General features: G+C 38.9%; 1 protein-coding gene across 1 annotated transcript; it reads left to right on the top strand.

The window, feature by feature from the left end:
- Window positions 1-36,778: 36,778 nt before the first annotated feature.
- LOC114694133 (N-acylglucosamine 2-epimerase-like) lies at window positions 36,779-44,847 on the top strand (the record flags this gene model as incomplete). Its single annotated transcript, XM_028870882.1, is given in 12 exon segments — window positions 36,779-36,811; window positions 37,117-37,196; window positions 37,354-37,429; window positions 37,533-37,608; window positions 37,754-37,926; window positions 38,341-38,565; window positions 39,309-39,425; window positions 39,742-39,912; window positions 40,652-40,795; window positions 43,921-44,008; window positions 44,097-44,160; window positions 44,817-44,847. Coding segments are annotated over 12 exon segments (1,278 nt in total), but the record flags the coding sequence as incomplete, so codon positions are not given.
- Between the last annotated feature and the right edge of the window lie 27,242 nt (window positions 44,848-72,089).

The raw sequence follows: 72,089 nt of genomic DNA on the forward strand, positions 1-72,089 counted from the left end.
GAATACCTCCTTATGGTTATTGATAACAGACACCCCAGAGGCTTCCAAAACAATACAGGCTCTTTCACTTCTGACTGTGTGCGCATCAGAACTGACTGGGGCATAAGACCCTATGACTGAACGTAGCACACGTCTTGGATGAAAGACACTGAAAAATACATCTGGAACAGAATTAGAACCTGCGTGCTTGCTAGCTAGTTTTTATGGTGTCAGAAGGTGCAATATCAGCTGTTGAGGAAGAAGTCATTAGCAATTTCAGTCATCTCAGTATCATACACAGGAACTACAGTATCATCTTCCCAGGCATGACGTGCCCATTTATATAATATATATCCTTTTAAGAACAAGATTATGAGTTTTTATTAAGCAATTTTAGATTTATTCATTGGTTTGTTCTCAGGTTTTAAAAGGTCTTCTTTCAGATTATTTTTTTATTCTGCTTTTCCATTGTGAATGGTGTTTTCTATTAATCAACCACATCTTAAAAAAACACACTGTAATCTATAAATGTGTAAAGTTATTATTTTTCAATTCCAAACAAGAATTACTTTTGAAGAGTCACACCGAAGGAAGCAGCCAGTACTCATTAGGACATTAGGAGTCATTTGACAGCACCTGTTTCCTATCTTTTTCTTCTGTTATACTGTGTTTTGCTGGCTTTATCATCACTTTATTAGCTTTGTTTTCTTTCTTCTTTATCCATTGTGGGCACCATGGGCCCTGGCCCCCCGACTGTGAGTGGCTGCCGCCTTGCTTGCTGACCTTGAACAGATTTCCTCCCTATTCAGATTCCATGCCGGTCTCCTTCTCACCTGAGGATCACCGGAGAGCTTACGGGAGGTTCTTTGTTCCTACATCCCGTGTTTGGTGTAAACAACTTAGATGCAAGAATGTAGAACATTGGGTCTAGAATGTAGACCATTGGTAGTGAACTTCTGCCCTCCGGGGATCCTCCATTTGTGTTGTAAGCCTGTATTTAAGGTTTCTTCCCTCTTTCAATAAACGGCATTCGGCATTCAGTCGTGGCGAATGACTCGCTGTCTCTTGTCTCTATTTTTAATCCGCAGCCCTTCGCTCAGACATGGTGAACAGGTATCGGTAATGCGGGCGTTACCGCTACAATCCATGTAAGAGAGATGAATTAATTTCATTTTACATCCTCCTGACAGGACCTGGTAAAAGGTTGTCTTAATCTAGCTTGAACCCAAAACACATCTTGCAGGATTTTGATAACTGTTATTCATTTGGCTGGGGATTTTTGATGGATGATACTGCATATTCTATGCTGTGATTATTAGAGGAATCCATTTCTTTCTAAAAATGTGTAGCTCAAACAATAAAATTTAAAGTTACTTGATAAATTTAGAATTAATTTGAGAAAAAAATGCTATTGGACAATTGCACTGGCCTGACAACCTCAAGTACCAGCTAATTTCAAAGGACCTGTAGTGACTGATGTTTTGAACATAGGAATTTTTCAGTTAATTGAACTGGCTAACCTTTGTTTTTCTTAGTTAATCTCTTTATAAACATATTCACCTGAGCCTACTCTGGGACAAGTCACAGAGCACTGAGTACTCAAAATATTGAGTGTCAGGAGCACAGGGGATTCTAAATTGGTTAATGAGAAGTGCCGTGTTACAGCATTTTATTTTTCTAATGCCATTGCCATTCATTAAGATTAGGACAGGAAACGAACTTCTCTAACTTTAAAACTGAGGCAGCTTATTAAACCATGGGAAATGAAAAAGTAAGTAAAACATTGATGGCAGGCTTCATTAGCAGGAATCCAGAAGAAGAAAACAGGACTCTAAAAGCAAGCAGTATTTTACAATCCTCCAGTGATGTACAGAGCCAGTTCTTGGGATTTGACAGAAATGCTACTGCATTTCCTTATTCTGTAGCTAAAAGTCACTCGTGCTAATTGTATTTCCAGTCCCAACTGCCATTCTTTCTCCAGCAAGACACGTAGTGGTTACATCTCTAAGTGCTATGAATGATGCCAGTGTGCAGCCATGCCATGAAGAGCTGCTTTAAAGGGTCAGTAGCTACAACTTTATTTAACCATCCGGGTGTCTGAATGTTAAGTAACAGAGGTGAAACAGAGAACAATATTGAAGACAGATTCTGTTTCTTGAGGGAGTTTAACTACATTGAACTGCTAAAAAACAGTGGTAAAAGTGATTAAAGGTCACTGGGTAACAAGGAGGAGTTATAGATTAAAATTACCTATATCATATTAGTGTAATGAATATGCCAGCAGGCAAAACATATAAAAAACAAAATTACTGCCAAGATGGCAAACAAGTTTTACCCCAATTTACAACTCCTGCAAGAAATTGCTGGCAGGATATAAAAATGCTTTTTAAGCTCACAAACTGGAGCTGTGTAGTAAGGATTCTGTGGCTGTGTTTGGAAATACAGAAAATAGGACTAGACTGACTAGTTTCAATGTTTTCTTTAAAAATAAACAGCTAAATTTTCTTAATTAAAGAAAAAACTAGACAGCTACTGCCACACAGAGAAATGTGGCAGGGAACTCTATGCCATAAGCACAGCTTGTAATTCTTGGGCTATCTAGTCTCAGGTTCTTGTCACCCAAGCAATGTCAGATAAGGGTTCCATCTTTTGAAGTGGCCTTAAGACAAAGTAGATACTGGCTGATTGCTCCCACAAGCTTTGTGCCAGCATTGCACAAGAATATCTTACAGGAAGAACAGCATTGTAGATCAAATGTTTATGGATGGGTTGTTGTTTAAGTTTCTCGTTTTGTAGCCTACATTGCACCTTCCTATTCCAAAGACACTAAATGAAGAGATGAAGGCTCTAAGTAGGTACCAGCTCAAGATCTCCATTTTCAATGATGTGTGTTATGTTGTCTTTAATAATGAGACTTTTCTGTCAGTTTGTGGGGAACAGCCTACAATATACACAACATCCTGGGGTAATTCAGGATTCCCTTGGCCAACAACTTAGATGTAACCTTACCTTGGTCCTGAAAGCTTCATTTGGTGACAAGTGATGAGCAGTTGGGGATGTATCTCCCCTATTATGTAGCAATTCTGTTTGGATCTCTTCAATATATTGCATGCATTTTAGGAAGCTTCTACTGTATTGTTTCCACACAACCCCTCAAATATCTTTTAATTTTAGCTGTGTCTCCATGTATTCTCCTCCCTCAAGCCCTCCTCATTGGATTCTCCTATTCCAGTCTCCAAATCCATCCATAAATATTCATTGTATTTCCCTATTCTAAAAAGACCTATCTGTCCATCTCCCTTACTCTATAACTAAGAAGATCTATGGTTATATACATTGTAATATGGTTTTAATTTATTGAACAGCTAATTTCCACATTTGTATTTATGGGTATGGGTTACCACACTCAATGTGTTTTGTTTTGTTTTGTTTTTTAGTTCCATTCATTTCTCTGTGAATTCCATAATTTCACTGTTCTTAATGGCAGAGTAATACTATATTATGTTAATTCTTCTGTTGAGGCACATTTAGGTTGTTTCCATTTTCTGGTCTTTATGAATAAATAAGGAAATGAACGTTTGAGTGTGCATCTCTGGTAGGATGAATAATCTTATGAGTATATACCCAAGAAGATTCCAGAAGGAACTTGAGGTAGATCAATTTCCAGCTTCTCTTTGAACCCATGAACTGATTTCCATAGTGGCTGTTCAAGTTTCCCCTCAAACCAGCAAAGGTTGAATGTCCACCTAACTACACATCTGTGAAAGCATGACCTGTCACGTGTGTTATTTGACCTTAGCCATTCTGACAGGAGTTACAATAAAAATAAATAAATAAAACATTATTTTCAAAGTAGAGTTTAAGCTTAAAATTTGTATGCACTGGATCAGGAAAACATGTACATACTAAGCCATACTGGAATATTTAAAGTTAGTATAAGGCTTTCAGATTTAAAAATCACTGATAGTTTTGCTATACTATGATGCAATTACTAGTATAATTTATAATAATCTTACTTGGATTATGGATTTTCTACAGAATGACAAATTTGCATTACATAGGGATATAACAACTGTGTCCTCATAAGCATTCAATGGTAAAATCATTGTCCTAGAACAAAGACTTTTATTCTATGGTGACAGATATTGGACAGCATGGAGATAGGAGAACAACACTGCTTTAACTAGATATCATGAAAAGCATCCTACTGCTTGAATCAAAATACTGATATAACTCCAGAAATAATATGAATGCTCGTGTTGCATTCACAGAGAGATGAACTTCCACTCACCTAATGGTGACTGTTTCAAAATACTATTCACCATTGGACATTGATAGGTACTTGTGTAAATATCCCTTGAAAGAAGGAAAAATGTGATCACTGTATTTCTGAAATTTATCTGTACAGAGTCAGCCCAAGGATTGGATATGGCTGAAATATGAGTGAGTCTGTGCATCCTACTTCAAACTATATCTCCATATTTTACATTTCCCTGTTGCTTTAAATTATTTAAGGAAATTTTAATCACTCTGATATTCAATAATTTTTTGTTTATAATAAAATTTCAGAGTATCTTTTCTAAGAGAGTCTCTAAAATGTGAGGGGACCTCGCTAAATCAGAGGATTCAGTGTATAGGGGTATCCACATTTTTAGATGGTTCTTGGGTAGCTCCAGCAGGATCATTAAAAAAAAAATAATGGTTTGCCTAGCACAAAATAAACAGAGGCTATCAAAAGTTTTATCATGAATGACTCGATTAACATTTGCAAACTGATCTATACAGACAAAAAAATCCTCCGCAGCCCTTAGGAGACTTTAGTGCTGGAAGTCAAATACTGACTTCTGAAAGGAGGGATGTAGCTCATGCTGATGGGTTGGTTTCCTATAATAGCTGATTTCACAGGATGTGTACTAGGATTGTATATCCGATGCTGTGAGTGGTTGTGTCTCCTGGGAGACATTCTCAGTATAAAGAATGTTAAATTTATCAGGATGGTGCATCTTTCTTCCCTTGAGAAGTAGCAGTAGCAAAGCTAGGTGCCTACTTAAAATAAGAAATAGCTTTAGGGGAAACCTACAGGGAGAAGTGATCTTTGGGGGCAAAACAATTTTGTTGTTATAGCTCGATTTTACCTTTGTTCTATATCAAAATACAAGCTTCAGAAAGGGCAGCAGAAAACCTTTAGCAAGGATTCACTTTATTTTCCTCAAAAAACAGAAATATTTTTCTTATTATAACACTTCAAAGAATTTTCTTGATGAGTTTATGTATGCTTATTATATATTTGTTATGATTTTTCAGGTTCTATTGCATTTAAATTTGAGCACAAAATATCAACCCATTTTGATGTAAACATGTGAATAAAAGATGTCTGCATTATCCATTCAGGTTGAGATTTCAGAAAACTCGAGATAGCATGTGTCATTTTAGGATATTTAGTCAAGCAGAACTCAGAAGAAAACGTGATTCTCAAGGTGGTGATTAACATACGGTGGTCAAGGACTTTCCTCTTACATCTTCACTGCACAATTCCAAATTTTATATCATCTTCTTGGATGATACTGAGTGATTTGCTTAGTCTCAGATTTTTTTCTTTATATGGAATTTGAAGAAAACCTTACCTACCTTAGCCACATTGCAAGATACAAATAAAATAGTTCATGTCAACACTTGGCTCAGTTATAGCATGAAAAAATGCTAAAAGTAAAGTCTATTTATCAAAAATTTCTTAGAGTTATGTAATAAAGAGAAGGTTAAGACTTGCTATGAAGAAAAGGTCTCTTTTATATCCACAGCTAAGACATGCCAAATCAGACCAAAGCAGGCAAAGGACCATTATGAACAGGATCAGGATGGGATTGGTAAAATGATGTATGTTAAAAAGGATATTTTTCCCCACTGATAAAGTGATGCTGTATACCTTAAGTCCTTATATGCTAATATTTACCCCACAGCCAATAAATTCATGGAGTGCTTTAATTTATACCCTGCTCTATATAAATAAAACACTGATGGCCAGTGACCAGACAGGAAGTATAGGCGGGACAAGGAGAGAGGAGAATTGGGGAAACAGGAAGAAGGAGAGAGAGACACTGAAATCACCACCAGGACAAGCAACATGTAAAGACACTGGTAAGCCACAAGTGACGTGGCAATGTATAGATTTATAAAAATGGGTTAATTTAAGATATAAGAACATTTAGCAAGAAGCCTGTCACGGCCATACAGTTTATAAGTAATATAAGCGTCTGAGTGATTATTTTATATGTGAATTGTGGGACTGCAGGGCTTGGTGGAACCTGGAGAGAAGCTCTTCAGCAACAATACCCAGACTGGCGAATGGAATATTAAACTAAGTTGAGTTACATTGATATCTGAACAATAGTAATTGTAGGCACAGACCTTCCTTATTGTCAGATCATTTAAGGAATCACATTCAAAAATTAGTTTCAAGGCAAGAAGAATGCAACACAAGAGCATTTCTAATAAACTTTCTGGCAAAAATAATTGACATTATTGCAATTATGCATGATCTTCCATCAGACTTTGTAAATAATGTAACTTCTAATGACGGACAAGCTTCATGCAGTGCCCACTATGATAGTAATAAAGTTATGTATGTCACTATTTCCACACTCAGTTGCCCACACTCATGACTGAAGAAATGCTATATTTTAGTTAGTTAATATTCCAAATATAAAGATGTATTTGTTCCTTGTTCTCCTTATCTAAATTCATTTACTCACTGAGTTATTTTGATAGAATTCTTCATGAAATTCATATGTCAGCTCATTTAGCATCCTGGAGCAAAGAACCATTAAATATCCGCCTAACCATTCAATTCTTCATTTTTTAATTTCAAGTAATAAAATTTTTGTATCAAGATCCATAGTTAGAATTAGGTAAGAAGTCTATATGTACCAGTCATTACATTCTTTACTCTCTAATGGGGTATATGTGATTAGTGGCAGAGACTGTTCAGGGTCTTTAAGTATAATAGAAAATCGCTTGATAACACATTGATATGTGAACAGAAACAAAAGGAAGGGGGGAGTTCAAATGACGATATCCGTACAATATAATGTAGTCAGTGTGAAAAACGTGAAGAAAGGAGACAAGAATGGGTATTTTAAAGAATGTCGCTGTTCTCACGGAGGGCACAGCATAGCACATGAAGAGGACATGGTAGTAAAGGACGGCAGGAGAAACACAACTGTTTGTAGGCACAGTTCAAAAGTATAGTGTTGGACAATATTGTATTTGGTCTGCAATAATTAAAAAAGAAATCCACAATTACTTTGTAAATTCTGTTACTTAATATGCTAGAGAAGTATTCTGCTTGTCTTACTTTTTGATCAGTTTTCTTAAAATAGAGTAGACAACACTGATAAAAATGTAGAAGAAAGTGCGTGTTTAAATGTGTTTCTAATACAATTTGAATGCCAGCTGGTAGCAGTGGCAATAATGGTGCCAAAGATAGTACATGGAGTGGGAGAGCAAAGTTCATATTTACCCACATAAGGAATTTTCACAACAGTCTAGAATGTCAAAAAAAAAAAAAAAAAAAAAAAAAAAAAGGAAGTTCTGGAAATTTGCTTTCCAGTCCAGTACTGCTCTAGACCAGCAACGATCAGTAACATTGAAGCATTCAACGTCATTGCATTGTTCTTGGGGTAGTCCTCATCTTCTACAGCCAGTGACAGACGGGAAGCACATTCACTGAGGTACGCATACCTCCAGAAACTATGTTATGAACAATCAAATTCTATGGGATGATTTCTGCAGAGATTCAAATATTTTTGGTCAGTTGATAATGTCGGTTTTAGGATCTCTACCTCCATGAAAAAGTTCTGAAAGAGTCAACTCAAAGGATGGAATGTGAAATTGACCTCATAGTTTCTAAGGCTTTAATCTATAGTTAACTGGCTCCACAGCTTTCGTCAATAGAACAGAAACTTCACAGGAAGAGGACACCGGAAAGATGTGACAGAGGAAAGCTCCCCATAGGTACAGAGAGGAGTGAGGAAGAGAGGTAGAGAGTAAGGAGAAATGAGAGGATGGGAGAGAAAGGAGAAGGGAAAAAGTGGGAGTAAAAGAAAAGATGCACACGTGTGTCAGTCTAAGACAACCTATAAATAGGAGAAATGATTACAAATATGACAAAAATTATTTAAAGTTTTTTTTAATCAGTTTTAGTGGCTCCTATGAATGGAAGGGTAATGTAGATCATTGCCAATATAATATTTGTTGCAAATTGTAATTATTTTAGTTCTCATTATTCAGCCAGGTTGCTTTTCACTTTTACCTGGAAAATAGATTCTTGGTCTACCTATTTGTTCCTCTGTGAGCTAGGTGCACATCTCTAAAAACTTTTGCATATTTACAAAATTTATTTGTATCAGCATTTTGAAGTGTAAATGATGATTAAGTGCTTCCCTGTAGCTGAATAAGAGCAGATGCATGTGATGAACACAACAAAAACAGAAGCAGATGGTGTGCCACATGCATAACATCTTATTTCATCTCTTTTCATGTAAGACAAATACATAGCAAGTATACTATGTTTAACTGATTTCCTTAGATGTTGGGATTTACCTAAGGAAGTAACAACTAGCTTTTAAATGTATCATACACATTGACACAGATACCATTTTTGTTACCAATCTTAGTGTGCAATATGCTCAAAAAGAAAACACATAAACACTTTGCATATATGTAATTCATGGAAGGCAGTGCACTCGCTGATTTTCTAACAATAAAGTGAATGTTTAATAAAGCATGCTTCATAGGAAATTGACTTTTTGTCAGTAGAAAATTAAATAAGTATCTCACCCCATGAAAAGAACCTATGTGAGAAATCTCTTCTCTCTTATTATCTTTATTGCCTAAATTTTAGTTAAAAATATGAATATATTTAAGGTGTTGTTTATATCTCTTCTTGTCACAACAGTTTACTTTTCATATTTGAAGAACTAATTTAGATGGATAATGAATTTTACTTTGAGCATGAAGAAAAGAGAATTCAGAGTTGGAAGAAAATTATAAATGCATGGATGTTCTCAGATGACTTGATGCACAAGGATTTTAGGTTGAATTATTCTGATTGATGAAATCAAATAAATAATAACTTCTTAACTTCCTGTGTGATTTATGCTATATGATTATTATATTTCACCCATATTCCTGACCAGTCTGGAGAATTTGGCAATCAAGTCATCTTCTGTTCCTTAAATATGTGTCAATTGCTTCAATTCACTGTTTTGTTATGAAATATGAGTCTATGGTCTGGGTTCAGTGGCTCATATTTATAATCCCTACACTTGGGAAGCAGAAGCATTAGGAATGCTACAAACCTGAGCTCAAACTAGAACATAGTTTCAGCCCTGCCAGACAACCATAGCAAGGCATTGTCTAAAATTTTAAATGACTTAATTTATTATATAAGTTTTGGCAATACAAGTAACATTTTCTATATAACATAATTTGTTTGCAGATGTGAAAATTTATTTTTAACACTTAGTAAAGTTCATTGCATGTTATTAAGTAACATTTCCTCCAAATGAAGTCACTAAACATAACTAAATTAACCAATATGCTTTTGAAACATTCTATCTATTGACATATTCCATGATCTCATAATTGAAGAATCTCCAGAGTGGAATTGAGATATTGTGCACTTCACTTCTATTCTATAAAACTATTTCTAAAACTATCAATAATATTTAATTAAATGCACATATATACATATATATATATATAAATCTAGAATATAATTTGATGAACATTAAAATATTCCTATAAGCAAATGGTTGCTATAATAAGTATTTTAAAAACATTAGTTACTAAAACAGACACATACAAACACATGCATTATTATATGTATGAGACAGAGCTCAGTGCTCAGTGGTTATAAATGCTTGTTTCTCATGCAGAATACTATAGATAGACTCTTCACACCTATACCAAGGATCTCACAAGTGCCTATATCTTTATCTGTAGGGGTTCAAATATTTTATTGGCCTCCATAGGCTTTTGTAGGCACGTGATCACACCTTCACAGAATAAAACACACACATACACAAATAAAAATATATAAATATTTTTCAAAATATATAAAGAGAAATATTATTTGCATAGATGGACATTTGGTTATTATAAAATAATATCTTTAGAAAGGCAAGACCCCAACATAAAAGACAATCATTGTTTCTTTTTGTTTTGGTTTCTACTTACAAATACATTTTGGTCACGTCAGTAACTGTTACTTAGGAATTGAAAATTATGACCAGTACTGAAACAAATGACTTATGAGCCAGATTAGAAAGCAATTAAAGTAAGCAACAAAATTATCTTTATATGATTATTTCTTTCAGCATGGCCATTGCTTTCAATGATCACATTATATAATAATAACTTTTCTCCTGCACAAGTCCTTGTAATTACTGATAAGATTTGAAAAATATTTTTACCATAATATGGTCTTTAGCAAGAAAATGATGTTAGGTTAATATAGTTTTGTTCAATAGCATTGAGTATAACCAAGTTGGTATTCACTGTGAGATGTAAACTTGAACAATTAGTCATGACAACCTGGTACTTGAAATATAGCTATAAAGTATTTCAGTAAGGCAACATTTTTATGGTTGTATAATGTTTTCCTAAATAAACATATAATGTATGTTAGAACATATTTAAGGCAAATACCTCTCTCTGTCTCTCTGTCTCTCTCTCTCTGCCTTTTTCTTTCTCGCTCCCATGTACATATACATTAAAGAAACAAAACTGTTGATATAGAGATTCTCATTTTAGACAATTGCAGAATGCAATTATATTCAAATGAGCAAGTTTTATTTAAGACAATATATTAGTTCTAGCATATCTCCACATTATGTCAAAATTAGTTACTAAGAATCAAAAGGTATTCTCTTTAATATTAAAAATGATGAATTTGGATAAATGTTTCAATAAACCAAATTTAAAACAAGTCATATGTTGCTTTTCCAGTTCATGGGATTTTTCTGTGCTTTGGTGTATATTATCTAATTAAATGCTAGAATTCACTAGAATTCATAACTGGGAATGCAAATAAGTACAGCAGTGATAAGGAAAACAATGATATTCATTTACTCATCAGATATCCAATCAGCCCTGTGAGGTGCATGGTGCTGAAGTTGATGCTGTGAACATCATAGTTGGATTTAGAGACAACGAAATCTGAAACCTCACCAGAGAAGAGTTCACACTGACAGAAAAGGGGAAGGAGCAGGTAATGTGCTTTGGGGAAATCAGAGAAGGTCAACAGACCTGAGAGACAGGCATTGATGAAGAGAAGTCAGAGTAGAAGGAACCAGGAGAGCTTTATTAGTGCAAGAATAGGAGAAGCTCCTGTTGAAAGCAGCACTGACTGGTTCGTACACACAGAGGAAGGAGCAAAGAGAGCATGTACAGTGGAAAACAAGGAGTCTGTTTTATGGTACATATTATTAATACGATAAGATTTTTCCAAAATTTTAAATTCTTAGTTGGAATTTAAATTGCGAATGGTAAATGAAAACTTGATTCTAGTTCTAATGCAGAAATGTGCTATTTTATACTTAGGATTGGGCCACTTTTATGGTTAACCAGCTCTCAGAACGGCTTATGTAAGCCTCTGCTTCTTGTACTTGTGCTGCATTCCTTCAGAAAGGCTCCATGGGTCGATGCTATGCTTTCATGCTCTAGAAATCCGTGAGGTGTTTGAACAAGGACCCCTGTGCTTCCATGGTGCTCTCCACAAACTGAGAAACAGTTCACAAAACTAGTTTTCTTTGTAGAACATGGGCCTGTCTACTCTGAGGGCACCCTGAATTTTTTTTTTTTAGAGACCTAGCATAACCAATTTCTCTTTGATGTGAGGCTCCATGACAACATTTGTCTGATCTGACAATGACTATCAGCCTTAAATACAGGAGATGATTTCTTTTTATTATGTTCTAACAGCTTGGAATTTTGAAAGCTTTAGTTTTCCAATGAATGGGAAGTTAAAGTCCTGAAGTTAATGCAGTTGTTTTGAGGTCAGAGTCAAAATTAAGTCATAAAACCATCTGAGATCCAAGTTAGGACTCGGGGAGAGGCTACCTAAGTTAAAACTTTTACCATCTCCTGAAGTGCCATGTGATCCTTATGATGTCTTAGAAAATGTCCCATTTCAGTGTTTTAAACTGAAACTATACATACTCACTTGAACTTCAGGTTTATTCATATTTTTTATCTTTCTAAAAACAGAATGAATCTTTATGAAAATGTGTTCAACAGAAACATGATAAAACAAAAATTTTGGGTGTATTCTAAGATATTTATTAATTGCTTGATTATTCTCATGTATTTTTTACAAAATATTTCTATTATATCCATGTCAAATGGACAGTGATTTATTAAGAAGATGTGTATAAGTTCATCACTTTTCCAATTTTGATGCCACTTGATAATTGTCTAGACTAAACAGAAGATAACAGATTAATTGATTAGTGCTATAAGAATAAAAGATAGAAAGCTTCATTTCAATGAGAGAATTTTTTCCACCAGTTTTGAGCATGTCTGTCATTCTTAGAGACAGTATTTTATTACTTCTATGCCATGCTAGTTTTCTCGTATGATGTTACAGTCTTACAGCTGTGACAAATGGAACCAGTCAAAAGTGAAAAGCATAAGAATATGTCTGGGCTGAGAAACAAGAAATAGAATTTTTTTCTGATATAGAATTCACATTTTTTAAAATAAATTGTAGTATTTTATGAAATCTTAGGATGCCACTATAGAAGATCTGCCATTATTTTAAGTAGCATTCAGGAATTACTAATACAGTACTTATTAAAATTGGATCAATTGTTAAGACCCTTTCAAGCTATACACAATTAACTAAATAAAATATATAACATGATTTTTTTCCAATATACATTCTGTGGTGGTATTGTGCTCCCCAAAATATTGTGTAAACTAATAAACTTATCTGGGGTCAGAGAACAGAAAAGCCACTAGATCCTTAGGATAGGCAGTGGTAGTACATGCCTTTAATCCTAGCATTCCAGAGACAGAAATCCATCTGTTCAAGGATGGAGCCAAGCATGGTGACTCACGCCTTTAATCCAAGAAAGCGAGCCTTTAATCCCAGGGAGTGATGGTAGAAAGCAGAAAGGCATATAAGGCGTGAGGACCAGGAACTAGAAGCATTTTGGCTGGTTAAGCTTTTAACTGGTTAAGCATTCAGGCTTCTAGCAGCACAGTTCAGCTGAGAGCCATTCGGATATGAGGACACAGAGGCTTCCAGTCTGAGGAAACAGGATCAGCTGAGCAGTTGGCCAGGTGAGGTTAGGTGTGGCTTGTTCTGTCTCTCTGATCTTCCAGTGTTTACCCCAATACTTGGCTCTGGGTTTGTTTTATTAATAAAGACTCTTGAAGATTCCTGCTAGAACATTCTTTTGTTGAAAACCATAATATGGTCATCTTCAAATTATCAAAGATATAGGATGTCTAATTTTAAGGTAAGCCAGTTTAGTCAGAAAATAATTTTGGGACATATTTTGTGGCTGTATTTACATTTTTCTTCTTACCAATAAGATACAGAGTATTATCGCTTATTTTAGTCATCTATGTTTGGGCTACTGCAAATTTCACATTTTTTTTCTGTACATATTTTGACATGTTTCTTTTCTCTTCAAAATGTTTAAATTGTTTATAGTTATCTGGATTGTTTTATTTTCTTAATTATTCAAATCATATCAATTGGTATGTAATTTTTACAACATTATTCAGTCTCTATTGAGGAATATAAAGTCTTGGTATTAATAGAGTCTATTTGTCTTTTCTATATAATGTTACTTTTGTTCTCCACAAATACTCTCTTATCTTATTCTTTAAATGTAAATGTTAATTTTGTCTTTATGTTAAGTAATTATTTTTTTATAGTGTTACTTGGTAATGTGTATGGTGTGAGGTTGGGATTTTCTTTACTTTCTTGTTCCATGAGCAAAAATTAATTACACAGGGACCACTTTTTAATTCATTCATTATTCCCCAGTGACATGTTAGGACATCATCGTTATAAACCAAATTTCCAAAACAACTTGAATCTTCTCTTTACTCTTTCTCTAAATTGAATGTGTTAATTATGAGTCACAGGTCAAAGTTATTCACTTTGTAATTTCACAATTATTGTTGATATGCTTCATATGCCTACAGTAAGTTCCCTTGAAATCATAATTTCAGAAACATCTTGGCTTTGGTGGCTCCTTGTACTTGTTCCCTACTGAAAGTTCTAGGAACAGTGTGTCTAGAACTTAAATGATTTCTTTCAAAATTAGTAAATCAATTTAAGAAGAATAGACATTTTTCATAATATTAAAATTTCTTATCCATCAAGACTACATTCACATTTTCAATGTTTTTAAAATACTTTGCTGCTTTGAATTTTTAAATGTTTATTTTTATGTCTTATTTGGGGATTTCATGCACATATACAATATGTTGATCATATTCACCACTATCTCTCCCTTTCCAACTCAGGGGACTTGCATCACATCTCCTTCCAATTTCTTAACCTCCTCTTACAAAGCTTTATTTATTTATTTATTTATTTATTTATTTATTTATTTATATTCTAACTTATTGAGTTTGATTATTGCTGTCCACATGCACAAGGGCATGGGGCCATTTCCACTTGTTCATGGAAAACCTGGGAGATGTCAGACTCCTAATTAAAAGTGACTTTCCCTTCCCAGCAGCTCCAACTTGAATTCAGTTCTCTGTCAGGTATGGCAGTTCCATAATCCATACTCAGTTAATGTTGGAATTTATAATTGGATTCATCTTGTGTGACGTTTGTGTAGGCATTCAAACTGTATAAGATAATGTGTTCAGTAGTCATACCATTTCCAGAAGACAGTATTTCACAGTACTCCTCTATAACGTTTAGAACCACTTAATATATGTTCCCTGAATTTGAGAGAGATTGATAGATACAGTTGTCCCATATACGGTTGAGCACTTAAAGTCATTTATTTTCAGTTTCCATCAATAATTCATCTCTGCATTAACGACTCTCCTTTTCAATAAGAAGCTTTCCTGACCAACACTGGAAATAGCACAAATCTGAGGATATAAACATTTGAAAGGCTTTGGGCAACATGATCATTTAGGATAAAATATCAATAAATTCTTTCTTAGAGCCCCGGGCTTTCTTAGCCATGGATTGTTACCATGTTTGTGTTACCCAACATGAATTCTATCTAGTGGCCTAGGCCTCAAATCCAATCAAAATAATGATTGATTACCCCATAAACAATTTTGCTAGTCTTGCACCAGTAGCACATTTTTGCTGGCATGGTGATGCTATAGTATGCAAAGTCTGTGACAGATAAGAGCAGTGATTTCTTTTCTCATGCTGTAGCTTATAGATCAGCTCTAGGATTATACCAGTGAGAGATCAAGGAAGATTTCTTGGATGGTCACTTCAAGATTGATTTCTCTGTGCCATACAACCAAACTGTGTGATGTCTTCGCCAATAGGGTGCTAAAAAAGTAATCTCAAAAAAAAAATTGACATAGTGGGACAAAAGACCAAGGATAGCCAAAGCAATCCTAGGCAAAAAGCATATTCTACCACACCCAATTTGAAATTATTGTACAAAACCATAGTGATAAACTCTGCATTGTACTAGCACATAAAAAGTATAGATCAATGGATGCATTGGTATAAACTTGAAAAACTACAGATACTTGATCTTTTAAAAAATGCCAAAAATATACATTGGGGAAAATACATAATCTTCAACAAATGATGCTGGAAACCTGGATTTTGATGTTCAGAAAAGTTGACAGCAGAAGGTGAAATGGACAATGTTTTGTCAGCTGGATTGGACATGGTATCAGCTAAGATCTACACCTCATCTCAGAATACATTTTTGACGCTATTTCCCTGACATCACTAAGAGACACAGCTGTATGAGGGAAAACCATGCTTCTTGTGTCTGTCACTTCCATCCCTTGCTGCTGAGTCCATCAGACTCATTTCCATCCTTTGCAGACACTAGAATCCAATATCTTTGGCATTTCAATATGGAAAAAGACCTGTAGCTATCTGGAATCCTCCAGGCCATCAGTGCCTGGATGATACTTATAAGGAGAGGATTCTATCCAGCCTATAGACTGGGTAGCTACTGGTTTTCACCCTCTCTGGTATAAAGACAGCCATTTAAGTCAATCTTTGTAAAATAATAAAAAAATCAAGGAAACTAGATTCTCACCTCTAACCTTGAATAAAACACAATAGCAAACAGGTCAAGGATTCAAACATAGATCTGATCCTCTGAAACTACTAGAGAAAAAAGTAGGAAGTCTATTTAAATGTTTTTGTCTTCCAAAAATTGCTTTTTTATTGTTTTAAAAAGTTACTTTTGTGTAATAAAATTTTTACGTCTACAATAAATGGTAATTGCATGGTTATTATATAAATTATTATTTAAGCATTTATTTCAAGTTACAGTTATTCAGTAGATTTATCTATTGTCTCATCAAATATGTTGGCACATTCTTCTCAGTTCTTATTTAAACAATTACAGTAATAAAAAACACAAGAACCATCACACTTAAAAATCTTGAAATTTGGTAAATGTAGATAGAGTCTATACTAATAAATATTTAATAGATTCATATCCTATGTTTTATATAATTGTTATGTCATCCCTCAAGGTATACCAAATATCTGGGAACTTTGCCTTTTACAACAAAAAATAAGGAGGACACTGCCCAGTCCGTTATAAGCACTAAATTCATTTCCCAACCCTATGGATTCCTGAACGTCTCCTCTGTGTAAAGCCTGGGAAAGAAAGAAACTCCAAAGATTTGGTTGGAGATATCGGCCTCTGAGAGATGTTACACAGATCTTTCCTTGAGCAATTCTTTCCTACTAAAGTTGCTGTGGAGAAAAGAGTGGATGGTTTCCACAACATTGGGTTAGAGTCTGTGTTCTCCTCAGTTTCTTATCCTAAAGGGCACTGCAATGTTTGATTCCACAAAATTTCTCCATGTGTACATGTTAGCCTATCATGAACCATTTCATTAACAACTACCTTTGTATGTGATATTGCAAAAGCTGATGAAATGAATCCCCTCCCTCCTCTGCTTCCTCCTTCTCCTCTAGAAAGAGTGAGTCAGGGAGAACAGACATGAAAAAACTTATTGCTTAAAAAAACAAATGGTATTTGATAGACCAGAGGTCTGTGTCTTGGACTGAGTAGCCAAATTTTAATGGTTATTGATTGGTTGGTCAATGTGTTCAGAGAGGAGTCATTTGTTTAGTGTTCCATTTGTTCTGATCCAAGCACAAACTCACAGATACACAGAAATCTCTTGCATGTCTCTTATAGTTATTATAATGAATCAATCATACCCAGTGTTTGCAAATCCTTTTTATTACATTTGCACACATCACAATTCCAAAATCAATCCCTTGCTTTCATTGTTCCAACTCTTCCTGTTCATTCTAATTTCCTGCCTGGAATGAATCTCTTAACACGATATTAAAACCATTAACACAATCAGGAGCATCAGTCATCTCAATGTCTTTAACATAAACCTATCTCTATGTTCCTATTCATGATAAATAAGTTTACACTCACATTTTAAATGTCAGAACACAGACATTTGTTGGAGTGGAGGGGGCATAGGGAGACCAAGACTCAGCCTCTCACATAGGACTCTTAAATATTTATATGTGGATATTATAAGAGAATTTAAATTAGCCTACCATTATAGATCAGTTTTAAAAGCCTTTAGTAATTCAGTTGATAGAAATGATTTGTTCAAACAAGTAACACCACCCTGGATTATTCTACTCATATCCACTAGGCAGTAAATCATATGCTTCTTTCCTAAATAATTAACTAATTCTCCTATGACTTTAATCCTCTAAATCATACATTTTATTTCTCTCTCAGCTCAAACAAAAAGATCATAATAACTTTTAGTAATGTCATTGTTTTTATATTTTTCCTTTTATCATTATTTAATGTATTTGCTACATCGCATTGTATCACAGTGCTTTCTCTAAAACATGATCTGGTCATGTCACCTTTCCTTCCATTAGAGAAATCTAAATTTCTGAAGTTAAATTGTGCAGTACTTCCCTGTTGTTTATAGAATAAGAGCTAAATGCCTGAAATTGGTTGTCAAGGCCCAGCCTGGACTTCACAGTCTGTAACAGTGCTCACTGGAGGGATGTACTGTGATTAAGCTCCTGCTTCCCCACTGGACTGAACGTTTCACAATGCAGAAAGCACACTTCCCTTCGTTCACTATTGAGTTTTCAGTGCCTAGCACAGCTTGTGACAAAACATGCCCAATTGGTTGGATAAAGGATTAAAGGGCTTTCAGAACCAGGTCTTTCTCTTTTAATAGTCTCCCTTTTCATCTAAATAGACACACATATGCACATGCAGCCATTCAAAACTCATATGTTAAACTGATTCCTGTTTAGCAACTGATTTTCTATGCTCTTGTATATTGCTGTCTTCACATAATTCCATAATAGCTACTCATAGTCTTGCTGAGTGAATGAGCAATAATTGAATCTATAGACATGGGATTAAATGTTCCTAAGCCTACATTGTGTTCTTGTGTGTGAGGGCGTATTTAACAAATACCTAACAAAACACAATCAAGGAGCAACAATTATTTACAGAAAATTGCATGTGGGACTTTCAGACTTGTTATAGACTTTCATTTAAACACACACACACATACACACACCCCATAGACTTAGCTCTTGGAAGCAAGAAATTCACTGTAGATAAAAAACAATTCTGTAATTTATAAATCCTTAGTGACTAAGCTGATACATTTGCTTTGGAATTCACAAAGAGCCCAGGTAGAGGTCTAATAAAATGTTTTGAAGAGTATCTGCCCCCAATACCATGGTTTTTCTTGACAGACCTTAACCACCAGCAATTGCAGGCTGAGATCATCACTGTGACATGACAAGTCTCTGCTCAAAAGTCAGCCTCCTTTCCTTGTACCTCTCTCTGATTTTCTCCACTGGCACAAGCTTTCAATCCCATGCTTTTCTCCTTAATCTCTCCAGTAATGGCTCTAACTTCCTTTCAACCTTTTTACCAGCACTTGTAATTTCAGCAGGTCCATCCAGATGAAGAGTCACTAATACCCAATTTTACTGTCCGCTGATTGCTAATCCTCACCCATCAACAACATCACTACAAAATGGTAGCTCGATTAGACACTGACAAAGAGGAAGCAACCTGTGGGCAAGGGCACATCATGTCACAGTACTGCAGAAGAGGAGGAAATTTCATCACAGAAATCAAAAAATGGCACCAGAAATGCTTTTGAAACATTCAGAGTACTGTCTATAAATCAAGGCAGAGTAATCAAACTATAGACCCGACACAACAAAAATATTGGTATATTCTAGGGAATTTTTAAATATTCATTCTATGGTTTTGCTTCTCATTTCTGTTGGGGATTAATAGCAAAGTGGTTTAAATTTAAATTACCTCAGTGGCATAACTGCATACTAATCAATGTAAAAGTGTTGACTACATAGTTCCTAGGATAAGATTGAACATAAAAGGAATTCTGTGGGGAGCATTTTGTGAGAATGCTAACGAGGTAAGAAAGAAGCAGACTGCATGCCTGAGGCCCACAGGAATCTCATGGTTTGACTGACAGACTAGTCATGGAAAAATGATTCAAGAACAGGAGCCATGTTTTATTTTTTAACTTAATAATTTAATTATTTCAATCCTAAATATCAAAGCTGTGTTGAGTCTTTAGCCTGAGTTCTTCTAGTATGTTTCCTAAGAAGTAAATCATATAGATAGTTTATTAGAATTTTAGAAAGATGAATAGACATAGCAAGTAATCCAAAGGATATAATTTTAAATGGTTGTATTTAAATTTAATATTTACATGAAGAATTAATACAAATATATATGTGTGTGTGTGTGTGTGTGTGTGTGTAGAGGGAGATCATATTGAAATCTGTAAATTTGTAAATTTTTATAATGAAAAGATGCCTAGGCTATTTAAGGCTAGGATCACAACAAAAACAATTATGAATTTTCGAAATAATAAATAATAAAAGAAACAACATTTTAATCAATATGTAACTAACTGTTAGAAGGCATTGGTTATTGTTGTATTGTTGGTAACATCTGCATTTTTGTTTTCCCCCCGATTTCATCTATACTTTATTTCTTCACTGAATGAAGTGTGGATTCTGGAGACTAAATTTTGGCACATGCTGCAATCCACACAAGAAAGGCCCTGGACTTTGATAAAAATCAGTCTGTGGTGAAAAGGCAGGTAGTAAAACAAACAAACAAAAATCCAATTCATGGAATATGGAAACTGTCAGGAATGGGGAAGCTTCTAACACTCGGTGTGAACACTAAGGATCACTTGATAATGTGAAGTAAACACCCACAGCTGGAATGGCTTCAGAAGCAGCTTTAATGTGTAGATGGTTCTGGAGTCTGGATCAACGTACATCTATTTGATGGTGAATTTTGACATATTCCACTCAGCAATGTTTGTTCTGATACTGCATTATCCTGCGTTGAATAACAAAAATGAATCTGCCTATGTGATTGTGGGGAATGATGATGACTTTGTCCCTTCTTTTAAAATTTGAGCTCTGTGCTCAACAGTTTAAGAACACACATTGTGCCTGGTGGTGTCGAAGCAGGCCTTTCATCCCAGCACTAGGAGGCAGAGGCAGTAGGATCTCTATGAGTTTAAGACCAGCCTGGTCTATATAGAGCTAGTTCCAGGACTGCTGGGGCTACACAAAGAGACACTATCTTAAAAAAGACAAACAACAAAAAAAGAAAGAAAAGAAGAACATATATTGTTGTTGAGGATATTTTTGTAGTTACGTTTTTGTCTCCTGCTATGTGTTTACACACATGACTAAAGTTAATATTACTATCTGCATCTTACTGTACTTACCTTACCATATTAATCTTCATTTCTAGTAGTCTGATCTAGATTCTGGTTAATAAACAAGAGAAATAGAAGCACTGTGATTATTCCAAAAATATGAATTTATATAAAGAGTTATAATTTTTTCCTATCATGTTTCAACCAAAGTCCAAATTAGCTATAAATCACCTTCATATGTGATATATGCATGCTTGATGGACAGTTTTGGTTATTTTTACCTTGGGCTTTTTTATTCTTTGAATCAGGATTGCTTTGTGAAGCCCTAGCTGTCCTGGAACTAGCTCTTTATACCAGGCTGGCCACAAACTCACAGAGATCTGCCTGCCTCTGCCCCCTAAGCACTGGGATCAAAGGTGTGCATCACCACCACCACCACCACCACCACCACCACCACCACCACCACCACTTGCTGGGATTTACAACTCATTGTGATTGTTAATCATTTCCTAGGGATCATTTCCAATTTCATATGACAAAAATATTTTCCAAAATCTCTAGTTCAGCAAAAAGTATGAAATTAATCATTATTGTATATAACTACTGAGGCTTAAAATTTAGATTTTATATTTTAGATATAAGTGAAGATTGTAAAAACATATTCTGGCTGGGTGGTGGTGGTGCATGCCTTTAATCCCAGCACTTGGGAGGCAGAGCCAGGCAGATCTCTGTGAGTTTGAGGCCAGTCTGGTCTACAAAGCGAGTTCCAGGAAAGGCACAAAGCTACACAGAGAAACCCTGTCTCGAATAACCGAAAAAAAAAAATATATTCTGTTATACTTTTCTGAAAGAGGTATTATTAATGTGCAAAATCAAACAATGTATCAACTTACTTTTCTATTCACTGTACAAATAGATTTGCATTATCAATCATAATTGTCCTGCATTATCTTAGAAAACTCCTCCTTTGGAACATAATCACACAAGATGGAAATAGAAAACAGAAATTTAAAATTTAAAATGGAAAACAGAAAACACATTCATACAGAGAAATTTCACTTGGAAGGAGTTTAACATGAATAACATCCATGAGTTTATTATATGCCACTAAAGACAAAGTCACAAGAGGAAATCTATCATGTAGAAAGCCAGACCAAATATAAGCATTGGACTTTTAAAATCATTAAGACAATAAAATATATTTGAACTGTGAAACAGGAATACAGGGGGTAACTAAATAATAAGAGAAGACATGATAGAATAAACTGAAAGAAAACAATGTCCTAAAATATGTGGTTTCTTATGGCACTGAGCAGAGGTACACTCATGCTTACTTTTAAGACAGGTGACTTTGATATCAAGTATGATAAAATGGAATTGGATGAAAGAGTATGAGAATTTCTTTCATCTCCAGATGAGAATAAACTTTAATATACATGGTTGAGCCTGATGAAGATAAATTAAGGTGTTTGAGACAAAATATGAATCTATAAATGTCAAAATTTATTGACATGCAAACTCCAGGACAAATGACATTAAATAAGTAACATTTCCAGATGGTATGTTGTCATTTTTCTGAGCTGGAGAAAATTAATAATCTTTATATGATTAGTAAATGTAGCAAATGTGTCCATCAGTTCTCTTCTTCAGATTTTTAGTCACAAATCTAAATGGAGACATCAAGTGTATATCAAGAGATGCTCAGAATTGAATATCAAATTTTCTCATTCCTGGAGGTAGATGGACCAAGAGGGGTCAATAAAAGACAAAGAATAGGATAATGTTATGATTTAGGAGTAAAATCATGAACCATTTCCAAAGTGATGAGGTATCAAATATCTGGAACACTGTAAAGATCAAGAAGAGTGCCTGATTATTTTGTTTGCTGACATCTAATTTTATGAGTTATTTATGTATTTTGGAAATTAACCCTCTGTCATATGTAGAGTTGGTAAAAATCTTTTCCCATTCTGTTCACTGCTATTTTGTCCTGTTGACAGTGTCCTTTGCCTTACAAAAGCTTTTCAGATTTATGAGGTCCCATTTATTAATTGTCAGTTCGTGCCTGCATTATTGGTATTCTGTTCAAGAAGTTGTCTCCTATGCCAATGTGTTCAAGGCTACTTCCTACTTTCTCTTCTATCAGATTCAACGTATCTGTATTTAAATTGAGGGCTTTTATCCACTTGGACTTGAATTTCATGCAGTGTGATTGATATGGATCTATTTGCATTATTCTACATGCTTATATCCATTTAGAGCGGCACCACTTGTTGACTATGCTTTCTTTATTTCATTGTATAATTTGAGCTTCCTTGTCAAAAATCAGGTGTCTGTAAATGTGTGGCTGTATGCCTAGGGCTTCTAATTTATTTCCTAGATCAACCTGTCTGTTTTTAGGCCAAAACCATACAGTTTTTTATTACTCTAGGTCTTTAGTACAGCTTGAAACCTGGGATGGTGATATATCCAGAAGTTCTTATATTGTGCAAGATTGTTGTAGCTATTCTGGTTGTTTTTGTTTTGTTTTGTTTTTCCATATGAAGGTGAGTGTTGTTGTTTCAAGATCTGTAAGGAATTCTGTTAGAATTTTGATAGGGATTGTTTGAATATGTAGATTTTCTTTAGTAAAATGTCTGTTTTTACTATGTTAATCCTACCAATCCATGAGCATAAGAAACCTTTCACTCTTCTGATATCTTCTTTAGTTTCTTTCCTCAAAAACGTGAAGTTCTAATAATACAGGTCCTTCACTTGCTTGGTTAGAGTAACATCAAGATATTTTTATATCATTGGTGGCTGTTATAAAGGGTGTTGTTTCCCTGATTTTTTTTTCAGCCCATTTATCATTTGTATGCAGAAGGCTTATTGACTTTTTTAGTTAATCTTGAATCCAGCCACTTGCTGAAATTCAAGAAAATAGAAATCGATAAACTAAATAAATAATCTAATTAAAAATGAAGCAAAGATCTAAACAAAATTCTCAACAGGAAATTCAAATGGCTAAGATATACTTAAAGAAATGTTCAACTTCCTTATGCATAGAGGAAATGCAAATTGAAAGGACTCTGAGATTCCATCTTACACCTGTCAGAATGGCTAAGATCAACAACACAAGTGACATTTCAGGCTGCAGAGGATGTGGAGCAAAGGGAACACTCCTTCATTACTAATGGGAGCACAAATTTGTTCAGCCACTTTGGAAATCAATATGGCAATTTTTCAGAACATTAGGAATTGATCTACCTAAAGACCCAGCTATACCACTCTTGAACATACACCTAAGGGACCCCCCATCCTACTACAGCTACACTTGCTCAACTATGTTCATAGCAGCTTTAATTGTAGTAGTCAGAGACTGGAAGCAACCTAGATGTCCCCTGACTGAAGAATGGATAAAGAAAATGTGGTACATGTATACAATGGAGTATTACTCAACTATTTTTAAAAATCCATGAAATTTATAGGCAAATGGATGGAACTAGAAAAAACAAACATACAAAAAAACATCCTGAGTGAGGTAACCCAGACCCAGAAACATAAACATGGTATGTCCTCATTCATCAGTGGATATTAGCTGGCAAGTAAGGGGTAACCATCCTACCATCCACAGACCCACAGAGGTTAAGTTATAGGAAGGCTCAAGGGGGGACATGTGATTCTCCTTAGGAAGGGGAAGAACAATAGATATTTCATAGGAACTCGGATACTGTTGGGGATGAAAACAGAAGGGATAAATTCTGTGGAGAATATAGGGAAAGAGTATTGGGTGTAACAACAGGAATTGGGGAGGGGAGGGTCTTGGGAACAAGCTATAAATCTAGAGCAATGGAGATTCTCAGTAATCACAAAGGTAAATCCTCAATAAGACTTCTAGTAATGGGGAATAAGGAGCCTGAATAAGACAAGCTATCTCCTGTAACCAGGCAAGACTTCCAGTGGAGGAATTGGGACATCAACCCAGCCACAAAATCTTTGACATACAATTTGTCATGCCAGCAAGATATGCTGGGGTAAAGGTGGCCCAGAAATTATGGCAGTGGCCAAATGCTTCAGCTTGACATCCACCCATGCACGATACAGAGCCCACCCCAACTGTACATGTAACCAACTGTCTTAAGTAAGAAACACAGAGCCAATACAGAGATGAAAGCCAAGAGGTCAGAGCAATGGCTAAGAGCTAAAAACCTTACCCTTCACTGTCGCTGTTGTCCTACCTCTCCAAGAAAGAGCTACTTCCTGTGTGTCTGTCTTTTTATAGTGTTTCTGTTCTGCCTTCTCATTGGTTGTAAATCCAACCACATGAATGCCTCATCACTACCTGTCTGTACAGACCTCCAGGTCTTCTATGGTTGGTATTGAGATTAAAGGCGTGTGTCTCTATGCTGGCTGTATCCTTGAACACACAGAGATCTGCTTAGCTCTGCCTCCCAAGAGCTGGGATTAAAGGCGAGCACCACCACTGCCCAGCTTCTGCTAAGGCTTGCTATTAGCTCTGATCCCCAGGCAACTTTATTTACAAATCACATTTAGTACAAATAAATATCACCATACCCAACACTACCTATAGGGCTAGGAAAACCTGAGGCTAGATACCTCAGAGACCCAGGATATGACCAAACAGCATGGTTAAAAGAAAAGAAAAGAAATGATCCCTAATGATATTCTGCAAAACAAATGGACAGGAGTCTACCATGTTTGTCATCAGAGAGGCTTCATCCAGCAACTGATGGAAACAGATGCAGAGACCCACAGCTAAACATTAAGTGGAGCTCAGGGAATCCTGGGGAAGAGAGGGAGTAAGGATTGTAGGAGCCAGAGGGGTCAAGGGACACCAAAGAAAACTTTCAGAGTTAACAATGCTATGCTCATAGGAGCTCACAGAGACTGAAGCGATAGTCATGGAACCTGTATGGGTCTGAGGTAGGTTCTCTGCATACACGCTATGGATATGAAGCTTGGTATCTTGTGGGATCCCTAACAGTGGGAGTAGGTGTGTTTGTGCCTCTTTTGCCTGCTTTTGGGACCCGTTTCCTCCTACTAGGTTGCTCTGTCCAGCCTTAATATGAGGTGTGGTGCCCAGTCATTCTGTAACTTGATATGCATGTTTGGTTGATATCCACAGGAGCTCTGTCCTTTTCTGAAGACAAAAGGAGGAGTGGTGGATGAGGGTGGGAAGGACTGCGAGGCAGGGAGGGAAAGAAAAGTGCATTCTGGATGTAACATATGGGAGAAAAAATAAGAGTGTCTGAGAAAGTGGCTTTGATATTAACAACATGGCTTTGCATGAAACTTACAGAAAGACAGAATAACATTATGCAAACAAAATTTATAAATAGGGTAGATTCATTATTCTTAATTTTAATACCATTAGCAGAATATATGAAATATAATAAATATGACCTAGAATACAAAAACAAAATTATATCTAGGAAGTTTCTTGCATTATAATTCATGAAACAGAATTACTTGATACAAATATTAATCAATAATGAAATATGGACTTCTGAGATATCTGAGGATTCTGCTGTCCTTAGCTTTTCTCAAGTAATATAAAATTTCCTCTTAAATATTTACTTCATACTTAGGATAAATTGCACTTTTGAATAATATACAACTTATTCAAGTTACTATGAGATTTGTTTCTCTTCCAAACCATAAATGATTCTTCTATCTGAAATCTCAGAACATTTTAACATTTGCCGTCGGTTGCCTCCCTACTTTTCTTTATCTGTGGCCACAATATTTAAGAGTTTGCGTCTACCTAATGCTGCTTATTCAGTCTACTTCTGAGGAATATTTCCAGTGCTTCTATAACTATACAGTCAACAGAAAACAAGATGAATACCATATGAAATGTTCTTTTGAACACTTGTTAAGTAATTAAGGTTACATAATTACCTGGAAGCATTGCAAGAATGGAGAACAAATAACTTTCATTTATTACCAGCACTGTGATTTCTAGAATGTCTGTATCAGTAACATTAACTTCAGCCTTCAATGAGGATTATTAATCCTGTCCACTCATGAAAAAAAAAAAAAACTTTATCATGAAGTTTTAGTTCTTGTTATTATAATGTGTACCAAAACTTGAATAATTTATATTTATAACTTTTCCCTATTAGTAAAGTTGGAGCTTTATTCAGGGAGTATTCAGGGAGGGGGAAAGTTTAGGTCAACATAAATATTTAAATTCTGTATTTTTTTCAGGTATAATTTAAAAGGCCATTGAGGCTGCAGCTCTGTAGTCTAGTATATGTTCTGCATATTTGAGTCACTAGGTTCTTAGCCAAGGTGTTAGTCTTGATAACATGTCAGACATTGTGGTAGTTTGAAAGAAAATGGCCCCCAAAGACAGAGGCATTATTAGGTGTATAGCTTTGTTGGAGTAGGTATGGCTTTGTTGGAGAAAGTGTGTCACTGTGGAGGAGGGATTTGAAGTCTCTTCCACTAAAGCTTTTCTCGATGTCACCCTTGGTTGACTTCCTGCTGCCTGCAAGATATAAAACTCTCAACTACTTCTCCAGCACCATCTCTGCTTACACACTGCCATGCTTCCCATCATGATAATGATGGACTCTGAAACTATAAACAAGCCCCCCACCACAAATAAATGTTTTCTTTTATAAGAGTTGCCATGGTCGTGGTGTCTTTTCACAGCAATGGAAACCCTAACTAAGGCAGACATTTAACACAAATAGCATTTTAATTGACAAATCATATTTGTGTCTGTTTATAGGATAAAATGTGATGCATTTGTGCTTTCCTAGTAAGCTACCACTTGGCACACATCTATGATGGGTTCTGCCAACTCCATTAACCACAATCTGAATGTATGCTCCAATGTCTGAATGTCATAGTATCTGTTCATAGTATCTGTTCTGTTTGTATGTATATTCCTTGCTGTCTTTGGAACTGGAACGGACCCAAAATGACAAACATTATGTGTTTTGCCCTTATTTTTTGTGAAATTGGAGGGTAGTATAAATCATTATTCAAGGTATGCAATTAAGGTGAATTCGGGGACAAGTCTCTTCTTTTTTGTTCAGTTCCCCCGACCACTGTGTAATATGTAACTTTGCTCTAAAGTTTTCACCCCACACATTGTGTCTTCCTTAGGCCAGAAGCAAAATAGTCAGTTATCATGGATTATACCTTCCAAAACTAAATATCAGAACAAAACTGATCATTTTGTTTTGTAAGTTCTATAACGTAGATATTTCATTACAGCGATAGTTCACTGACAATAGACTCTTCTATTTTAGATTTTTCCAGATTATATGTAAAATTTAATACCATATAAATGTTATATAAGGAGTTCTTAGACTATACTATTTAGAAAATGACACCCACCTTACTTATGTATGATAAGTCTGTGTACACTTACTGCTTTCAAATAGTTTTGATATAAGAGGGCAACTGATTCAAACCAGGGATATAAAACCCACTTGTACAGAGAACTTACTACATACATTGTGGAGGAATGATTTTGGAAAAAGTAATCAAATTAAGCATCAAATAACTTTCATATCACTTGGTATTGAGCAATTCTGAAATAAAATGTATTGTTGTTAACAATGATCTCCCTGCTGCACAACAGATCTAGGGAAGAGCAGTGACTAGCAAAGCAAACCAAAACCAAATTTCCATTGTTAATTTTATACCAATTGCCATTTCTATTAGTTATAAGTGTGAGAGGTTATCTAAATGAACTGTGAGCATTTGAGCTGGAACCTTTGGTGTATTCATTTAGCTGTCGGTCATGTAAATGGATCTATTAAATTTATTTATTATTATAAATGAATATATTAATTTGCTTATTATTGCTAATATAATTATTAAATTTATTATTATTATTATTATTATTTATAGCATGGTAGCATGGATGTGCTGTGGGATAGTCTGTATGTCAAATTGCTCTGATTGGTCAATAAATAAAACACTGATTGGCCAGTGGCTAGGCAGGACGTATAGTTGGAACTAACAGAGAGGAGTAAAGAAAGAACAGGAAGGCAGAAGGGGTCACTGCCAGCTGTGGCCATGACAAGTAGCATGTGAAGATGCTGGTAAGCAATGAGCCGTGTGGCAAGGTATAGATTTATGGAAATGGATTAATTTAAGCTATAAGAACAGTTAGCAAGAAGCCTGCCATGGTCATACAGTTTGTATGCAATATAAGTCTCTGTGTTTACTTGGTTGGGTCTGAGAGGCTGTGGAACTGGCAGGTGACAGAAATTTGTTCTGACTGTGGGCTAGGCAGGAAAACTCTAGCTACAAATGGCGCCCAACATGTTGGCAAGAGTTTCCATCTAAAACCTGGGTAAAACGATTCTAAAATGGAGCTAAAAACAGTTCCTAGTTGTCTTTTTCAAGCTAGTGGCAGCCTGCGTGTTTGATCTACTATGGCAGGTTCCTGGCATGTGCACTTGACCTGCAGTATGGCGGGAATTAGGCCTTTGCAAAGTGGCACATGATCATATCCAGCTCTACAGTGTCTTCAGCATGGACAATGTGTTCTTCTAGTATATGAAAATCTGTTAATTCTACTCATGTGAGCACACAAATATTAGAGATCACAAAAAATGGAAAAGCACAGATCTATGGGTTGACCATTATTTCAGGCATACACTATGAGCAAGTTAAAGGAAATAAGATGATCAATCCAGATGCAGGAGAAAATGAGATTTGCTTTTTTTTCTCATTTTTATTAGTTCTTTGAGAATTTCATCAAAAGCATTTTGATGATACATACTATTTCCCTCCATTCCTACCAGATTTGTCCTCCCTTCTGAGCCCACCAAACTGTGCTCTCTTTTCTCTTTTTCCATCTATCGGGTCCAAGTTGTGTTTCCCATAAACTCTTGGATACAAGGCATATGCTAGGGCGTGGTAAACCAAAAGGGGCCACACCTTTAAAGTAACTGACTTCCCCTATTATTCCTGCACTGTTATGACAGTAAGGATGTTTTGCTATGTCAGTTATTGTTAGAGCTTGCAAGACTCAAGATTCACAGCTGTGTCAATTTGGTGATTACTTTTCTCCACTGGTAGTTTACACAGGGCCTTCCAGCACTTTGAAAGTTAACCATAAAAGGGAAAGCTTCCATGTGTGTGCAAGCTTAAATTGTCCATGTTCTGTGAGTTGGGTATATGGTTTCTTTAGCAATAGCTTCTTACCCTCAAATTCTGAAGGGTAACCAAAAGCACTAGGAATAAGATGTAATATTAAGGGATGTGGTGATATTTTGTCTGTGTCCCCCAATAAAGTTTATCTGAGGATCAGAGGAAAAAGCTAGCCACTTTTAGTAAACATAGAAGTCAGGCAATGGTAGCACATGCTTTTAATCCTATCATGTGGGAGCCAGGGATCTGTCTGGATCTCTGCTTAAGGCCACACTTGGAACAGAGCCCAGGCATGGTGGCACATGCCTTAAATCCCAGCACTAACCATAAAGGTCTGGAGGTCTGTACAGACAGAGAGGAAGTGATGTAGTTGGCTGGAGAGAAAATTAGATGGCAGAATAGAAAGGCATATAGGTGTGGTTATACAGGAAGTAGCTCTCTTTGGTGGAGGATCTCCAAGCAGGTAACAATGCAGCTGGCTTCTTTCTGCTTTTCTGATCTCTCAGCTTTTTTACCCCAATATTTGGCTCCAGGATTTTATTAATAAGACCATTTAACACTTTGTCCTACAGAGGGGGTCAATGGATCTTCACTTGCCAAGAACTTCAAAAGACACAATCCACACTGAGAATTTAATTGATCACCATCTGGCCCCTAGTAGGGGCTTTATTGTCTTATTGCAGTTTAACACTATTTAAGTTCTTTTTATTATTAAAGATAGTTGTTGAAAAGATACATTGCAGAATTTTAGGTACAGTATAACGAAAAATAAAGAACATTGTTGAAAAACCCAAACACACAAAGCATGCCATAATTTACATTTGCAATGTCCACTCAAGGGCAAGATGTTCAAGGCTTAATCTCCATCTTTGCCACTCCTGTTGAATGTTGTAGGATGTTTAAGAACAGTGGAAAGGGGTATTTTAAAGACAGAATTAGGCCTCTGTCTCCTTTTCTTTTTTCTTTGCTTCATAGTGAAAATGTGAATGTTTTGAACTTCTGTGAATTCTCCATGATGCTGTTTCCTTCCAAAAGTCAAAATGCAATAAGTTAATTATATACCAAAATTTGCTGAACTCTGAGCAAAGTAAACATTTTACCTTATCTATTTGTTGTATCAAGTATTTGTAACATAAATAGTTAGCTTCCAGAATGAAACATGGTTATTTTGCTATAGGTTCTATTTGTAGTTTTCTTATATCAGGCTGCCATAACAACATTCTATACATTGAATAGTTCGTTGACAACATTATTCATTTCTTACAGTTCTGGGAGTTGGAAGTTTGAAATAAGAATAAGAGCATGAAGTCACGTATGGAGGGGCCTTTTGATGGATGAAGATTGCTACCTCTTTTTATCTTCATACGGCATAGGAGAGATGTAAGAAAGTAGTCTTGGGAGCTTTCATAAGAACACTAATTGCAACAATGAAGGCTGTGTTGTTATGGCCTCATAAACCTAATTACTTGCTAAGGGCTCCATATCCTAATATTGTTATACTGGGGAGTAGAGTTTCAACACAGTTGTTTAGGTGAAGGGGGATACACTTTACCCCATAATAAAGTTTAAAAAAAGTAAAGATATTAGCTATTATATGTTTTAATGAGAAGATTGATCTTTGGATAGTGTAAGTGGGATGTGTCCCTCTGTTTATGACATAAAATATCCTGACATGCTGGGCTCCAAATGTTGGAGTTAGCTGCCCATGAGCAGCTGAATCTACCATCAGGCAGCTCCCACCACATGTACTCTTTTGTTAATCCCCCTGTGCCTGCTTTTCAGAGGGCTGACTCCTCGACTCCTTCTCCCCATGTGTTGCGGGCTTCCCCTGGACCCTCTTCTCAGACTGCTGCCACATTGGTTTAGCTGCCTTGACAGCCCTCTGGCTTGTATTGTTGTTGCAACTGCCATACTGTCTTAGCTCACAGCTACAGGTGATGCAGCTGCAGCTGCCCTCAGCCAGGCTGTCTGTGTTCTCTGCCCAACTGTGCCACACAGTGACAGACAGCCTCACTCTTCACTGTCATCAGCAACAGATTTGGTGAGACAACTGATAATTCTTAAAGAGGGGAATTAGTTAAAAAAATTCCCACATTAAAAATGGGAAAGAATATTATGATAGAGGAAGTTAGGTCTCCGTATGATTCTACAATGTATAGTTTGAAAATGGAACAATTAAATGAAGGGATAATGAACTTGGCTAGGATTTATGTAATGTCAATTATAATCATTATTAGTTTGGTAATTCATGTTTTATTCCTAAGAAAGCTATTTGATATTGGTGCCAAATATGAAAAACTGACTGATACAATACAATACTTAGAAAGACATACTAATGAAAGTAAGAAAAATATTCATACAGAGACAGAGTAGAACAGGAGTTACCACACCATTGCATTATGAAACTGAAGAGGAGTGTCCCAAGGTTATTAGAAAACCAGGCTTTATTTATCCAGTTACCATTCAAGAGCAACCGCCAGATAGTAGGCATCTCCAAGACTATTCAGAAGTTAACTGGGATCGTATAGAAATATTAGATTTGAAGAGAATTAAGAAAGCAATAGTTTCATATGGTAAACATTTAACTTTTGTGAAATGGATGTTAAATTCATGGCCTATTTGAAACAGAATTTTTCCACAACACTGGAAAGATTCAGACACATCAGTATTGGGAGCTGGTCCTCAACTACAGTGCAGAACCTGGTGGAGAGATAAAGCTAGTGCCATCAAACAGTGAGGTAGTGTTAGAGGTTACAACATTTCACAAGATCAAATCCTTGGTGAAGGCCATTATGCTGATGTGGAAATGCAGATTACATTTGATGATCACACCTTTACCCTATGGCATAGAGCTGCTTTGAATGCTTGGGACAAGACTGAAGAATCAGGAAAGAGGATTGAGCCAGTTACTAAAATAAGACTTCACTGGCTTTTTACAAAGATTGACCTCAACTGTAAATGGAATGATATCAGATCCGGAAGTTAGATAAATATTAATTGAATCTTTGGCTTTGGAAAATGCTAATTCGGGGTATAAAATGGTGATCAAGCCTTTAAAGCAAGATCAGCATTATAGATGAGTGGATTAGAAGTAAAGCTGATATTGGATAATGATACTTGTACAGGATAGGTAACTACTAAAAAATTTAAGAAAAAACAAAAGTTAGATGTTTTAATTGTGGTAAACCAGGTCATCTGAAAAGGAATAGTAGGCAAAGCATTCCTAGGAACAATGTTTTTTTTCTAGAGAGAATCCAATCAGAAGTCCCCATCCTTCTGGAATATGCAGAAGGTGTGGCAAAGGCTGACATTGTACTAATGAATGCAGGTCAACATGGGACAAGCATATTAAATTTGGTTCATTCATTCCTTGTCAGCCTTGGAGAAACTCCTCCACAGAGCAATTAAAAGACTTAACACCTATTATGAAAAACTATACTGCTCTGGATGAAGAACAGTTTGAAAAGATAAAAACAAAATTTTTAGAAGAAATCATAAGGCAAATATTTTGGCAAACTTCTATAAATGATCAAAGATCAAGGTAAAAAATATGGACAAATGGCATTGTAATTGAGGGTTTTGGAGACATAGGGGTAGATGTAACAATAATTGCACCCAAATCTTGGCATCCAAATTGGCCTCTTCAGGAGGTAAATGTTCAGCTTTTAGGGATTGGAACCAAGCATGAGATGGGTCAGGGTTCTCATCTGCCTCCTGCCTTCTGAACTGAGTAGAAAAGCCTGGTGTGATTGTATACACCTGTAATCCTTGCAGAAAGACTGTCTCAAGTTTGAGGCAAGCCTGGATTATATAAGGAGTACCAGGCCAGCCAGGGCTACAGAGTGAGGCCTTATGAATGAGACCCTATCTCAAAACCACACAAAACATCACAAATTGACTCATGAGTAGATCTTATGCTCTGACTTAGAGTTGGTGATTGTTGAGCAAATCCCCTTTATCCTTGGATAAAGGAGGCAGTAGGAGTTGCTTTCAGGCTGTCTCAAAGCCCCCACCAATATAGGTCCCATAGGTGCAAGATGCAAGAGAAAAGAGACAAAAAGAGTCTCTTCCAGCAGCAAGAAGTGGTAGCTACCTATAGAGAAATGAGGCTAGTTCTTTCCTTTAGGGCTGAGTAGAAGGGAAACTGTAGATAAACCCTATTCCTCCCCCTCAGAGGTCCCAGAGGGAACACAGGCCTGCAGTTCTCTGGGGAACTTCCCATTAGCTGTCTTGACTCCCTTAGGCCCCACTCAGGACTGTGACTCTGGAAGGAGCCATTTGATGTCCAGGAAGGCTGGGGGAGGCAGGCTGACTAGGGGCAGTCTTGGGCCTGAAGCAGCCATGGTGCCATTGTCCATTAGTAAATGGGAGCCAGTGGCTGCTGGAGACAGCATATGAAAAGCCTGACGTGTTGCCAGTGAAATCTGTGCTGGAGGTACCCGAGAATGAGGACAACAATCCCTCTGGCCCTGCCCACCAGATATTCTACTCAGCCTGCCTTCTGCTGGCCAGGGAGAAAATAATTCTTGTGTCCTGAGGTCACACTTTATGCCATATGCATGTCATGTTCTCACCCATCCAACTGTCACTGGTTCTTGTAATCCTCCTACTCTATTTGCTCTTTATGATTTTCTTTCTCTCTCCTGCGGTGGTTTCCATGACATTAGAAATGATATTGAGATGTGACAGTGGCAGGAGTTAGAGCTGCTCTGCAGGTCATGGGAAAACCCAGAAGGCTGGTGGGAGAAAACTGCAGATGGAATGACATTTAGATAGGATAGAAGACAGGAGTTGTCCAGAACTAGTTAGAAGACAACTTGACGAATTACAGAGAGATGAAGAAGGAGTTAGGCTGAGAGGAAGCTGGCAGTCTGGTACTTTAGGCCATTACTTGTATTTCTGTGCTTTCTAAGAAAACTGGGGTGATAATCTCAGATGTTCTGATAATTATTAACCTGCAAAAGCATAAGCTGGTATGCTTTGGCTTTCTGCCTGGGAACTTATATGTGTAATCAAGGGGCAGGGGTACACTTGGTTGATTTACAAAGGAACTTTTGAAACTATTTTGAAGAACTCAGTCACCTGTTGAAATTTCTCATCCCCTATTTCCTTGTATTATTACAATAAAAGACTGGGTTGAGTCAGATTGGAAGAAGGCAGAGAATACACACATCTCCAGATCTGACAAGACCATCAGCTTGGACCAACTCCTGTGTCCCCGTCTTTTCTTGCGCCTCCCAGACATCCCTGCTCTTCGAGACCCTCGAAACTTCTCAGGCTGATCTGCGGCAAGTGGCTACAGGGGTATGGTCTAACACTGGGGACCACAGATAGCTTTCTGCAGTTGGTGAGTGAGGAGCAGCAGTAGGTGGTCTCAAGCATGTTGGGGCTCTCTTACATTGGCTGCTTGATGCTGAGTCTTTAGACTCAAGGTTATCAAGGTAAAGGAGCAGAGGAAGGAGGGCGACAGCCTTCCTCAAGAGTCATGTGTATGGGAAGGGATGCTTTGTCCTTATGAGGCCCACCCAGGCAGTGGGCAGCACTGGTTCCAGGTCACCCTGCCGCTCCTGTGATCTGACCTTACCACTGCAGTGTGGGAATGATGGGACTCAGCCCTCAGCCATGGAAAACTTGGAAAACTTCGGAGGGAGCGGGTCCTGCTGGCTGAGTATGAGGCACAAGTAAAAGGTGAGAGGGTGCTTCAGGCCTGGTTTACTGCAGAGACCCTTGAATGTCCACTGCTGACCCTCAGATACCACCCAAAAGAGGTGGAGGAGGGAGCCTCTTTGGCCTCAACTGCCTGCTCATGCCCTCCTTCCCTCCCGCCTCTCTATTCAGCTTGGGTGGCTTGCTGCTCACTCAGGCAGCAATGGCTCTGGTAACCTGAGGGAAAGGCAGACTGAGAAGGTGGCTTTCTAGCTGGAGTGTGATGGACCACCTAGGCTTTGCTGGTGGCCTGACAACTCACCCTTCACACCACTAGAATCCATGAAGCCTTAGCGCCTTCATCTCCCGTTGGCACTGAAGTCGCTTACCAGTTAGTGTTGTTGGCCCCCAGTCAGGCCGGAAGACTGAATGTGAGTTAGAGAAATTCAGTTAGGCTGACTTTCCAGCCTTAAACTATTAGACCTCTGGATTCTGGCAAAATGAGCTTTGTAAGTTCTTAGCTGACGGCTTCGTTTCTTCAGGGTGTGGTGGGTAACTTTTGCACAGGAAAGGAGGCAGCATCTAATCCCCCCCCTCAGTTTCCTGTTGCCTCCTGATATCTTGACTCCCATTACCACTCTAACTGCGTCTATATTTCACCTATTGTGGATGCAAGCTCGGAGAAGCAGTGTCACATAGGACAACAGCTTCCAAGAAGAGGAATGAAATGACCTTTGGAGTTTTCAAACCTGTCGATGAAATTCCTATGTACTTGTCTGGTGCATGCAATTTGGTGCTGCTCCATAAGCTAAGTGATATCACAGGCTAGGAACCAACAGCAGTTACCTGGAGGGGAATGTTTAATGGACCCAGTGTTGCCGGTCATTGGTAGTGTTGGCAGGGGAGGTGCTGTTCTAGAGGTTCCCGGCTAACGGTGGGGTTTAGAAGCCCATCACAGAGGTGAGAGGGATCCTTGACTCAAGGCCCTATTGGGGTGCGGTGTGACCAAGTAGTTCTGGGGTCCACTTGAGCTGGTTCAGGAAGTCCCTGTGAAGAGCTGTGCTCCCATGCCCTGACCTGAATCACTTCACAGGACATGGAGAACCAATGGGAGACACTGCAGCTATTGGTGAAATTATTAAGGCCACTCCATGTAGTTAAAAGGGAGGTTTATTTTGTGAAGTAACTTACAAGTGAAGGGATAGTTTACAGGGTCTGGGAAAGGCGTGCGCAGTCTGGTGGTGTTCTCTGGAGAACTCTGCTCTGTCTACCTCCAGCGTCCAGGGTCCAGGAACCAAGAGAGCATGCTCGCCCATCCAGGTCTGGGTCTCTTGGCGTCTCCCCTGGCCCCGCCTAGTAGGCGTGACAGTTGCCAGAGTCTCAATGGGTTTGGAACTTCCAGATCCAAGCTGAAATGGCTACCCACTACATCAGGCCTGGAAGGACCGCATGGCAAAGGAGCTGGATACTGTGATCTCTTTCTGGACGGATTACTCCCATGACCAGCAATACGGGTTTGCTACCCCTCAATGATGCCATGTGGCTTTTACCCCTCCCGAACCCCTACTTCACTCTGAGGCCTCACAGATCTACTGGCTTCAGGAGAGTAATGAAGCTGTTGAAAAGGTGAAAGTTTCCTTCCCTCTTTTTCTAACCCTACATGCCTCACAGGGGCTTCTTCTCATGCCTTTCCCGCAATGGGAAGCTCTATGATGAACTCAAATATCTCCTGCCACTGGGGAAGCAGGTCAGTTTTCACACTTAAGACTGTCACACGATTGGGTATGGCCAGGGATACTTAGGATCCCCCTTTTCCCAGCTGCTCCTATTTAAACTGTGTTCCCTCACAGGTAGGGTTGTATTGTCGCTTGTACCGCACTGTTGAGAGCTTTCGCCTCACTGAGCTTCTGGGTGCAGCAAAACCAGGTATCCTCTCCTATCCCCCCGACCTCCTCCGGAGCTTCAGTGAGTCATTTATTCAGGGGATCCAAAGCGGCCTGGAAAAGGAAAGGGACTGAATATGTTCCAAGAGGCAATAGATTCCAAGCCCTCACTTACCATGTATACTTAGGTGGTGAGTTTTTGATTCGTTTTGCTCGGGTGGAACCGCCTGCCAAGAAGTGTGCCTTTTCGGTGACTAAGGATAGCACTCCAGTGAAGGTGCAGCGGACCATTTTCAGCGAGAGTTACTACACCTTGGCCATGAATGAGCTTTGGAGAGTGACAGAGGAAACACGTTATCAGGTGTGTGGGAGGGATGACCACAGGCTGTTGGGCATGAGTGCACTCTGAAGACAGGTCTGGGAGCCTGTCACAAGTCCCGTTTCCTCCTGTCCTACCATTTTGTGACCACCTTCACTCCTCAGCTCTCTCCCAATTCCTGTACCACCTATCAGTGCCCTGTTTCCAGGTAGAAGAGGTCCCCTCTTTCCTCCCAGGGCCCTTCTGCCTGAAAGTGAACTAAGTCCCAGAGCTCCCCCACCCCACCCCGAAAGCAATGTTGGGTGGATCCACTTGACCTCTCGTGCTTGGCTGGAGGGCTGGCCCTGGAAAGCTGCAGAAAGAGCAGGTGTCCTTGAAGAGCAAGCTAAGTACTGAGTCCTACCCAGGGGAGAGAAATGGGACAAGGCCTACAGACTCTGCCCGGTCTCCTCACAGAATGAAGCTGTGGAGATGCTGGACCGGATCATCTACTGGGTGCAGGTGGACTCAAGTGAGCTGGGCCGGACTAGGTTCTCACGGACCCATAAAGCAGAGGACTGGGCAGTGCCCACGATGCTGCTCCACCTGGTGGATCAGCTTCAGAAGGAAGATGAGGAAATGTCCAAGAAGTATGCAGAACTAGAGGACTGGTGTGTCCAAAGGATTCTAAAGCACCTCCAGGTAGGCACAGAGAGAGAGAGACTCCCACTCTACAGGGGGCCCTTTACCTGAAATATGTTCTTTAGCTTTTTAGACAGGTAGATCTAAGGAAGGACATTCACTTGAAATACAGGCCAGGGCCCTCAGAAAGGTGGAGCCTGGTATGCTGGGGCGGAGATGGGTGGGTCCTAAGGCAGAAAGAGACCAAAGCCCCAGGCACGTCCTGAGACTTTGATCTATGTTCCTCCCCAGCCTCTGTGGGCATCCAACTCTGCCTTACCTCCTCATTTAGTGCTTTACCCTCTCTGCTTGAGAGATCCAGATCCTAAAGCAAGGATCAGAACCTATAGGCCCATGGGATACAATCAGTCATTCCAAAAAATGTTCTTCTGTAATTCTAGAACTCCAGAGGTAGAAGTAGGAAAATCTAGAGTTCAAGGTCAGCCTTGCATGTATAGTGAGTTTGAGACTAGCCTGGGCTTTCTCAAGCCTGGGGTTTCAAAACATACAACAACCAAAAAAGCTCCCTTTGGGCTTACTGAGTATAAAAACGTGAGGAAGGACTTTTTTTTTCCTTTTGGTTTTCCAAGAAAGGACTCTGTGTAACAGTCTTGGCTTTCCTGGAACTCATTATGTATACCAGGCTGGCCTTGAACACACAGAGATACAACTACCTCTGCCTCTCCAGTGCTGGAATTAAAGGTATGGGCCACCATGCCTGGCAGTAGGGATTTTTGAAGTTAGATCTTTCTGATTGGTGAGAGCAAACTGGAAACATTTGTCTTTTGTCTCTTTCTTGGGATGGGAAAGCTGTGCTAGATCATATATCAGAGGATGGCCAAGAACTTCCTGGTGCCTTCGGAAGAGAACAGAACCCAGGTGCTCATCAGGAAAAAAAACTCAGCTTTCAGTTTGGGGTCTCATAAGGGAGACCCTCCACCAAGGATCAGGCAGAAGAAGGGGAAAGTCTGCCCAGGACTGGGCATTGGTTGCAGGAACTTAATTATCTCTGTTTGGGGGAATATTTTATTTTGTAGGGAATGGGGTCCGGGCAGAAAGGCAGGGTGTCCTGTGACAGAGTTCAAGCGTCTTTCACCCTTGAGGAGGAAGGGAAGTTCCAGGAACTAAAACCCTCAGGTGCTTGAGAGGGGGATTCTGACCCCTACAGTTGCTTTCTTTCAACCCTCACTCGGCCAGGCAACCGAAGCTGGCTGGTACCTACTCCAGGATGCCCAAAGGGAAGGTGACACCCAAATTCGAGATCAAGTCATTGACAAGTTTTTCTTGTTGCCTTTCCAGTCTGGATGGGATGCTGAGCACGGAGGGTTCTACAGCTTCCGGGATGTTGATAACTGGGTCCCCCACAGGGTAAGAATTCCCAGAGCAACTTGCTGGAAGCCTGGCGTGTGATGATGGAACTTGGAGCCTGGGGTGGTTGCACATGCCTTTCCCCAGCACGTGGGGGCCAGATCAGAAGGATCTCTGTGAGCTCAGGGCCAGCCTGGTCTACATAGTGAAGTTCAGGACTGCCAAGACAGGGTAGATCCTGTCTCAAAATGCAATAACAACAAAACAAATTGAACCCAGAGTCCAGTTTTCCCCCGTCGTATATCCTGTGAAATACATTGGAGAAGAGAGAGTATGCAAATGCTGACACCAAGACACACGTCCCCTTCGTCCCCTTCCTCTGGTGCCAGTGGCTTGAAGGGCTCTTGGGTGATTCTCACTTTCCCACTTGGTGGCAGACAGGAGTGAAATTGTTCTGATCAGTTGTGTCCTGATCCTGCTGGAGATCTGCTGAAGGTACACTACCAGCCACGGGTAGCAGCAATGTCCAAGAGGCTTAAAGATGACGTGACGAGACAGACAGCATTCCAACTTAAGGGGAAAAGGGAGTCTGCCCCAGTACTTGTCCTTTTAAGGAGCTGCTGGGCATACATTCAGGTCAGAAAGCTAGCCCTACTCTTAGGGACTACTCAAACTTTCTCCCCCATGTCTCATGATGAGAACCAAGTCCTGAGCCAGACAGACTGAGCCACAGCTGGATATGAGTAAGTGTCCTTAGGCCAAAAGGGACCTCATCTGCCTATCTCTGCTCTGTTCTCAGGTGGAATGGAGGGCCAAGCTGTGGTGGCCATGTTTGCCTTCACACTGTGAAGCCATGATTGCCTTCCTCATGGGTTACAGTGAAACTGGAGACCCTGCCTTGCTAAAGTTCTTCATTCAGGTGGCTGAGTACAGCTTTGGCTGAGTACAGCTTCCGCCAAGGAAGTGCTGTCTCCTTGTTCCCTGGAAGCCCACTTCGGGTGTTTCTCAGGCTGTAGTTCAGAGAGAAATTTGGGCTGTTACAAATACCTTGTTGTTATAAAAAAAATGTAAGTGACCTGGGCATGGTGGTTCATACCTGTAAACCCAGCCCTTAGGTGACGGGAACTAGGAGATCACAGCAAAGAAGAGGCTAGCCTGGTCTACATAGTAAATCTGAGACCAACCAGTTACATAGGGAAATCTTGTCTCAAACAATCAAATAACATTAACAAAAATAGTTATTATGGAGAGCCAGGGGCAAGGTAAATTTTTGGACAGAAGGTCAAGAGAAGAGGGAATGAGGGTCAGTGAAGGTGACCAGAATCAGTCATGATGTAGGAAAGATACCAAACCATGAACCTCCCAAGAGTAGTGTACTTAAGGTAGGCAGTTTAATGAAGACAAGTGGTGTATTTCCAAAGTCACTACTCTACTTGAGTGGTTACCCTGCAGTTGTAGCGGGGGACTCCCATTCTATGGCCTGCGGCTTTGGTTCCAGAAGAAAATTACAGTTTAAGTGTAATTATTCTCTTGGATGGCTCGTGTCAGCCAAGCTGGCCTCGAAACTCAAACTCACTGTGTAAATGAAGATGACCTTGTGCTTCTGCTCTTACTGCCTCTGCCTCCACTCCCGAGTGCCGAGAAGACAGGTGTGCACTACGACATCTGGCTGTTTGTCCTAACTGCAACCGGAGTCCAGTATGGTTTTATTATAATTAGAGGCCATGTTTCTATTACAGGGTATCTAAACAGGCAGTTAGAGCTCTCAGATACTCAGCACTAATTCCATACAACACAAGCTATTAGGTTGCATCTCTCCCTGAATACTGAATCCTTAAGAGAATGAATTAGAAGCCACCAGTCTTAAATGTAAAATGAAGTAAGAATGAACTTGAACAAGATGGAGATAATAACATTAAACAATTCCAAGAGGCCACTGTGGTATGAATCCTCTTAATCTTAGCACTTTGGAAGTGAGGTCAAAGTCTTCCTGGGATACTGTCTCAAATGAGAACAAAAAAATGAATTGCAGAAGTAATAATCAACAGGTAGAGCTGGGCAGTGGTGATGCATGCCTTTAATATCAGCACTCAGGAGGCAGAAGCAGGTAGATTTCTGAGTTTGAGGTCAACCTGGTCTACAGAGTGAATTTCAGGACAGCTGAGGCTACACAGAAACCCTGTCTTGAAAAACCAAACAAAGTGTTGGGGAATGTCTTTCTGTACACTGTGAATAAGTGTTGTTCCCACTGATTAATAAATGGACTTGCTTGACCTGTGGCAAGGCAGCTTATAGTCAGGCTGGAAATCCAGGATAGACACGGGGAAAGGGGAGGAACAGGCAAAGAAGAGATTCCAGCCTGCCACCCAAGGAACAACATACCAGCAGATCAGTAAGCCATGGAACACGTGGCAAAGCACAGATTAATAGAAATGGATTAATTTAAGATACAAGAGCTAGCTAGCAAGAGGCCTGCCATAGACTATACAGTTTGTAAATAATATAAGCATCTATGTGTTTACTTCAGTCCCAGTGGCTGTGGGCCAGGCAGGACTGGAGAAATATTCTCACTACAACAAATAGGAAGATAGTCACTAAGCAAGCTAACAACAGAGAAGGCCAAAATTCAGATGGCCAAGGAACAATCCATAGAAAACCAATTGGAAATTTGTTAGTTTCCTTTCTCCCTGCTCCATACCCCCCACCACTATCTTGTGTCAGATCAAGTAATTAAAAATGAGGACATGAGCCCCATGGAGATGGTTCGTGCCTTTAATCCCAGCACTTGGGAAGGAGAGGCAGGCAGACCTCTGTGAGTTCCAGGACGGCCAAGGCTACACAGAGAAACCCTGTCTCAAAAAAAAAAAATCTTCATCAAGTTATGGTATATACCTTTAATACCTTTAGTTCCAACACTGGGGAACCAGAGGTAAGAAGATCTCAATTGAGTTCCAGGCCATCCTGAGCCACAGAGCATGTTCCAGGGCAGTCAGGAATACAAGATGAGACTCCTCAAAAATAAATACATAGTAAGGACAAGACTACTCAAAAGTTACTAAGATTAGATACAGAGCTGCTTATTCCTCCCTTGAATACACCACCACCACTCTTTCTGAGACAGAACTTGAGGCAATTCTCCTGCCTCAGCCTCCTGAGTACTGGGATTACAGACATGAAAAATTACACAGGTAAAAATTTTCAACTCATATGTCACAATTTAAAGAGAGCATTTTGATGGTAAACTTGAATGCCTTCTAAGAACAGGCTCTATTTAACTATTGCTTATCAGAACAAAATGGAAAAGGCCTAGGATAAGGACCTGAGCTACATTTGGGGGAACTGAAAGAAAGCCTCAGGGAGACAGGTATGGGATGGGGTGTGCAAAGGGTCTGTCCAGGCAGCTCAGCTGCTGTCCCCCAGATCTGAAGCATCAGATCCACTGGACAGGGTCAGAACCCATGATGAAGGCAGGCAGCAGACCAGGTTAGCCAGGAACTTACAAATGTCAGCCTCTACCTCCTGAGTACTGGTTCTAAAGACAATGTCCCATCACACAGGGTTAGAGGAAAGTCTGAGATCCTTTTATAAAAACCTCAGTATGCAAGGACAACAATTACAGGTCTCTGCTTGATAATTCAAAGATCTTTTAGACCAAAGGCCTGTGGAGTAGAGGACGTGAACGCCAGGGAAGTCACTTGTTGCAAAGTTTGCTGGCAGGTCAATCTAGGATTTTTTCTTTTTTAATTTAGATGAGATTAAAAAATGTATTTTTAAATATCCCATTCAAAGTGTTAGATAACACTTACACTGGAATCAAATATAGAAAGCCCTTCTCTCAGCGTTTCAGCACGCCACCTGCAGCCCCTTTTGGGTTACAAGCTGACAAACCCTACTGCCTACCATCCTCAGCCTTCAACTTTTTCCAGGATATGGTCTGTTAAAAGTACTGAAATGCCATTTGAACTCTGACCAGTGGTAGCAGTGCAAAGGAGACACAAAAGGCCCCTTCCTCGGCTGGTGACATTCAGATGGGTCCTGCTAGACACTGTCTCTGTCTCCTCATTCCAGTTTCGTGACCCTGTGTATTGGGAATGGTATGGCTATCTGATTGAAGATGGAAGGTTGGGACTCAGCATCAAGGGAGGCCTTTATAAAGGTGAGCAGGGGAACGGGGCTAGACTGGAGGGGTGTGCGGCACTGGCCTTCCCCAGCCTTCCCTACCCTGACATCCATTCTCTTCACAGGCTGCTACTATGTTCCACAATGCATGGCCATGTGTGAGCAGATTCTGGGAGCCCTGCTCCAACGCACTGAAGACTCCAAATAAATCTGATATGATACTGCCCCACCTGACTCTAAATAAATCTGATATGACACTGCCCCACCTGCTTGTGTGGACACTTCTGTGGGCCCCGTGGAAGGGAACAGATACTCCCCACACTACCTATTTTGCCTGGCCTTCATGACGGCTTCGAAGGTGCGACCTCTGTGCCACGCCACGGTGCCCATTGGCTCTGGGTGCTCACTGGCTGTGCTGTTCAGAGGCAGATCCCAGTAGCCAGGTACTTCTGGGGCAGGCAGGTCCCAGCGGCCCACCTCTTCTGCCACCTCCTCCTGGGAGCCTGGCCCCAGTCCCAGCCCTGGCCCCCATCACCCTTGCTGTGCTTCTAAGGGGCTACTGAGCACTCACGTTCACAACCCAGCAGGACCCAGGAGCTCTGCCGCTGTGACGCTGTGACGAACATCTTCAATGTTAGTGTGAGCCAGCCTGTCCTCACTCCGTGGGTACCTTGCTGGGTGACCACACGGACCTGGTGCTATGGCCCTGTATGTCTGAGGCCACTGGACCTTAAGACTGCTGTAACCTGCTTTAGATATCTGGAGATTATAGTATCTGTTCAGTTGGAACCTCCAGCTCACCCCTGCATGATCAGAACAGCTCTCTCTCCCTCTCCCTCTCCCTCTCCCTCTCCCTCTCCCTCTCCCTCTCCCTCTCCCTCTCTCTCCTCCCTCTCCCTCTCCCTCTCCCTCTCCCTCTCCCTCTCCCTCTCCCTCTCCCTCTCCCTCTCCCTCTCCCTCTCCCTCTCCCTCTCCCTCTCCCTCTCCCTCTCCCTCTCCCTCTCCCTCTCTCTCCTCCCTCTCCCTCTCCCTCTCCCTCTCTCTCTCTCTCTCCAAAACCTGCCCTCTCAGAGAATCTCCAAGAAGGAAAAGGAGCCACAAAGCCTGTTCTGCATTCTTGGTAGCTGCTGCAGCTCCTCCCCTGAAGTCACCAGCAGCCCAAGCCCCCACTGAAAGTTTTCAGCTTTTGACCATACTTGGGCACAAACCCAGCTTTTGGCCGACACATCGTCACTCTTCTTCACCTACAGGCTATATAAGGTCCCTGCTTTAGTGCAGGCACATGACTTCTCCTGCCTTGATCTCTGGGACTGGAGAACTCACCTGGAAGATGCTTTGCTCAATTATACCTGTTCTTTTACTTTTTCAATTAGGCTTCATCTGGCCTACTGTCTCAACAGAGAAACCCATTATGATATATGTGGGGGGGCACAAAACAATTTGACCACAGAGCTGCTATGACAGGCTTAGAGGCCCAGCCGCAGCTTCTGACAGGCAACATTTGGACCCAGGAAAAAGCCATAAGCTGACTTCACCCAGTGGGGCCTGCATCCAAGAGGAAATACCTGGCATTCTAAACATTCCCTATACCCCTAGACAAATGTCAGCCACTCAGGGTACTGAACCCTGAAAATCTCCTCACCCCAACCTCTGCTATGATAAAAATCCCACTTTGCCTAGGCTCTGGGCTCTCTGTTCTTGCTGCTGAGTAGGACAGAGAATCCAAGCTCTGAGCTTGACAATAAAGGCTCTTTATTGAGAGCTGTTGGTAGCAAAAGACCATGGAAATATACAGAAAGTGACAACTAGAGTTCAGAAGACCAACCTATCAGAATAAAGGCTTCTGTTAGAGAACACCATCATGCAAAGCATTATGGAATTACTGCCTTTTAAATGAATTGACTGTCTCTTGTTGTAAATAAACTTCTTGTGCAATAACAGCTATGATTCTCCCCATTTACCAGGCATTTCTGTATTATGTGTACATGTACTCAAGATTGCATCTCAATCTTATGGGCACAGCTTCCCCTATATATTTGGGGTGATTGGATAACTTTACCCAGCTGTGTTTATTTTTCATTAACATTCATTTGGCCAGTGCCATTTTCTGGACAAAAGTATTTCAGCTAAGATACCTTTTTATCCGAGGACAAATGCAGATAGATATACATTAGCTCATCTCACCCACAGATAGAGAAAATAACCACTAACAATTAAATCCTTAACTCTTTACCTTCATCCCAGTTATTTACAAAAGACCTTAATTTAAGAGATTTACTGCTCACCTTTCTGGGATGATGTTTTATCCATTTGCTGGTTACTGAATTAAGGCAGTTACTTCCCACTGACCCAAGGAGATTGCCATCAAGGCCAGGTAGGCGATAAAGGCCAAGCTTCGTTTTTTGTACAAATGTAGTTTTAATCCTCCTCAGCCAGGTGCTGTTCCTAGATTCCCTCCTTAACAATTACTCTGAGCAAAAGTGCTTTTACTAACCAAATGCTACATGCTCTGACATAGGTTGCTTAGCAACTGAACCCACACACACACCCTACCAGAAAGCAGCTGCTTCTGGGATGGGGGTGGTGGTGGTGGGGGAAGCAGCACTGTACCTGGAAGTTTCTCTGTGTCCCACAGATTTCCCCCAGATGATGGTTGGGGCAAATCTCTCATCCACAGTCCTGGAGCCTTTTATAAAATAATCACACAGAGGCTTAATATTATTTGTAACTGCTTGGCCATTGGCTCAGACTTATTACTGATTAGCTCTTACACTTAAATTAACTCATATTCTTATCCATGTGGTACCTTTTCTCAGTCCTGCCTTGTCGTCTTGCTTCCTCTGTCCCTTCCCAGAATTCCCCTCATCTGCTTACTACACCTATACTTCCTGCCTGACTACTGCCAATCAGTGTTTTATTTATCAATCAGAGCAACACTTGTTCAAAGCATACACAAAGACAGCCCATAGCACAGCACCTAAGAATAAAAGATAATTTTATTTTACTAGTGACTTATTGACATTTGTAAACTCCTAACATTTTACCTAGCCACTTCTAAGGTTGAGCACATAAATTTCTCTTGAGAATCCCCTAATTGATCGTAGCCTTCAGTTGACGCTACCAGAGAACTCCTCTTTAGTTACTCCCTCTTTGGGGTTGTAATTGGAAGCTGACAATTACTGCTTTATGTGTGGATCCTTATCACGTTGCTCTGTGACCCTGAAACCTTCAAACCTTGCATTGCTTTGCCAAATAATTACTGCTTGCGTGTGTATACCAGTTCTCCCACAACACTAGGGGAATTGATTTAGAAGAACAAAGATGAGAATGGAGATAGAAAGAACTAGGTAAAATGATGAAAGAACAGTAGATGGGACTGAGGGGAGCTAAGTATGAGAATAGAAAAGAAGCTGTGTAGATAGAATTGATTTAGAAGAATAAAGTGAATGGACTAGAGAACTCAGCGTGCTTAGATTCATTTGATATCCCTCAGATTAAATCCTCAGCTGATTGATAGACTCTTCCACAGACCCTGGGAGAAAACAATAGCTCTTTGCCTTTACATACAGAATTTGGTCTCCATGATGGTCTTTTGGGGGTCCCTGCAATCTGAGCATAATATTTGGGGGTTCGTTCTGGATCCTCCAAGCCCATTGGGGCCCCTGCCCATAGAGTCTGAAGCCGGCCAGTGTCTGCCTGTCTGCCCTCTCTATGTTCAGTTTCATTTCTGTGGCTAACCTAAGATGGTGATTGTGATCAGAAGTGGTTAAGGGCAGATGCACCAGAGCACCATGTTCACAGGAGCCTGGAAAATGTTGCAGACTCCAGTAAATGGGGACAGAGAACCCCACATCTGTTTGTCTGTAGTGGGAAAGAGACCATCCATATATGTTTGATTGAGGACAGAGAGCCTCAGATCTGTTGTGGGGCAGAGAGTGCCACATCTGTTTGTGGTCAGCTGACACTGTTTCCCTGGGGAAATTATTTGCCTTCCTGTTGGAATGACCTGCCTATATGAATGTGTGAGAAATGTGGCCACATGTATGCATGTTCTATGCCTGAGCTTCTGTACATACATTGTGACTCCTGGTAGAAGCTGTACATGGACAGTCATTGGGGCCAAATGGCCAGCAGAAGGGATGAAGTGTCCCTTTAGTTGGGTTGGGACAGACTAAGAATACTCCTGCCACATTGTCTCCTTGCACTCTGGCTGGGAGCACAGGGAGCAGGTGGGGGAGCTTGTTGTGCTGCAGTGTGGTATGGGCTGCCACCGTGGGGACTCAGCATAACCAGTCACTGGGAGCCCAGACATGGCAGGTTTGAGGTCAGCCTCCCTATGGAGAAGTGCAAGGTGGCTCCAACCAGGAGGGAGCTGGCAGAGGGGCTTCATGTAGCTCAGAACACTCCTGACCCAGGTGCACTGTGGGACTCGGGGCTGAAGGAGAACTGCCCCTATGGGGTCACAGCTCTGGACAGGCCTGGCTGAGACATGGAGTCACTTCCAGCCTGACATTCTTGTGCACGTGAGACTCTGGGGTTAACAACAATCTTTGACCTCATGCTGTGTACTGTTCTCTTCCATGCCAATGAGTGTGGCTCCCAAGACCTGCCCTGTGGCTTCCTGAAAAAACTGAATAAAGTTTGGCTCCAAGAGCAGAATGGAATGTCACTGCCTATGGTTGCTAAGCTATGGCAGCTATGATATAATGCTATAGCCAGGGCTGCCTTCCAATAGATTCTTCATCCAACCCTTGGCCACAAACAAAATCATGGCCCTACTGCTAGCAGTCTGGCCATTGGAAGTCAGAACGCCTCCATGTAGGTGGGCTTGTCCTCTATGCTATGCCATGGAGGTCCAGCCCCACCAGCACAGGCATCTGAGACTCTTCCAGCCTTCAAGCTCCTTAACCTGGTGGAGGACTGATGCCACCCAGACTTGATCACTCTCATCACCCTTTCCAGTCCCAGGGTTGTAGCTGGAGTTTCTCCAATCCCGCTCAGACCTGCAGCCATTCAGACCCAAATAAACACACAAATGCTTATATTATTTAAACTGTTTGGCCTAAAGGCTCGGGCTTCTTGCTATCTAGTTCTTATACCTTAAATTAACCCATTTCTATTAATCTATAAGTTGCCACATGGCATTTGGCTTATCAGTACTTTTTCTCAGTTCTGCCTTCATATCTTGCTTCCATTGTGTCTGGCTGGTGACCCTGACTCAGCCTTCCTCTTCCCAGAATTATCTTTTTTGCTTATCCCTATACTTCCTGCCTGGCTACTGGCCAATCAGCATTTTATTTATTAACCAATCAGAGCAACATATTCACAGCGTACAGAACATATCCACAGCATTTCCACTTTTCTTTTTTTTTCAAAAATGAAAGTTTTAAATTTAACGTAGTAAAATTACATATAACAAAACAATAATCAAGCAAGAATTACAGTTACAATATCTAGCCTATTTATAATATCTAGTCTATTTGTATTTGGCAAAATTAAAGAAGATAGCTTATCTATCCTATATTTGTGAGTCTACGTTTTTTTTTTTTTTTTTTGAGTAAAGCCAAAATTTATTATAAGCCTCAGTCGTTCTAGGGTCCCCCATGCTATATAAATAGCCTCCATGAGTCTGTGGGTTGTAGTCTGATTGTTCTTTATTTAATATCTAGAATCCACTTATGAGTGAGTACATACCATGTTTGTCCTTCTGGGTTTGGGTTTCCTCACTCAGAATGATTTTTTCTAGTTCCATCCATTTGCCTGCAAATTTTATGCTTTCATTGTTTTTCTCTGCTGAGTAGTACTCCATTGGGTATATGGACCACATTTTCTTAATCCATTCTTCAGTTGACGGGCCTGTAGGTTGTTTCCAGTTCTGGTTATTACAAATAGTGCTGCTATGAACAAAGTTGAGCATGTATCTTTGTGGTATGAATCAACTCAAAAAAATCAGTAACCCTCCTATACATAAATGATAAAAGGGTTGAGAAAGAAGTCAGAGAAAAATCACCCTTTACAATAGCCACAAATAATATAAAATACCTGGGGATAACACTAACTAAACAAGTGAAGGACCTTTTTGATAAGAACTTTAAATCTCTAAAGAAAGAAATTGAAGAAGATATCAAAAAATGGAAAGATCTCCCATGCTCATGGATAGGTAGGATTAACATAGTAAAAATGGCAATCTTACCAAAAGCAATCTACAGATTCAATGCAATCCCCATCAAAATCCCAACACAATTCTTCACAAACTTGGAAAAAAAATACTCAACTTCATATGGAAAAACAAAAGACCCAGGATAGCCAAAAGAATCCTATATGACAAAGCAACCTTTGGAGGCATCACTATCCCTGACCTCAAACTCTACTATAGAGCTATAGTAATAAAAACAGCTTGGTACTGGTATAAAAACTGACATACAGACCAATGGAATCAAATTGAAGATCCTGACATTAATCCATGCACATATGAACACCTGATTTTTGACAAAGAAGCCAAAACTATACAATGGAAAAAAGAAAGTATCTTCAACAAATGGTGCTGGCATAACTGGATGCCAATATGTAAAAGATACAAATAGATCCATATCTGAGTCTAAGGTTTTATGTCTAACTTATCTTTTACCATAACTAAGGAAGTTATAACTATCTAGTATTCAACTACATCAAAGACCTCAGAAGGATATAATATTACCTGAGAAACAGTAGAAGGACTAAAGCAACTTTTGGGAGTCTTGCAAGAGTAGACAGACAGCTGGCAGGCTGGACATTCATCCAAAGTTCCCCTGTAAAGTTGGGGCATCTGTCTTCAGCCCATAAGCCTAGAGTCTCTCAGTCACTTCTCTCTGTGTCCTGTAAAATGTCCTGTAGATGTAACCATCTTGTTAAATAAGAGCCAATGCAAAGATGAAAGCCCAAGAGGTCAGAGCAATAGCTAAGAGCTAAAAACCTTACCCTTCACCGCAGCTGCTTTCTTCCTCAGGCCTTAGAGCTCCTTTCTGTGTGTTTTTCTTTATATAGGCTTTCTGCTCTGCCTTCTCTTTGGTTGTAAACCCAACCACATGACCTCCTCGTCACTGCCCATCTATAAAGACCTCCTGGTCTTCTATGGTTGATATTGAGATTAAAGGCATGTGTCTCCATGCTGGCTGTATCCTTGAACACACAGAGATCTGCCTAGGTCTGCCTCCCAATTGCTGGGATTAAAGGCGTGCACCACCACCGCCCAGCTTCTGCTATGGCTTGCTATTAGCTCTGACCCCCAGGCAACTTTATTTATTAATATATGAATAAAATCACATTTCAGTATGAATAAAGTATAACCATAATGTCTGGCAATTTCCTCTGTGAAGCAGGAACCTGAAGGACCATTTTGCCAAGCAAAGTTCAGAGGTCACTTTCCTATGGGTCCTACATGTCCAGTCGATCAGGCAGTCCAGGCATGAACAGTTTCTTGCCCAAATAGCTATTTTGGCCAAGAAGAAGATAAACTCCATATAGAGTGTTTTCAATGCCCATCCTCCTCTCAAATAAATTGGTGCTGCCAGGATCAGACATGTCTTACTGTCCAGAAAGTCTAAATTTTTTAAAACATTTTAAATGCCATATTCTGTAGGTCTTTGAAGTGTTTGAAGATTACCTATCTATCTTAAATATATTTATGTATACCTAGAAAACTTAACTAACATGGCTACTAGTTTGACTAACATAGAAGACTAATTATTAATCTGTTTTTTAATTATCCATTACAATCTAAATGAGTTATATAAACATAATACCACAAACAAGAGTAGAAATATACATTCAGTATAACATAACTTTAAATTAGTATCAATAAACTAAAATCCATATGAATGTAATACATTTTAAACAAGCTGCTCTTTACAAGTAGGTTCAACAATCTACCTTTTTATCCTATCATATCTATATACTATATTTCTATATCATATTCTCCTTTCTTCTTTTAGAAAGATATTGGCTATGACCAATAACAATTTGTAACAACCTAAACAAAGACAAACAGCCATAATCTAATTTTTGGGAATGTGTAGTTTTCCAGGCTACTTCCTGCTGGATGAGGGCACTGTATTCTTATGGGGACATAAAGAAAATTTTAGGATTATGGAGTATTTTGTGAGGGTGTATCATCTGAGCCAGTTGCCTTGAAACCATTCTGGATGTTGGATCATCTGGGCCATGGTGTCATCAGAGAACTTTCAGGGGGTCTTGGCTGGTCAAACCAAATGTATCTTAATCTGGAACAAATCCATGGACTCTGGCTTTCTGTGGAAACAAAAGCAGAGCCTCCTTTCCAAAGCAACATATCCTTACATCCAAATTTTGAAGTCAAGGTACCTTTAAAATATACATATTGGTTTAACTGAGCAGTCTTTACAATTAAATGTCTTTCTGAAGTCAAAAATCCCAAAGACAACACAATCCAGATTCTGTGTGATATCCATCCTTATGTGGCTTATTTTTTATACTACTTTTACAGTCTTTTTAAAGACTTCATTTTTTAAAACTATTTCTTTCTATAACTGCATATGTTCCTTTTTCTCTCTTTTCCAAGCCTACGTACATTTTGACACACATTGTAAACTATTCCATCTGAATCTGTCTTACTGTGAACCTCTTGTTTTAAACTGCAGCATTACTAAGACTGAAACAGCAGCTGTGGCTGCTGGCTCTGCCCACCTCAGCTTTCTAACATGGCGGAACTATTTTTAACACCAGCTTCAGAGGAACCATGCTCAGCACTGGAATCTGGAAGGCAGAGGGTCTATGACTCTATCAAAGCAATGTGTAGCCCAGAAACATTTTTTTTTTTTTACTAGCAAAAACTATATCCACAATGCAGCATAGTGTGCAGCTTGGAGACACCTCTGTGTAACATGGCATAGGTCAAGCCTACACACCATGAACCTGCCATAGAGTAGCTCAAGCCTACAGGTTGCTGATAACTTGAAAGAGACAACTAGGAAACTGTTTTTAGCTCCATTTTAGAATCTTGTTTCTCAGGTTTTAAGTGGAAACTTGAGTCATTGGGCACCATTTGTACCTGGCTTCAGACCCAAATAAACACGCAGACACTTATTATTTAAACTGTTTGGCCTAATGGCTCAGACTTCTTGCTATCTAGTTCTTATACCTTAAATTAACCCATTTCTATTAATCTATAAGTTGCCATGTGGCTTGTGGCTTACTGATACTTTTTCTCAGTTCTGCCTTCACATCTTGCTTCCTCTGTGTCTGGCTGGTGACTCCTGACTCAGCTTTCCTCTTCCCAGAATTCTCTTCTCTGCTTATCCCACCTATACTTCCTGCTTGGCTACTGGCCAATCAGCATTTTATTTATCAACCAATCAGAGCAACACATTCACAGCATACAGAACATATCCATAGCACAGGGTAATGCTCCAAGGAGCAGGTAAGTCCATTACCTTCCTGGTCAACATCGGGGCTACCTCTTCTATCATTACCTCTCACTCAGATCCCATAGTTCCCTCACTAATTTCTGTCACTGGGGTGAATGGGATCCTCTCTTTTCCTCCTAAGACCCTGCCACTTCCCTTTATTCTTGCAGGATGGTTTTTCTCACACTCTTTTCTAGTCATATCCATTTGTCAAATGTGTTTACTTGGCTATGATATCTTCAGGTGCTTTGGGGTCACCATCTCCTTGGCCCCCACACTCACCCCAGACTGCCCTGTACCTACGCTCTTGGGTCCAGTCAAGTATGGTTTATCTCTACCCTGGTGGTTGCTACTCTCTACCAGTCAGTCCTAGGTGATCCTTCCTCCTTCCCTTCCAGACACTAGTTTCCTATTTCCAAACCCCATCGTTGAGGCCTCAAACCCATTATTACCCGCCTCCTGTCTCAGGGACTATTAATTTCTATGGACTTGCCTTGCAACACTCCCATTCTGTCCATGTGTAAGGCTTCCAGGGCCTACTGCTTAGTTTGAGACCTCTGCCTCATTAATGAGGCAATTGTCTTGCCCCACAAAGTGGTCATCAATTCTTACACCCTGCTCTCCAACATTCCTCTTACAAACTTCCCACTTTATCATCCTGGACCTAAAAGACATTGTTTTTACTGTCCCTCTACACCCTGACTAATATTTTCTCTTTGCATTGAACTGGGAGAACCCTGATACATGGTCTGCTAGACAGCTCACATGGACTGTTATGCCTTAGCATTTTCAGGATAGCCCCCATTTCTTTGGCCAAGCCTTGGTCTGGGATCTTTCCACCTTTTGACTCAATCCCAGCACATTTCTCTGGTGTGTAGATAACCTCTTACTTTATAGTTCTTCCATATCTCTATCTCAGCAGGCTACCTCTTTGATCCTAAACTACCTTGTCTCCCTGGGATACCTTGTTTCTGAATGTAAGGCTCAGCTGTGCTCTCCCACTGCTGTATATTTGGGCATTCAGCTCAGCATGGAGTCTATGATCTTCTCATCTGATCAAGTCCAACCCCTGCAGGATTTATAGCCCCTGACCACAGCAGACCAGATTCTCTCATTTTGGGGACCAATGGGATTCTTCTATTACTAGATCCCCATCTTTGCCATCACAGCCAAGCCCCTGAATGAGGCAGCCAGAGAGATCCCCATGGGGCCCCTAACCCACCTAGCCATCGGCTACTACTTTTCTTTACTGCAGAATCTGATCTGATCCTAACAGCCTTTACCCCAGGTCTCCTGGAGTCCACCTGCCCCTACCACCTCTTTACAGATGAAAAGATAGGAGTGGCCACTGGAACTTTAGCCCAACCCTGTTTGGGCCTTCAAATTTGGCTGTTGCTTTCCTGTCTAAAAATGTGGTTAGAGGACTTGGTACACCGAGCAGGAAGGCCAGATAACTCAAGGTCTTGGGTGGAGTGAATTCCCATAGAGTGTACCTCTGTAGGAAACTGGAGGGCCTCCAAGAGCTTGGCTATAAGGGGTCCATTGAAAATGGGAGAGTCCTTGACAGTGAGGAAGCACCTCTGCTTCTAAAGGACAGATGGGTATGGGCTACAAAAAGACATATTTAGAGTAGGTGTTGATGTTAGACTGTTAACACTTAGCTATTTGGAGCATCTAGTCAAGACCTAATTTGATCTTTTGTGAAGGTACCCACCTGCAGGCCTTCCTGCTTTTTGTACTGGGTCCTCCAGCCATGTGGGGGGCTACTCTTTTCCCTGTATCTTCCTCTCCAACACTGTATCTTCCTCTCCAACAGACATGATCAATTTTTGACTCAGGGTTAGTCACCCATTTCTAGCTACTGTCTACAGAGGTACCAGGTACCTCTTTCCAGTCCAGGAGCCCTGGAGTCTCCTGCAACTGCACCAGGGCAAGCCTGATCCATTTCCATAGCAGAAACATTCTCTGTTCCAGGGGATCTTTGTGATGGAAGATGTTCTTACCAAAGGCTTTCCTGACTCCTACAACTCAACCTATCATAGAGGAGTACTAGTATCCTGAATTTGCCTGATGTCAGGGCTCTGTCAAGTGGGCAAGAGTCTTATCAATAAAAACAAACCTGAAGCCAGATATTGGGGTGAATGCTGGAAGATCAGAGAGACAGAACAAGGCACAGCTACCTCACCTTGCCAGTTCCTCAGCTGATTCTGTTTCCTCAGACTGGAAGCCTCTGAGTCCTGATCCAGAATGAATCTCACCTGAACTGCTGCTAGAAGCCTGAAAGCTTAACCAGCCAAATGCTTAACCAGCCAAATGCTTAACCAGCCAAATGCCTCTAGTTTCCGGTCCTCATGCCTTATATACATTTCTGCTTTCTACCATCACTCCCTGGGATTAAAGGCTCGCTTTCTGGGATTAAAGGTGTGAATCACCATGCTTGGCTATATCTTTGAACACATGGATTTCTGCCTCTGGAATGCTAGGATTAAAGGCGTGTGCTACCACAGCCTATCCTTTATGTTTAATATTGTGGCTTCTCTCTTCTGTGACCCCAGATAAGTTTATTAGCACACACAATATTTTGGCGAACACAATACCACCACACTGTGTGACCTCTTCTTGCTGATGCTTGATCCTTGAACTGGCGCCTTTTGCATGGTGCATAGAAACCAGATTCATGCTAAGTCAGATAGTCACAACCCTGCCCTGCCTGGGAGAAGGGAAGGCCAGAGATTAACAGAGAACAGGGGTCCCACATTCGTTAGGCCCTTTTAGTCACCACAGTCTTGTTCTGCTGCCATGCAGCCTGAGGACCTGATGAACATTTAGCACTGTCACCTTCTGTGCTGGCCAGAGAACTACCAGATGAATTACTATTTCTATCATTGTTTCTCTTGGCACCAGGTGTGCAGCTTTTGTGTTTTATAAGGGTGTAAGGGACACAGCAGAGAAACATGGATCTGAGTGGGCTAAAAGCAGTGGGCAGTGAAGTAAAGTGCCTTGGGACAGTGAGGCCCTGGCTAATGTGGAAGCCTGGCAAGGGAAAATGTATATGTAGGGACTGTAAGCTAGACACAGGTTGGAGATAGGATTCCCCCCACCTGTGCCTGTGCTCTTTCCAGAGAGGCACAAGTGAGGAGTAGGGAAACTGTACAGTTGGGTGCCAATTGTAGCCAAAAGTTTTTCTGTTTCCCATCTGGTCTTCAGCAGCTTATAAAATAAACACACAGAGGCTTACATTAATTACAAACTGTTTGGCCCATGGTTCAGGCTTATCATTAACTAGCTCAGTGAATATTTATTAACCTAGGTTTTCATTAATTACAAACTGTTTGGCCCATGGTTCAGGCTTATCATTAACTAGCGCAGTGAGTATCTATTAACCTAGGTTTTGCCACAGGGCTTCATGGCATTGCCTGTGTTTTATTACATTTTGCTCCTCAGCAGCACTGTCTCCTCTAACTCTGCCTTCTCCTTGTCTCTCTGCTTTGATTCCCCACCTCACTCTATTTTGCCTTGCCATAGGCCATAGCAGCTTCTTTATTAACCAATGGTAGCAACATGTATTCACAATGTAGAGAAAGACCATCCCACAGCACTTCCCCTCTTCTGTCTAATCAAAAAGGAAGATTTTCACTTTAACGTATTAAAATTATATATAATAAAACAGTTATCAGGAAAGAATTATAGTTACACTATCTAGACTATTTGTATTTAACAAAATTAAAGAAAATATTCTATCATCTATTCTATTTCTATGAGTCTGAAGTTTCATATCTTGTGGTGATTTATTGTGTATTAAAGCTTGCCCGAGGATTAGAGGACAGAGCCAGTCACTACATTAAACAAAGAGGCCAGGCAGTAGCGACACACATCTTTAATCCTAGCACTCAGAAGGCAGCAATCCAAATAGATCTCTGTGAGTTCAAAGCCACCCTGGACTAAATGAGATTAATTTAGTCTAGGAGAGAAAGAGATCAGGCAGTGGTGACGGGCACACCTTTAATCCCAGTACTTGGGAGTCACATGGCTTTAATCCCAACACTTGAGATCTCATACCTTTGCTACCAGTATTTGGGAAGCACACATGCCATTAATACCAGCACTAGGAAGGGAGTGCTGTGGCTGGGTGGAGAAAGGTATATAAGGTATGTGGAGACAGGAACTAAGGCCTTTCAGCTGGGGACAGAGAGGCATTCAGTCAGAGGATTTGTGGAGATAAGATCTTGCCTACCATTTGGCCTGAGGCTTTGGTAGTGGTGAGAAGTTTCTCTAGTGGCTTGTTCTTTTGTCTCTCTGATCTTTTGGCGTTTACCCCAATGTCTAGCTCCAGGTTTTTAATTAAAAGACCATTTCAGAATTTGTACAACATATGGTGCCCAATTGGCTAAGTTTTTATTGCAGACTCTCTGCAACAAACTCCCCCAGTTTTGGGGCTCTAAATCTACAGGAGTTAGCCATTTTAACCCATTTTCCTTTGCAGACAGCTAAGTCCACAGACTCAGTCCCAGGCCCAGGCCCAGGCTCAGGCTCAGGTGTAAGTGTAAGTCCAGACCCAGGTTTAGGCTCCAGACATGACAGAATTAGCTGCTTTCACATATTCTCCCCCATGCAGACAGCTGGCTCTTTAGTTTCTTCCTCTTGGCTTTATCTGGGCTCCCTCCTCAGGCTGCTGCCACACCATCATCTGAATCATCATTGTTAGCATATTTAGTGAGTCAATTGGGGTTTCTTAAAGGAAAGAACTGGTTGAAAGAGAGTTTTTTCACCAACGTTAAAAATGGGAAATATTTTTACAATGGAAGGTGTTTGGTCTCTGTTTGATAATATGATTGATGGCCTGAAATGGAACAATAAATGAGAGGGTAATTAATGTTGATGAGTCTTATGTAATGTCAATTATAGATATTATTTGTTCAATCATTTCTAATTTATCATTTAAAAAGTTGGTTAATATGAGTGTCAAGATAAAAGTTTTAGAAAAACTTGTTTTAACTGATCATAAAGATTTTCAGACACAGACAGAGGAATTTAAAGGAGAACCAATCTCAGCATTGCATCATAAGTTTACAGAGAAACAGCCTAATGTTTTCAAATAGCCAACCTTACTTTATCCATTAAACTTACAGGAACTACCAAATGATAGATATTCCCCAAACTGTGTATGAGCTGATTGGACTGCTATGCAAATGCTATATTTGAGGAGATTCAAAGATGACATAGCCTCATATGGTCTCCTTATATATTATAGTCTCATGTAGTCTCAATCACATTTTGTGAAGCATATTGTAAACTCGTGGTCAACTTGTAATAGAATCATCCCTCACGACTGGAAAGATTTGGTTAGAGGTGTCTTAAAAGACTGGTTACAATTACAATGGAGGACCCGATGGAAGGATGAGACTAGCTTCATTGGACAACAGATTAGGGCTAGAGGTCTTGAAATCTCCCAAGATCAACTTCTATGAGAGGTTGATTATGCTGATATACAAAGACAATCTTTATATGATGACCACACCCTAGATTTATGCCACATGGCAGCCTTGAATGCTTTGGGCAGAATTAAAGAAGTAGGCTATATTTCATTATGCAAAATTGTCAAATTAAAACAAGTATACCATACCATAGATACATATTCAGGAAAGGCTGATTTTGAAATTATACATATATTTGAGGATATAGGCATCATGTGGATGCCTGTACAAATTAAGACTGACAATGCCCCAGCATATATATTTACCAAAACAGTGTTTTGTATATGACAACATATAAAGCATATTACAGGTATATGTCACAATTTTACAGTGTAAGCGGTTACAGAAAGATCTAACTGAACTCTAAAAGATATGTTCAATAAACAGTAACAGGTAATAAAGACCCCCAGAAATAGATTGCACTATGATTTATTAACTTTAAATTTTTAAATGCTAATGAGAAAGAACAGACAGCTGCAGAGAGACAGTGGATAATAATAATAATAAAAAACTGCTGACTTAAATCTACCTGTATACTTTAAAGATGTGTTGACATCAGAATGGAAGGCAGGATATGTGTTACATTCAGAAAGAGATTTTTATTTGATTCCATAGAAGAAGAAAAGCTACAGATACCATCAAAATTGATAAAACTTAAATTTGAACAGAGGAGACCCCTTAATTAGGAGAGGTAATAGTTCAATAAGCAGCATGGCCATTCAATCTAAGCTAACTTATATGACTAACAAATGCCTTTTTAAAAAATCAGATATGAATTGTGAAAAACAAACCTCCCCTAAGTTAGGGTTGGTTCATGGTTTTCTTTTTGTCTTCCCAGGAGAATGAAGGCTAAGGAGATCTGAATATCGACTGCCACTATTCTCATAATTATTTGATTCTACTTTGATTCTTTAAACTATTCTCTAGGTATTAATTTTATATCAAAATTTATCATATAATAAAATATATATGATATATATATATTAAACTTTTGCTATGATATTAATGGTCATATAGAGTACTAACTAATTAGAGAAAGAAGGCTTCATTTACTTCATTTAGCTGCCTATATGTGTTTTTGTGTTGGAGTCTCTCTCAGTTTTCTGCAGGGAATCATGACCATGCCTAACAGCAAATCTGAAGTCTCCAAAAAGATGATGGGGCCCCATAATGACGATTTTACATTGACATTAATAATACCACTAAGCATACAAATATCACGCACAGATCAGCTTTGGAATACAAATTGCTCAGGACAATTTTGAGATGGCTAATTGAGATGATCCAACCTCACAGACTACTCAAACAAGGACTTGAGATAAGCCTTGCACTTTCACATTATGCAGAGACTGAACAACAACGGATACAGCTACCTCTCTAGGAACTTGACAATTAACCTCCATTTTTTTTTCAGTATCCCCTAAAGATACCTTCACCACCAAATAGCAGGAAATAATTTTAAGAACACAATGCCCTTGAAGAAACTTATCATGGAGTTTCTTTGTGGCAAAAGTTAGCCACTGGGCAAAAAAGTGCCCTTGCATCAACTCCTTGAGAGTATGTTGTATTAAATGGACATGCAGGTCCCATAGGAAGGTGACCAGTGGACTTTTCAAGGTGAGATGGTTCTTCAGGTTCCTGCTCTGAAGAAGAAACTGCCAGATATTCTACAGGACACAGAGAGAAGCGACTGAGAGACTCTAGGCCTATAGACTGAAGATGGATGTCCCAACATTGCAGATGAACTTTGGATTATTGTCCAGTCAGGCAGCTGTCTTTGTATTTTCTAGAATTTTGGAAGTTGCTTACAATGCATTTCCTGTTTACCTAGGTAATATAATATCCTTCTGGGGTCTTTGATGTAGTTGAAGACTAGATAGTTATAATTATAATTTTCCTTGGTTATGATAAAATATAAATTAGATTTGAAACTTTAGACTCACAAATATAGGATAGATGATAGAGTGTTTTCTTTAATTTTGCAAAATACAAATAGACTAGATATTGTAACATAATTCTTGCTTGATAACTGTTTTATTATATGTAATTTTACTATGTTAAAGTTAAAACATTCCTTTTTGATTAGACAGAAATGGGGAAATGATGGGAGATGGTACTCTGTATGCTTTGCATATGTGTTGCATTGATTGGTTGATAAATAAAATGCTAATTAGCCAGTAGATAGGCAGGAAATATAGGTGGGATAAGCAGATAAGGAGAATTCTGGGAAGAGGAAGACTGAGTCAGGAGTTGCCAGCCAGACACAGAGGAGGCAAGATGACAAGGAAGAACTGAGAAAAGGTACCAAGCCATGTGACAAAACAAAGTAAGAATTATGGGTGAACTTAAATGTAAGAGCTAGTTGGTAATAAGTCTAAGCTAATGGTCGAGAAGTTATAAATAATGTTAAGGCTCTGAATGATTGTTTTATAAGCAGCTACAGGGCCATGGGTGAGAGAGATTTGTCCAAGCAGGACACAGGAAATCTTCCAGCTACACTTCAGACAGTGTTAAATGGGCTCAGCACGCTTTGAGAAACAAAAGAGGGCACATGACATTTGTAGGGATTAGGAGCTATGGGGGGATGTGAGTTAGACTTGACCAAACTGTATCATATGCATTTATGAAATTATCAAACATTACCCCTTAAAAAAAATAAAGCCAAACCAAACCAAACCAAACAACAACAAAAAGAACACAATGCCGACATTCCCAAAAAGTGGGGTGGGTGGTTTTTGGTCTTTCAATGAGTTTTGGGTTTTGGATAATTGTCATTGATTAGGATGGTTGGTTACAAGTTGTTATTGTTAATGGTCAGGAAAAAGGCTAAACAAAGGAGATTAGATTAAAGGTTCTTGTTTGAAAAAGAAAAGAAAAAAGAGGATATAGATAAGAGATAGATTATTGAATCTTCTCTGAAAAGAAAAAAGTGAGGATGTAGATATGATAAAATAAAAAGGTAGATTATTGAATCTATTTTTAGAAAGCAACTTCTATCTTTAAATGTTTAGATTGGATTGAATTTTTGTACATTATATACAAGTTATATATATTGATAACCATTTGAGATTGATGTAATGTACATATATTTCTAATCTTGTTCAAGGTATTGTACCTATACAAATCATTTAACAATGTAATACGAATTGCTAATCCTTGAAAGGTATTATTACCAATTATTAGGATATTAAGAAATGAAACTTAGTAGTTAGACATTACATTGAACTTGTAGTCATATTAGGTGTTTTCAAGGTCGAACAGAGATATATTTTAGATAGACAAGCAATCTTCAAACCCTTCAGAGATCTCATAATATGGCATTTAAGATATTTTAATAACATAGATTTTTTTATGAATATGAGACATGTCTGCTGTGGGATGGTCTGTATATCAAATCTGTTGCTCTGATTGGTCAATAAATAAAACACTGAATGGCCAGTGGCCAGGCAGGAAGTAGGTGGGAGAAGGAGAGAGGAGAATTCTGGGAAGCAGAAGGCTGAGGCAGAGAGACACTGCCACCCACCACCATGACCAGCAGCATGTGAAGACGCCGGTAAGCCACCAGCCACGTGGCAAGGTATAGATTTATGGAAATGGATTAATTTAAGCTATAAGAACAGTTAGCAAGAAGCCTGCCACGGCCAAACAGTTTGTATGCAATATAAGTCTCTGTGTTTACTTGGTTGGGTCTGAGTGGCTGTGGGACTGGCGGGTGACAGAGATTTGTCCTGACTGTGGGCAAGGCAGGAAAACTCTAGCTACACATGTCTGCTCATATTAGCATCAATCTACTTCAGAGAATATATGGGCACTGAAAAGCCTCCACATGGAGTTAACTTTCACTGTGGCAAAAGTTAGCCACTGGGCATGAAAGTGCCCTCACATTGACTGCTGACAATCAGGACTAGCAGGACACACACACGCACATGCACATGCGCGCGCGCGTGCGCGCACACACACACACACACAAGAAGGTCTGCCGATCCTTGCCCAGACAATGTGGTTGCAGCTTTGGCAACAGGTGTCCTCTGAGGCCAGGGTACAGAACAATATGACACCATTGCTGAAGTGACTTTGCAATCCAGAAAAGGTACAGTTCTCCTTCCCTCGAAGGCAGCTGAACAGGCAGTGGGCTGATGGCTCCTGGTGTGCAGTGGAACAGTAGCTGGAACAGTTATTCTTGGAGGAGTAGCTAGGCTAATGGCCTTTTAGTGGTAGACTGGCATTTAATAAAGGAGGTAAAACCACCCACAAGTCGAGAAGAGTAGAAAGCTGAATTCCAAAGACACCAGCAGTTTCCAGAATTTAAAATCCTGAATCATGACAGGACACTGGCGGAATTCAAGTACATGGAATAGTCACACTGAATGTGAAAGCAAGCTGTATAGGCTTTGTGTACATCCTACTTCACAAATAAGTCTGTCAGATACACTAAGCCTGTAATCCAAAGATGATGCCCCAACATGTAGAGAAACCTCAGGTGATTGTCCAGGAAGCTGGCTGCTTCTGTCATAACTCATATTTTTTGGAAGTCACTTTTTTACACTTCCTGATTTACTAGGTAATACTATTTCCTTCTTGGGTCTCTGAGGGAGTTGAAGATTAGACAGTTGTAGTTACAGTTTTCCTCGTTAAGAAATTCAGAAAGGAAAGTCACTAAGAGGTGTTAAGTGTATAAGTTTGAAAGACATCATAAGATAGTTTTCTGTTGGTAATACAAGATAGGATAGAAAGTGAATTAGGTACATTTTGGACTCACCATACTAGAATAGATAATGGAATATTTTATCTGAATTTGTCCAATGCAACTGGACTAGACATTGTTGATGTATTTATTGCTTGTATGTATTATATAGAGTTATTGTACTTATTGTGTATAGTTTTTCTTATATTATATATTTTTAATTTTTTATTAGATAAAGAAAGGGTGGTGATATTTTATTTGTGCTGAAATGTGGTAGTATCTTATTTGTGCTTTAATGAGTAAAGCTTGCCTGGAGATCAAAAGCAAGTCATTCTAAGTAAACAAAGAAGTCAGGCACTGGTAGCACATGCCTTTAATCCTATCACTTGGCAAGCAGAGATCTGTCTGGATCTCTGTGAGTTCAATGCCACACTGGAAACAGAGCCAGGTGTGGTGCCACATGCCTCAAATTCCAACACTAGTTAACCAGGGAGGTCTGGAGGTCTATACAGACATACAGGAAGTGACAGAGCTGGGCAGGAAGAGGAGGTGATGTAACTGGACAGAGAGAGCAAATCAGATGGCAGAACAACGGGGCCTATAGGCATGGGTAGACAGGAAGTATCTCACACTTAGAAACTGAGGTATCAGTGAGGTGAGTTTAGCTTGTGGCTGTTCCTATTCCCCTGATCTCTTTCAGGTTTTAACCCCTATATCTGGCTCTGTGTTTTTTTATTTAATAAGACCATTTAAAAATTCACCTGCAAAGGGTCACTTTCTGGCCATAATTTGTCAATTTCAACATTAGTTTAAAGTACTACAATTTCTGCTATGTCTTTTCCTGATAATTGATGAAGTCTCAATTTTCCTTAAAATTAACTCAGAGATCTTTTCCACATAAGTTTTTAAATTATTTACTCTCTTTATTTGGTAGAAATATTCATCCCAATACAGTATTTTCCCTTCACATTAAAATTCCTTAGGAGAATCAAGCTTTAGATCTACATGATCCACATGTGCATCCCATATTTTCTTTTCCACCGAAGCCAATTCTCTCTTAGCTTCAGTTGATAATTCTCTTAAACTATTTAAGTCCTTGTCACCTTCTAAGGTTTTGAACAAATTACTCAGGTCATCATTCTATACCCCAATAGTGGCCCATAGATAGGAAATATCTCCAAATAACCTTTGAAATTCATTAAGAGTAACTGATCTCTCCTAATTTGTACATTTTGGGGTCTAATTTTTGTAGACCTATTTTATATCCTAAATGATTAATAGAATCCTCTTTGTATCTTTTTAGGAGCAATTTGTAATCCCCAACAAGGCATAGTTTTCTTTACTTCTTCAAGCATTCTTTCTAAAGTATCCACATTTGATTCAGCTAGTAAAATGTCATCCATTTAATGATAAATTATAGATTTTGGAAATTGATTATGTATCACTTCAAACACCTGTCATACAAAGTATTGGTCCAGGGTTGGGCTATTTAACATGCTCTGTAGGGGAACCTCTCATTGATATCTCTTGACTGGCAGGGAATTATAATTATAAGTAGGTACCATAAAGGAACATTTTCTCTGTCTTTTTTCTTGTAAGGATATTGAGAAGAATCAGTCTTCTCAATCAATAACTGTTAAGAGGATCCTTTAGGTAACAGAGTAGGCTGAATTACTTTGTTAATTGCTCTTAGATCTGTTACCATTCTCCACATAGCAGATTTCTTTTTAATAAAAAATGCAGAGGAATTCCACGGGCTGGATGATTCTTTAATATGAGGAGCACTTAACTGATCTTGTACCAGCTGTTCTAAGGCCAGCAGTTTCTCTATTGTTAAAGGCCATTGCTGAACTCATATAGGCTTATCTGTTAACCATTTTAAAGGTAGAGCTGTTGGTGTCTTTGAAAGATCAGCAGCGTTGTGCCCCGTTCTTGTCCAGTCTAAATGGTCAGTGACTCTTCTTTATAATACCTTCTAATATTTTTGTCAGAAACATGTGTTAGTTTATGATTTGCTTATGAGATTGGAAGAACATTAATCTGGGTATTCCAATGTCATAATAAATCATGTCCCCATAGATTCATAGTTATATTAGCCACATATAATTTTAATTTTCTTCACTGTTCTTCTATACCTATTCATCTGACCTATCTTGTGTTCTGTTTCACTTGAGATAATGTTCCAATCCCTAGCAGCTGAACATATACCTCTTCAAAAGGCAAATTTGAATGCAAAGATTCTGGTGTAATTATTGTTATGTCCACACCTGTGTCTATAAGACCTTCAATGAGAGCATCATTTATTCATATATTTAATTTTGGTCTTTGTTCATCTATAGAAGTTTGCCAAAAATTTGATTTATGGCTTTTCCTGATTTTTTTGTTCACTCTGCTATAGCTATCCTATCACCCTGAGCAGTATGGTATTTTACAATAGGCATTTCGTTATTTAATTGCTATGGGAAGGGGTTTCTTCTATGAAAGGACTGAACTGAATTTCCCATGGGCCCTGGGAGAGGCCCCTCAAGGAGTTACCTGGTGGCAAAGGCAAAGGATTACCTTGTCTGTCCCTTGTTGATCTACATTCGTTAGTTCAATGTTTGCCTTTACCATACCTTCTGCATAATCCAGAAGGGACTGGCATTCTGTTGCCATTGTTCCTTGAAAAACATTATTTCTAGGAATACCGTTTGCAGTCCTTTTTTAGGTGACCTTGTTTTCTCCAATTAAAGCATCTGACATTATTTTTTTTCAAACCTCTAGAAATCACCTCTCCTAACCAAGCATCTTCATGGTCATGAGATTCAATATTAACTGTATCTCAGATCCATTCCTCCAAGAGTGCTGATCTTGCCTTTAATGGCCTAGTTACCCTTTTGCATTCTGCATTATCATTTTCAAAAGCCAGAGATTCAATTATTTTCTGTCTAGCTTCTGAATTTGATATCATTCTATTTATTACTGAAGACAGCCTTTTAAAGAAATCCTTTAAGGTTTCTTTTGGGCCCTGTATAACTTTCTTAAATGACTACTTCTTTATTTCTGCCCCAAGCATTCAAGGCTGCCATGTGGCATAAGATTAGGATGTGGTCATCATATAAAGATTGTCTTTGTATTTCAGCATAATTGCCTTCTTCAAGAAGATTATCTTTGGAAATTTCCATAACTCTAGTCCTACATTGTTGTTCTATAGTCTTAGACGCCTTTTCCACTAGGTCCTCCATTGTAACTGTAGACCAGACTGTAGGACAGCTGTAACCAAATCTTTCCAGTCTTGAGTAATAATTCTATTATGAGTTGACCATAAGTTTAACATCTGCTTTACAAAGGAAGAATGCATACCATATGAAACTGTTGTTTCTTTGAATCTCCTCAAGTCTAACATTTGCACAGAAGTCCAATCAGTTTGTACGCAGCATCAAACATTTAGCAGTTTCTGTAAGATTCCTAGATAGATTATAATTGTCTGTCTGAAATCATTAGGCTGTTTTCCTGTAACTGTATAAAGCAATGCTGAGATAGGTTCACCTTTAAATTCTTCTGTCTGGGTTTGAAAAACTTTATAATCTGTTCTAACAAGGTTTTGTAAAAGTTTTATCTTGACACTCATATTAGCCAACCTTTTTAATGATAAAACAAAAATAATCAAACAAATAATATTCATAATTGACATTATGTAAATCCCATCAACATTAATCATCCTCTCATATAATTGTTCCATTTTCAGACTACCTAATGTGTTATCAAACAGAGACCAAATTCTCTCCATTGTAAAACAGTTTGTCATTTTTTAATGGGGGGAAATTCTCTTTTAACTAATTTCTTCCTTTATGAAATTGACTTATCAATTCTGCTGATTGCATAAAACAGTAGAAGTCCAAGGGAGTTTCAAGACAGCTACCTAGTGTGGTATCAGTCCAAGATGGGGAACCAGAGAGAGCCAACAACCCTCCAGAAGGAAAGCCAAAGAGTCTCTGGCACACATGGGGTGGAGACCCTGGCCAAGTGCTGCTTAGGCCTGAGCCACAAGCAAGTGGCTTTTTCATAAATTCATGCCACAAATGTTAGGGTGCCAGATGTAACACAAACTGATAAAGGGTCTTATTAATAAAAAACCTCAAATCAGATATTGGGGTGAAAGATGAAATATCAGAGGAACAGAACAATCCAGACACAAGTTCTTACCACTAGGAAATCCTCAGCCCAAGAGAACTACTTCCTATGTACTCAAACCTTATGTACCTTTCTGTACCGTGCCATCCTACTTCCTCTCTCCACCCAGCTTTATTACTTCATCTTTCTGCCCAGCTCTATCACTTCCTCTTTTTACCCAGCAACTATTAGTCTTAAATATTTTACATTGGTAAATTTTTAGTCATTGAAAGTTTTTTATTACAACTATTTAGGATAATAGAGAAATGTCACTTAGTAGTTATTACTATCAAACTTGTAGTCATGTGAGGTATGTTTTAGAGGACAAACAGAAATATATTTTAGATATACAGGTGGTTTTCAAATACTTTAGAGATTTATAGAATATGGCATTTACAATGGTTTAATAATATAAAGCTTTTTTAAGAAAATGAGACATGTCTGCTCCTGGCTGCACCAATCTATTTCAGAGAAGATGATGAGCATCAAACAAACTCCATATGAAGTTTGCTTTCTTTGCACCAAAGTTAGCCACTGGGTGAGAGGCTGCCCTTTCCTCAACTTCTGACATGATGCTTTCCAAATTGGACAACAGGACACAAAGAAAAGTAACTACCAAACTTTACCAAAACAAGATGGGACAGTCCTTTAAAATTTCTGCTTTACAGAAAAGTCTGTCAGATATTCTATGCCTGTAGGCTGAAGATGAATGGCCCCAAATTACAGAGAAACTTTGAATGACTGTCCAGACAGCCAACTTCTGTGACTCCTTGACTTTGGAAGTTGTTTGCTTTGCACTTTCTGTTTACTCAGGTAATATTTATATTCTCCTCAGGTATCTGATGGAGTTGAAGACTAAATTGTTATAATTTAGCTTGTTACCAAATTCAGAAAAGAATCTCACCAAAGATTGTAAATTGTATATGTAAAAGGATAATTTTGGGTTGGTAATATGAGTTAGGGTAGAAAGTGAATTAGGCACAAAACTTTGTACTCACCAAGATATAATAGCTAATGGAGTATTTTCTCTGAATTTGCCAAATCCTAATAGAGTGGACATTGTTAATGTAATTCTTACCTGTATATGTTTGTATGCAGTTATTGTACTTATTGTATATAGTTTTACTATGATAGCTAAAACTAACCTTTTATTTAGACAAAAAGGGAAAAAATGTTGTGTGACATTTGGATCATGTTCTGACAATAAAGTTTGCTTTGAATCAGAGGACAGAGCTAGCCACTAGCTGACCAAAATTAGCCACAGGGGTCTTGGAGGACTGAGGACACATAGGATACAGGAAGTAGTAAGGCAGTAAAGCCTCTCTCGGCCTGTAGGATTGAGGGACTGAAGAGAGAGCAGGTCACTGGCTTCTTCACTGCATCTTGGATCATTCAGGTTCTTGCCCTGATGTCTGACTCCCCCAATTATTCTTTTTTATTGATTAAGAATTATTAAGTATATACTTTAGTCTTGAAAACAAAACAATCAAATAAATAAAAATACCATGACAAGCAGCTAAAGAACAGAAAGGTGCCTGGTTTGGGCCTTCTCTCTATCATGGAAGGTGAACATAGCAGAAAAACTAAGTGGGCTGGTCACTGTGTATCAGCTGTCAGGAACCAAATCTGTCTTGATGGGATCACATAGTGCTTGATCTGCATTTTATTTTTTTTTCTTCTCTATATTTTGCAATCTGGATTCTAAAATTGTACCCTGTCTCCATATGTGGATGTGAAGGACACTGAAGCATGAATTATAATTGATCCTAATAATAAAAGCACAGAGCCAGATATTGGAGTAGATGCCTAAAGATCAGAAAGACAAAGGAGCAATGTACAGCTACCTCTTACCTCACCAGCTCCTCAGCCTGAAAGTCTCCTGTCTTCACCCTGCCTTAGCACTTCCTCTCTCTGCCCAGTTTTATGGCTTCCTGTTTCTTCCTCCCAAGTGATAGAATTAAAGGCATATACCACCACTTCTTGGCCTCTGTGGTTAACTAGTGACTAACTCTGCCCTCTGATCTCCATGCATAGATTTATTTGTTAGAGCAGAAACGAAATATCACCACAGGACAAAAACCAATAAACTCTTCAAGAGAATATGCACATATAAATAATACATTCAGCAGAAGAAGACTCTATAAAGAATGCTTTAATAAAAGCTACAGCCTCAAACAGTTCTACATTTCTGGGAAACTAAACTGGCCAAACTGAGCAGTTCTAGTTAATTGGACATCTGTTGGAAGCACAGCAGAGTAGAATACAATATGTTTCAAATATTTTGCATAATGTAGATGACAGAAGCTTTAATAAAGCAAGCAACAAGGGGAATAAGGCTAGTGTTTTATTGACAATTAAGTATGAATATTTGTTCTTGTAAGCAAAGCAATTCAGAAAATCAGTCGTAAGCAAGCAGAGAGCATCTATAAAAATAGAATTTTAAGTAAAAGGAAAAGAAAATAATAGCTAACTTAAAAAGTTAATGCTCTTCTAATAACTCAGATAAATATTTATGTCATTGCACAATAAGAAGCTGAAAAATTGTTCAATATGATTATTTAAAAGCTAACTTAAAATAATATGAGAATAAACTAAACATATGCATATGCCTATACAACATACATAGTGTGCAAACACCTAAATACATGCTCTAGAAACATATATTATTATATGTTATATATATATGTGTGTGTATGTACATGTTCTCACATACATATATGTACAGATATAGATATTCACCACATGTTAAACAGTCTATTCTAGAAAAGTATAATGCCTTGCCTTGGTTGTATTTAAAATATTAACTTATTCTATGATGTTGAGATTCATACTATTTCTCATGTCACATAATGTGAGGACTTTCTATATAAGCAACATTTAAATGAGTTGTTTGTTGGGCAAATAAGTCTCCTGTGATGAAGAGATTGAATTATAGTGAAATTGACCTTGGAAGTTCCTGACTGCTCTCCAGGCTGGATTACAATCACTGAGCATATGAGATGTCCTAAGATTTTCTACAATGATTCACTTGATTCTCTGTCAGTAATGGTTGGTTTTGCCTTTTGTTTCACCAGTTACCTAATTATATTTGCATTTAGTTGCTGAGTTGTTGTTCATTGACTTCAAACATCTTAGCATACTATTTTAGTAGGGTGAAACCTACTCAGACCCTTTGGTTTGCTTGTTCTCTAGGTCCAGAGGAAGGCACGATCTCAAACCCATTGCAGACAAGTCAATATGCAGTGAAACACTACTACAGCCCCACAGTGACTACCAAAAATTGCAAGTCACTGATTCCATCTTCTCACATGTTTTTCTCATTTCTTTATTTTTCTAGGTTTAAGAGATCATAAATTCAAAACAAATGTATAAGTAAATATATTTTAATAAAATGTAAATTTTATAAATTCTATGTCATAGAAATTCTTACATGAAACTGATAATACATACTTACAAGTACTAAACTTAAATAATGTACATATAATGAGATAAAACAAACATTCTCAAAAGGATGTTAAATAAGTTATGACAAGCAAAGTACAGAATTAAATATGTAAGGATAATAACAATATTAATAATAGAAATAAATAAACTCTATCACAAAAATACCAAAGTCATATGTCCAAGAAGTGGTTTTTGTCTTTGTATTGCATCATAAGACATAAAAGTAACTAATACATTTAGATAGATATCAATTTGTAATTTACTAAAAATATATTGGTAAAAATCAAATCATAGCAGTGTCCAAATGAGAACATGTTCTTTTCTTTCATTTTCTAATTCTTTGACAACTTGATACACACACACACACACACACACACACACATATGTATATATAGTTAATGTTAGTCATTTTCTCACATACCCACGCATGCAGTTGAGTCTCTCAAATCCATTCTCCTCTGGAAGGAAACCTCCTCAGCAATCCTCCCCCTATGCAGTTCCATGTCTTCTTGCATGAGACTGACAGATTAAATATAGTCAATTGTATGAACATGAATCAGGAGTTACTTACCTGAGCTTTTTTGAATATGACAAACTCATTCTTGTTTTAGCTATGTCATGTTTTTTTTCAACTCCTCTGAGCTCAATAAAATATCCTACTTTGTATATACCATGACAAATATACCATGACTATGTATTTTATATTGTTCACATTTATGCATCTGATATGTTCTATTTTAATAACACTTTCAGTTTTAAACCTGTTTTTGGTAACTGCATAGTTTATTTAATTATTATCTTATTACTGTCACTTTCCAAATTTGGTGTCATATTTAATCTCATAGTATTCACTGCAAACACTAAATTTTTTCCAGGATATTCTACTTATTAAAGTATTCTATTTCATTATGTCTCAATATTACTATTACAAGATACATCATAAAA

The sequence above is a fragment of the Peromyscus leucopus genome, chromosome 9 (assembly GCF_004664715.2).
Source record: "Peromyscus leucopus breed LL Stock chromosome 9, UCI_PerLeu_2.1, whole genome shotgun sequence".
In the NCBI taxonomy this organism is placed as follows: domain Eukaryota; kingdom Metazoa; phylum Chordata; class Mammalia; order Rodentia; family Cricetidae; genus Peromyscus; species Peromyscus leucopus.